This window comes from Diadema antillarum, unplaced genomic scaffold, assembly GCF_040938485.1.
Source record: "Diadema antillarum isolate AM-2024a unplaced genomic scaffold, OU_Dant_1.0 scf00000060, whole genome shotgun sequence".
In the NCBI taxonomy this organism is placed as follows: domain Eukaryota; kingdom Metazoa; phylum Echinodermata; class Echinoidea; order Diadematoida; family Diadematidae; genus Diadema; species Diadema antillarum.
The window spans coordinates 3,548,624-3,620,712 of record NW_027270949.1 but is presented as its reverse complement, the minus strand read 5'-3'; the positions used below and the strand labels follow the sequence as shown (position 1 = coordinate 3,620,712).

The window sequence follows — 72,089 nt, the reverse complement described above, 5'->3', positions numbered from 1 at the left end:
AGCACTAACCAGCTTCCATCTGGTGGAAGTAATACTAGTTGATAGAAACATTGAATCTGTACTCTTGTCTTGACCGGTAGCATAAACTTTGTCATAAATCTTTGTGACAATATTTTGGATTATGTATTGCGCGGGAAGGTTCTTTTCTTTCTGCTTTTAATTCGCCACGGACCATTGTCAAGTTTATAAAGGGACTATAGCACAAAATACTGTCTGGAACTCCCATCTTATTTATAGAAATGGTGACCGTTCCTGTGGCGTGCTTGGGCTACGTTCTGAACAATCTGTCATCGAAGACAATACGTTCTGCACAAAATGATATTGCAATACAGTTTGACCTCGATTATCAGGCCATGTCGGGACCGGCGATCATCCGGATGAGCGAATTGGCCGGATACGGGAGACACAATATTAATGTATATGGCTGCCGTCCAAGTTGCCGTCCCAGTGCGCTGGCAGCTAGGCAGGTAGCGTACCCCGTAACGGTGGTGTAATCTATGCTAGCCTGCGCAAAATTGTAGTCCCTTGTTCACAAAGTATATCTTTATGTGAAAATCATACATATTTTTCCTCATTAGATATTGAGAAACCTATCATGCACATCTCATGAAATTAGTGAAATAGATCCCTGAAAAGATGTTAAAGTCACTGTTTTTTCTCAATTTTTGGATGAAAAAAAGAAGTCCTTCACTGCGTGAACGCGTCCGGATAATAGAGATTTCCGGATAAAAGGAGGTCGGATAATCGAGGTCGAACTGTAGTATAAACTTACATCGAACATTTGTCACAACGGATGATGTGAAGTTTGTGACAGGATAGGCTTGTTCCGCAAGGCATACACAGGTTGATTGAGAGAGCTCGGTCTTTATGGTGGGCAAGATATACGTTTGGTCTCCAATAACGTACACTGGCCTGGTTATTACATCAAGCCATTCTTATCAAGGAGAGGAAGAGGTAAAGAGATAAATAATAAACAACAAACAAACAATGAACATGTATAGAATTATGAAGAGGCACAATCTATTGGCAAATATCCAGAAGTCGAGTGCTTAGATAGCATCAATATCGTGTTGACCAGCGGTGTAGTAGCTGAACGGGCGTGAATACATTTTGCGATCATTTTGCGATCATCTCTCGATCATCTCTACCACCACACATAACAAATCAATGCTGTTCTTCTCTGTTTGATCATTTTCCCGATCATATCAGGGACGACGGAGCGTTTTCAAAAGTGTGTGTGTGGGGGGGGGGGCACTTCCGGGTTTCTTCAGCTGACAAACAAAAGGAAAAAAAATTCAGCTCATCTCTCTCTCTCTTCAGAAAGAACAAAAACGAACAAAAAAGGGGGTCTTCAAGGGCAAAAACATCACCTTCAAGGTCTCTATTTCTTTGTAGTGCCACTTACGCACTTTGGGGGTAAATACATAGGGGAGGGGGGGGGGCAAAGTGGTTACACCTTGTGTATTCCTTTGTATGGTTCCGTCGGCCATTCACATAAAAGGTGCTTTACCCACTGGTTACCCGACCAAACTTGAATCAAATGCAATATAGCTTTTATACCGTCACTAATCATTGCTCATTCAAGCAAAAGCGTGCTTGACAGCTATACCATCACCAAAACCAATTTTTAACAAAAATGGACATTTTCTGGGCTCTTATGAATCCAAACAGTTCACAACTTCACCCTCGTCTCCTCTTTCTAACGACAGTATCAGAAATTTAGTGACCACATGGCCTCAGGGAAGATTGGTCTCTCCGAGTGCTTCTTGTTTTATTCGTTGTTTCTTATAGTTCCGTATGCTTACAGGAGGTGCGTGCTTCACAATATCGAAGGGGTTCATTTGATTTACTTTGACATACAGTTTCTTAACAGAAACTTTTAGAGCAAAACTTTCTTTACTGTTGGTTAGCACTATTGTATACTGATCATGATAATCACATGTATGTGTTGCCAGCGTGAATCACGTGAATGTACAACAGAATTTTGACCCATATCCGCCGATGTACGGGATATCCCGTAGTTTGTGCAAACGCTGCGAACGTCGATCTACGGGATACTAGTAATCCGAAGCAGAAATGGCTTGGACGATGAAGTCATTTACAATAATTTATTATAGCCTGTGAAATCTGACCTCATATATCCCATAGTCCTTTGCATCACTTCCTGTTCGTGAAATTTTCATTTGGATTTGTATTCACCTTGGAGGTTTACAGCAGGTTGATGACAGAATAGGTCTACAATAGAGCTATGTGAGATTGAGATCGAACACTGCTGTACGCGAAAGTATAGGCCTACTTTACTGTAGTCCCATCCATATAGCGTCTATTAGTTTATAGACCACACTATAGTCTGCAGAGCGCCGTTCTTTGAATTATTCTTCGATATTTCTTCATATTTGTAAACATTACACCCTATACTACCGGAAAGCTTACATTATGAAAATTTCGATATTAATAGTTGTTTTTCTGTATGAATGCTATAGACATTCTTCATTAATGGTTTCTTTTTAATAAGTGATGTGATAATTCATAAATATGTCAATCATACGAAAATGCTAAAATCATATGACGTTGCGTAATTCATGATATGACGCTGATTTACATCTTATACGGAAAGTCATTCCTTTCTCTTTCAATTGATATACAGTTTCTACAGTTTCCTCGTCAAAAGTGCCGGTGACTTCACCTTGAATTTGAGACGGCACAGTTTAGCCTCCGGCAAAAGCTATAAAATGCATTTTGCTGGTCAGCTTAAGAAACCCGCAAGTGGAGGGGGAGGGGAAGGTGAGCTGAGGATTTTTTGTCGTTGTTGTTGTTGTTGCTTGTTAGCTCATGAAACTCGGAAGTGCCCCCCCCCCCCTTCCCCCCATTTTTGAAAACGCTCCACCAGCCCTGGACTATATAAAGAGAGATGGTATTTGTTGGTGGTAAGAACATACTGAGGATTAGCTTACAAAAAGGAGAACCGAATTTATGAAGATTATGTTGATAATGGGTAAAGTACTGACGGCGTGGTGTTACTATCTACAGTGAGACTGCACTCTGCTAATATGATTTCCGTGAACTTACCTTCTCTGCTCTTGGATGAAAAAGTCATATTCAACATATTGGGAACTCTGGATGCTGTCGCCCCAACATCTGTGAATGAAGAGAAATAAATCTTAAAATAACTTCAGTCGAGTTATACTTGACAAATATTTTGCACTCATTTACAACAGAACGCGCCAACACAGGGAATACGTTGTTGTTGTTGTTATATTAAAGATCGAAAGAAGAGAAAGAGAGAGAAATGGGGCCCTATACAAATAATTTGCCCCAGACAGCACTTAAACAAACATTATAGATCTTAAAGAGATATAAACAAGAATATTAAATGCATACCAAGTCTCCTCGAGGGAGCTCATATCGTCTCCACGAGGGAGCTCATGTTGTCTCCACAAAGGAGCTCATAAAGTCTCCACGAGGGAGCTCATATTGTCTCCATAAAGGAGCTCATTACGTCTCCACGAGGGAGCTCATATGATATTGATGAATACCTCATATTCTTCAGACAAACTCAAATAACTAAACAATACACGCGCGCGTGTACCGCACACTAACTCATCCACGTGCACACACTCAACCACATACACACACCCATATCATGGTTCAACCCAAAATAATGTAAAGTATTTAAATAGAGCACACACACAATGATATGTTTTTTACGAAATAGATAAAATTACTATAACTGTATCATTGTTTCGAAAGAGAGAAGAAAAAAAAATATATATACAGTGTTTACTATATCAAGGAGCTCTAAGGCGTTGATACAGAAAAATATTTGCATATACAGAAAAATATTTGCAGTGTGTATATCAAGGAGCTCTAAGGCGTTGATACAGAAAAATATTTGCAGCAAACAACGGAGAAATATGATACAGATATAATCCTGGAATCAAAGACGTATGAGTATACCTGCGGGCTTCAAGCCCCAGAAAATAAAAAGTACAATTTAGTGCCAGAAAGTGGGAGTCATAACAATCTTCAAAATAAATTCAAACCACAGATTTAAAGTATTAATTAGGTGCAGGCGACTCATACGAAAGGGGGTTAACAAACATTTTAAGTTGTTCTCACCACAAAAATAATGAAAAATGTATCATTTATAAAATTACACAATAGGTATATGAACGAAAAGATCCCCTGTTCTTGCTAGGGAAACGCCCGCAAGGAACGTAAGACAATATACATGTATATATTTTATATAATAGAGACCCATTGAGGGAGATGCCGGGATCTGCAGCAGCGAGTGACTCCCCAAACCCGCTTGCTGCAGATTCCGGCACCTAGAGGCGAGGTGGACGGATGGAGGCCTCGACGTGACGGCTGACCAAGGTCGGCTTGTTGTCGGAGGGGACCGGAGAGCGATGTCCGCTGCGAATGTCGTGAAGGTCTATTACGCTGAGGATAGGAGAGATTGAAAGTCCTTCCCCTGTGTACTGGGAAGGGGAAAACGAGACTAAATAAAACATAAGTGAGATTTATCACAATCAAGCATGAGAAAAAAAAAACGAAACAAACACAAAAACCCACATATCATTGATAAGCAAATATATGCCAACATGACGTGTGTATAGGCAACTCGCAATTATATATGAAGATGTATGATACATGTACATACATCTTCAAGTGCATTCCACAGCAACGTGGGAGACATTATTAATAAAAAAGTAATTGGTAATAACAATAATGCATAATAACATATGATACGACGACTCACAAAATATCTTGAAATCTACGTTTGCAAAATGATAAAGTACATGTACATTCTGCAAGACTTTGCAAAGTCCATGCTACAGCAAAGTTATGCAATCTTAAATACTGTGATATTTGTTGGTTTCCTTGACATAGGCAATAACTGCGTCCAGAGCTTTGTGATTTGCGAGTAAATCAGAGATGTTTAGTGATTGCTTATGGATAGCACGCATGAGATTTGTACGTTGATTTGTGTGTTGTTTGCAGTGTAATAGATAATGTTCCACGGTTTCCAGTGCATTGCATATTGAGCAAAGACCAGTGGGATGCTTACGGATAATATGATAAAAAGTTGCTAATCTGGCTCTGCCCATGCGGAGTCGGTGAGTTATTATTTCATCACGTCTATTCAGACTTTCAAAGGTGAAGGTGTTTGAGGCACAGGGTTGGATGTTGAAAAGATGGCGTCCTTTCTTGGACGAGCGCCATAACGCGTTCCAAGCGTCAAGACACCTATGTTTAATTACATGTCGTATATCATCAACACTTAGAGGAACACTGATTGTAATGTTCTTACGCAAACTTAGTTTGGCAAGATAATCGGCTTTTTCGTTGCCCGCTAGACCACAGTGAGCTGGTACCCATGCTAAAGTGATGTCACACCCATTCATTACAAGATTTGAGCATTTAAGAAGGACTTCATTGGGAAGGTCAAGGATATTTGAGGTGTGGTTATTCAAAAGTGTCAAGGCACTGAGAGAATCTGAGAAAATAACAGCTCTGAGAGGGGGAGAGGATTCCAGCCATGATAGGGCAAGAAGAATTGCTACCAGTTCTGTACGACAAATTGAGATGGGTGAAACCCTTTCACTTATTTCATGACGATAGTGAGGTACGTAAATTCCAATGCCAGAACAGTTAGTGGAGGGATCATGGGAACCGTCAGTGTAAATTGTCAGGTGGTTTGAATATGTGGTCTTTATGGTTTGAAGAGCAGTTTGATATTGCGCTGAAGGGAGGGCGGTCTTGGGACATGAGCTGTGAAGAGAGAAGTCAATATTGGGATGTTCAATGGACCAAGGGGGACTGGGATGAACATGCGTTGGTTGCAGCTTTAGGAAAGTGTCCGTAAGCGGCTTGACTCGGAGAGCGAAAGGAAGTTTGTTTTGTGGCCATTTATTCGAAGAGTATTGCCAGCAGTTGACAATGGCTTTTCGGACGGGGTGAAGTGGGGACAGTGTGTATATGTAGGCGCAGTAATTGAAGGCGGCCCTTTCACGGCGTATATGGAGTGGTGGTTCGTTACATTCTACTTGAAGTGCATGCAGGGCAGTGGATGGTAGCGCGCCGGTGCATATTCGAAGGGCATGGCCCTGTACTGTATCTAGTTTGCTTGAAAGGAGCGGGGATAAAGAACCATAGATTTCACAGGCGTAGTCGAGATGAGGGCGGACTAGAGACCGGTAGAGTAAGAGAAGGATTTGTGTATCGGCGCCCCAGTTTGAACCGGTTAGCGAACGGAGGAGGTTTAACCGTTTGTTGCATTTCATTAAGATGTCTTGAACATGAGGGGACCATGACAAGGAGTAATCAAGGGTAACCCCTAGGTATTTATGAGAAGGGACGACTTCAAGCGGAGCGTTCTGGAGACGAATGCAGAAACCTGTGGGAGAAACTGGGCGAGAGTGAAATATAACCACTTTAGACTTATTAGTAGACAGAGAGAGTCCATACTGTGTCATCCAATCAGAGATGCTATTCACATCGGACTGGAGTTTTGTATTGATGTGACGAAGACTGGTAGAAGAATGCCATAAAGCGATGTCGTCAGCATACATAGACACGTTTGATGCACAATAATGTATAATTCCATCAATAAACAAATTGAATAATAGAGGACTAATGACGCTACCTTGCGGGAGGCCAGCTTGGCATGTACGAATGTCTGAAAGTGTGGAGTTTATTTGCACCTGAAAAGTTCGTGAGTCCAGAAAACCTTGTACCCAGCTTAGAAATCGGCCTCGAAGTCCCACTGAGTAAAGTCTGGAAAGCAGTGCCTGATGATTAATAGAGTCGAAGGCTTGACAAATGTCAAGAAAGATAGCGACCGTATATCCTTTACTGAATAAGGATTTCCTTACTTCGGATTCTAAGCAAAGGAGATTATTGAGAATTCTACGATGTCGGAGGAAAGCAGACTGATGGGAAGAAATCAAATCATATTTATCAATAATGTACGAGAGTCTACGGACAATCATACGTTCCATGAGTTTACATACAATAGGTGTGAGAGAAATTGGGCGGTAGGAGCTGATGGAGTGTTTGTCCTTGCCAGGCTTTAGTATGGGCTTGATAATGGAGTGTTTCCATTGGGGCGGGATCACAGACATTTCCCAACTCATGTTAATAATCTCTAACAGAGAGCAAAACATATTGTCACTTAAATGGCTTAACAACTGTTTGTTGATTCCATCGCCCCCAGGGGCTGAGTTCTTGGAAGCTTTGATCGCCATTTCGAGCTCTTTGGGAGTGAAAGGAGCGTTGAGAGGAGAATCATTGTCATGTATATAGGATGGGGGTTGGGAAGTAGGGAGAGGGAGAGTGGGAGTTAAAGAAGGCTTTTGAGAGAAAGCAACTGCCATAGCATTGGCGATACAGTGGGCGTCATGAGTATAAGTATTGTTTATAAGTATGGGTGGGAAGGTACTCCTGGTGTTATTGTTAGACAATAGTTTTACTTTGCACCATACATCTGAGAGTGGGGAAAAACGGTTCAAAGAGTTGCAAAAAGTAGTGAAATGAGAACGTTTGGCTGATATAATGGTGCGCCTGGCTGCAGCATTGAATTGTAGATAAGTGATTAAGTCATCGTAAAGATATGACTTATCAAGCTTGCGTTTGGCACGATGACGGTCGCGGACGGCTCTCGAACAGGCCGCCGACCACCAGGGAAGAGGTGGGCGACAGGTCGGGGTCTGGAGGGGAATAGAAGCATTAGCAGCTTGGGTAATACATTGTAGAAAAAGATCATACAAATCGTAAATATTTGCTGGACGGGAGCTGTGTGAATGATGTAACAATTCTAGTTCACGCTGAAATAATTCCCAATTGGCTCTTCGAAAAGCCCAACGGGGCGGAAGATTGTCATGATATTGAGAGGAAGCGCTAGGTATGGAAAGTCGCTTTAATGGCAAAGTAAAATGAACACTGCAATATATAAGGTAATGATCACTCCCGAGGGAAAACGGGGATACCGACCAGTTACAGTGGGGGGCTAATGACGGAGGAACAAGAGTGAGGTCAATTGATGTGGAAGATCCTCTAGCAATGTCAAAGCGTGTTGCTGAGGAATCGTTAAGTATAACAATATCGTGATCATTGCAAAATTCAAATATGACTTTTCCGTTGAGGTCCATAGTGGTTCCTCCCCATGCAGGATGGTGGGCGTTAAAATCTCCTCCAATGACATAGTGTGGCAGGCAGTCGACTGTAAGTGAAAGTAAATCTTGTGTGGACAATCTTTTTATGGGATTGTAAAAATTTATCACAGTGACAGAAACATTTCTATACAGAATATTGACTTTTAAGCCCTCTAGGTGAGGGAAATAATGAACATTGCTGAAATTTACGTCTTGATGAATAAAGATTGCACAGCCACCTCCACGTGATGAGACGCGATTGCGCCACAGAGCAGTATACTTAGGAATTGAGAAATTTGTGTCATCGTGACACCAGGTCTCTTGCACGAGGATAACATGTGGGGGAGAAGGGGAAGAGTAGATGTGTTGAGTCAGCTCCGCGCCATTAGAGGGGAGCCCTCTGGCGTTCCACTGCCAAATAAAGAGGCTCAGATCCATTATTGGATCTGGTGTAGGAGTTCGAATATCTTTTCCTGGGAAACGACCACATCGAAGCAAGTGTTTGCAGATTGAACAACTAACATGATTCTCTTGTGGTCAGAATCAGCCGCATGAAGATTGTTGATAACTGTGCTCACAAAGGAGACTAGTTTTTCTACTAGGAGAATGGATGTTGTAGGAGGGAGTTGCCGTTTGTTAGTTTGAGTGGAGGCCGTATTTGTATCTGTGGGGACTGGGAGGCTTCTGTGAACCTGGGCCCTGTCAGTAGCCTGTTGGGGTTGAGTAAATGCATGGGTCACATTCACAGTGGTAGGATGGGAGCGAGAAGTAGTGGTGGAGGAGGTGGTAGGGTTGGACTTGGAGTTATGAATGGGAGCAGGTATGGTGGATTGAGGAGGAGAATCGGGCACATGAGGACCTGGGAGATGTTGCGGGTCAGATTGATCTGGGTTAGAATTCAAAGCCTGGGTGTTGGATTGGGTAACCTGTAGTTTTTTGGCAGCTTCAGCGTAGGAAACATGATTCAAAGTGGAGTAATTTTGCACTTTACGTGCAAGTTTGAACTTTGGGCAACCTGCATATGCCGCGCTATGGGGGCCCCCGCATCGCAGACATTTTGGATTGGATTTGGACGGGCAAGAAGAGAGATCATGGTTTTCTCCACACCTTACACAACGCTGTTTAGATCTACATGTATCTTTTGTGTGACCAAACCTCTGGCAGTGAAAACAGCGAGAAACAGGGGGAACATATACACTTACTGGGAAAGTTTCGTAGCCAATGCACACTGATTCTGGAAGTGAGGGGCAGTCGAAAGAGAGAACAAGTACATTGGTTGGGGTGGGACCATCGTTTGATCGCTTTGAGATGCGCTTAACTTCGGTCACATCCTGGCCCGCCAGCGCCTCCTTGATGTCTTGTTCCGTTAACTCGGGCGAGACGCGTTTGATGACACCTTTTAGAACAGGAGAGAATGACTTGTCGTTAGTGACACGAATTGGGGTTTTGCAGAATTCATTCAGTTCCATAAGAGTACGAACCTGTTTAGGATTGAAACATTTGATAGTGAAGGATTTTTGTTTGCGTTGGACTTGAGACACTTTTCCTACTAACTTGTTTATTTCACGTGCGATCTGGATGGGGTTGATGAGGGTAATGTTTTTGACTGTGCCAATGATAGTTACATGCGGGTTGAAGGGAGGACGGGTGGGTGTGTGAAACAGATCAGATTCGTCATCGGAGTAGGGTTGGGAATTCGGTCGTTGTCTTTTTCTTGACACTTCAGTAAAGCCAGTGTCGCGGCTAGGAATCGGAGTGGGGTCAGGTTCCATTTCTGAGAGGTTGTTGGGGTTTTCTTCGGAGTCATTAGTGGGAACAGTGAAGGGAGGGACGTCCTGAATTCCAGACATGGCCGCCATTGTGACGGCCATGTAGGGAGAGGATCGAGTGGGGATAAACAATAAAGTGGGGCAGGGAGAGGCGAAATGAATAAAAGGGAAAAGGAGGATTAAAGGCGCACCGGACCGAATACGAAGAAAAGGAAAAAACCAGGCAATAACAAGAGAGACCAAGCGATAAGGAACTCTAAAGAAAGTCTGAGGCCTCTCAGTTATAAAGTAAATAGGTCGGATAGTATAGAACAAAGGGAATTACAAAAGAGAACGCGTGTATAGAGGAGGTGAGAAACAAAATGGCAGCTACATGTAGCTACACACTATAGCTTTGGCAACGTGCAGCGACCGAACACTGCAGTTTACACAAGTATACACAGAATCAGATGTAATTTTGACACCTGGGTGTAAATACACAGTGGATATATAATAACACAGTAACAGACAGATAATACTTTCCTTTCACAAATAAACTACAGGTGAAGTCAATCAAAGATATAGATATATGGATAATACTAATAGTGGATACTATAACTCAAAACACAGGAAAATAGGCCTACACATCTAAGACAAATAGAAAAATGATAATTAGACAATATACTGTTCGCTACAATGAATGATAAATGATCTTACGAAGTATATAACATCAACACAACAAAGTAGTAAAGTAAGTGATAACATGTATAAATCACGGTAACTCAAACTGTATAGGGCGGAAGCTAAAGAGCAGCGGACGTGCACGCACTGCGACAGACTGTGCAAAGCAGTGCTTGACTGCCGTGAGTCGAACAACTTACGATGATATGCGTTGTCCTTTGGGTTCAGATCCGCAGTCAAATTTCAAAACAAGTTCAGCAGAAATGTGTCACTTAAGGATCGAATAAATGAAAAACAGGCTCACTCATATGATCAAGAAGAACAAACAATATTAATCAAAGCTGAAAGGCAGAAAATAGATGCAAAATTCGGTTAATTGTACAAGTAGAACAGCGAGAGCACCACGGCACGTCCGCACCCTTCGACCTGCAAGAATAAAGTTGCAGGGAATACGCAGTGAATACGCAGGGAATACGCAATGATATAGGTGCTTCATAAAATGGTATTGTTTACCTTTGGAAGTAGTAATCTAAGGGGAAAAAATCGAGTTATCACATTTGATGCATGAATAGTGTAGGTAAGTTTTATCACAAAATATCCTACCATATTGAAAAAAATTCATTAATCCTTCAAATAAAATGATATATATTGTAATTTTTTTCATTCAATAAGCCATAACTGTTGAAGGCTTAGTCTAGAAACAATTTTATTACAACTATTGTTCACATTTTGTATACCACGTACTGTATCTAACAATACTTAACATCGATTAAACTGATTAAACGTTTAACAGTGATTGCTTCTATTACCATTTCACATCTTAGATAAAACTTGGAAGTACTAAGGCTGTGTTTTTGTTTAATCTGCAAATGGTAAATAAGGTCTTTAACATGAGTAATGCAAATGAATATCAAAATAATGTGTAGGTATACCAATGTACATACATATTTGTTCACATGGAATCACGTTGGGGATTATATCGTTCGTGTAATATTATTATGGTGATGATATTATGTTCTTCAAGCATATTGAACATTTTATTAGCCAACGAAATGCCATTAAATGTTATTACAAGATTTTTGTGTCAATTCAAGGATACGTTAATTATTACCATATAGTGTAAGTTCTTTTTGGTTGTTGTTTGTCTTTAATATCCTTTCAAGTCGAAACGAAATTATAAATTTTTTGTCAAGATTTGAAATAATAGATAACAAATCACAAACGAGCAAAAAAAAGAGTATCACGTAAAGGTAAAGCTAATTCATAATTTTCATGAAACATGCATGGTTGTAAATAAATCATAAGAAGGCTGTACATTGATTGAACGAAAAAAAAAAACCCAACAGAGCGTCAGCATAAGCATGTTTTGATTGGTCTAGCAGCCTCATATAGTAATCAAGCTTATGTTTGTCCCTCACACACACACACACACACACACACACACACACACACACACAAACACACATATACATATATATACAATTGATTTAGGGAACAATGGGATGTCGGTAGAAATACAACTTTACAAACGTTTGAAGCCAACGAACAATTTCTAATGACAAACGTGTTTATACAAAAGTCACTGCCCCCATCCCGTCTTTAATATCATACCTTTATTCATAATTGCACAGCATAACGCATTCCCATTTGTACCATTCCCATTCATATCATATCATTCTCTACTTTTCGTGTGTTTCTAAAATTGTAAACATGGTCAAGAGGAGAAAGAGAAAGTAGCTAATAGCAACACACCTGTCGTTTGGCACACAAACGAGGAGACGACGTCACAATGGCGTGATTCCCATTTTGACGTGCGGATGTTGAGTGCTATACAGTCCATATCCTCCTCTTATATGCATAGAAGAAATCAACACATTACGTCACTTCAGAAGACGGAAGAGATACTAGTCTTGGGCAGAGAGAATGTAACAAGCCTATGCCAGAAGTCTGTTCGATATATATAATTAGCCTTTTTTTTAAATTTATCACTTGATCAAAATCCATGTGGAATCTCATCTTCAAAGACAATTTTAATAACAAGTTATTTATTAGTGGTAGTTGAAAAAATGTTACTGATTCTATGATAGCTGTTGAGAAATAATGTGTTGGATAAATTACCAATCATAAAAAAGGTTTCATTCAAGAAAATTCCGACCTATGAAAAAAAAAAACATATCTCGAGTAGCTTTAATCGCGATCACAGGGTGTAAGCACTGTAACTTTATGAAGGAGAACCGCAGTAACCCCATGCCAAAATATTTGGAAAATATATCAATCATAATGAAATAAGAGATGACTGGATTGGCAACATATGTTAAAGTTTGCTTGCTCACCGTGGATTGCGTCGTCGAGTAGAGTGAAATTATACAATTCTCCATTGATCCATGTCCAACCAATGGTGGGGTCCCACGACAAACCAATGTATGGGTCTGGAAACTCTTTGAAAGGGCTAAGAGATTCTACATTTGCAAGAAAAGAACATTGACGCATGATAAGCGAACATTTCTCTTTCGCGCAGAATTACAAACAATGATTATACTGTGAATAGCGAAATGAAGCAAAATCGATAAACATGGTGATAGCCTTTTAGAAGAGGTCCGGTGGATATAATTCTACACTCTGCGTCTTATTCGAGACGAACAGTGAGGAAAGGGGTGACAGCGTCGCACGCCCGGGATATTAGGGAGCTTTAGATTTTAGACGCGCGGACTTTCAAAGAGGAAAAAAAAAAACATGGTCTGAGCGTGCGCAGTAGCGCGCGTCAACTTGACGTGCACTTCTGCGCACGCTCAGACATATTAGTGAGGTTCACACCTAGGTCCCTTTACCTTAAGGTTTTCTAAACCTCGAGGTTTTGTAAACTACGAGGCACTAAACTCCAAGTTAGCGTAGATGTAGACGCATGTAGTTTAGAAAACCACGACAAAACCTTAAGGCGAAGACACCACGACAACACCACAAGATTTCTTAGGGTGTTGTCGTGGTTTAAGCGCGTAGTGGCAGCGCGCTTAAACTATGACAGATGTGAACGGAGTTTTGTTAACCACGACGCTCAGTTTTTTCCACAATAGTGCGCAACCCTATGGGCAAACTAGGCGCCCTTTATTTTCTATCGTAGTTATCTTTACCTCGAGGTTTTGCTAACTGCATGTAGGTGTGAACGGCATCGAAGTTTTGTCGTGGTTAGGGGAACGCATTTTTGCGCTCGTAGTTAGTATAACAACAAGTTTTTGGATAGGTGTAGACATGGCTAATGTGTTGTTTTTTTTTCCCCTTTGAACGTCCGCGCGTCTAAAATCTAAAGCTCCCTATATAGCAGCGAGTGGTTGGCGCCACTCGGGCGCGTTCCCCACTGCCTCGCGGCCTATCTCCTCACTTAGAGTATCAAATCAAGTATGTAATATAAACGTACAAAGCTTGCAAAATGCTATCCTGGTGATTACCAGAGTTTATTCCTCTACTCATCATCAAAGCTGCAAAAACTTATAATCCAAATACACAGAAATTAACATTAATACTTCCCAATATTGTAGATCGTTTTTGCTTTAATTTTCACGTTGAAAATGTTCTCATTATTTGAAATCATTCGTGAAATACTTAGCATGTAATTTAGCAGTACACATAATATCTACACATTTTTTTTTCAATTTTGTATTTGGTTTGTAAGTCATGTGTCGTGCTTCTTCTCCTTTTTGACTTTTGTACTTTTGTATTCAACTTTGTATGTACCGTATTTTCTATTGTTTTCATGCAGGGCCCCTTTGTAAATCAGGTTTTTCATCACTGAAAGGGCTACCCTGTGGAAAAAAACCCCGGAATAAATGAATGAATAAAACAAATAGATTAATTGATTAAACCTGCTGACCCTTTTATTTTTCGCACGGCTTCCCTCAAACCAAATGGTCACATAATACAGTTCAAACAGGATCCAGTGGTCTAAATGTCATTTCTAGAAGTAAAGTTTTCGATCTTCCGATCATCCAGATTAAAGTGAGATATGTCACTATCAAGGTTCTCTTCAAAGCCATTTAGCCAAAGTGACCATAATTATGCAAGTGAAGCCGAGGGAAGTGGAGGGGGAGCTACTCATGACGTGATAGTGTAACATGGGCGGATCCAGGAATTCCGTAAAGAGGGGGCGCGTTTACAAAATTAAAGGGGGAGGCGCGCGTACCCCTCCCCCATTTTTTCTTTTGATTTCTTTTGTTTCAACAAAAAATAAAGGGGGGGGGGGCGTGCGCCGGTTGCGGCCCTCCCTGGATCCGCCCCTGTTGTTAAGCCTATATCCACTAAGTTGTTATTAAACTTACCGACGATGGCGTCATTCAGTTCGTTGCTTGTAATGGAGGCTAACGCGCCTTGCAAATTTTGCGTGCAGAATGTATGAGCAGAGCTGAAATTCCTGCCGAGTGAAATGATGGGGACAAAGACATCGGAGTTCTGCTTCTCCAAACTCCAAGGGAAATACATGACTTGACCTTGGGCGGATCTTTCTGTGGGTAAAAATTGTGTTTTTTGATTCAGATTAACTCAAATTGTTATTTTCTTTCTGTTTAGATAATGAGAAACCTCTTTTAAACAAAATATGAAAGAGCTTATTATAAATTCCAGAAGGATTTCAAAGTTTATTTGATTAAGATTGGTTTTGAAATGGATGAGATATCCAGAATAGAGCAATCCTTTTAAGAGGCCGGACCCACCATTTGTTTAACTTTGTGTTTGGATGTCTCAGCCATTCCAAAACCGATTTTCATCAAATAAACTTTGAGTTCCTCTTAGAATGGTATGTTCTGTACTATTCAATAAGGGGTTCTTGGAATCTCTCAAAGAGTTTAAAGCCCAATCCTTGTCTGCACCAATACTGTACCCATCCCTTTAATGAAATAAGTACATAACCTAAACTGAGATACATAAGAAGAAAGAAATTGTCCGACCTAAACATACATGGTGTCTCGTATATAAGGGTATGATTATACGAAAGAAGGTGATCTTACGTGAGACGGACGTTGCTTCTAAATATCTCTTTTTTTTTTCGTGGATATAATTACTTATAAACTAAAGGATACCAAGAGCGAGCATAATTATTTATAATGCATAATATTCTTGTCCGTTTCGACCTCATCATAATGCCGTATACGTTATAAAGCCACATCTCTCATCTTAGAGTAAAAAAAGCACATTATAGTCCGACCATCACGATCATAATTATCACAGATCCTGAATAATCGATTATAATACACAGTCACATAACTCTGAACCGACAGGAATTTTTCATTGGACTAATTATGAATGTCCACCTTACTTGATAGGTCTTTAGCTGTGAGAAGTAGGACGACGGTCAACAGCCAGCCCATGGCGTTCAAATCTTCGATCGACTAAAGACTCTCAAAGAAAGAAGTGTTGGAAGGATCTGTATAAGTTAGTCACGACTCGACAGCTCTACAGCTCGTTAATCACCAAAACGAAGGATTTCAGAGCATGGTTATGAAACAGTCGTACCCTCTCTTCTTCGTGGTATCCTATTTCATAAAGGTATCATTCCGTTGGCTGTAACACTATACCAGCAGGTTTGGATAATATTTCTTTCTAAGCAGGGTCGGGTGAACTGGTGAAGGTGGGTTGGCGGTGAGAAATCCTAAAGCACGGAAAACAGATAGCGAGCAATACCCGGTCCATCATAGGTACGTGTTTACTGCACACATGCACAAGCACTCAGTATTCGTATTAACGAGACATCAAACAGAATCAATTCGGACAGTGCATGCCCACACACAGCAAATTTTGAAATAATAATGATATTAATAATAATAATAACAATAATAATATTAATAATACTGATGATGATGATAATAATAATAATAATAATAATAATAATAATAATAATGATAATGCTGATAATGATGATAATAATTATAGTTTCTTATTTATCCAAGGTAGCCTCTCAGTGTTTCCACTGCTCTACCAGAGGGCCCTGCCATTATTATTACCCGAGAGTTGTCAGGTACCCATTTATACACCTTGGTCTGGAGGGACATGGTGGGTTAAAGCATCTCGCCCAAGGACGTAAACATTGGGCAGGAATCGAACTCGGGTCCTCCGATTGGGAGTCGGGAGTCTTATCCACTATCTCACAGCGTCCAACAATTATTTTCATTGTATTATTATTATTATTATCATCATCATTATCATTATAAATTTGCCGTGTATGATGGTCTTTAAGTGTAGTGATGCTGAGGAAAGCATGTTTCCATTTGCTGTAAGTTTTATACTCAGTGTCAACTCTGTAATTGTACAGTAGGGTCCTACATTAAAATTATTTTGATTTTAATTTGACAAGTGCATAAACTTGGTATTAACGTCATTACCCTTATGACAACACATATTATAAAGCAACACTAGGAGCTGGGGTATTAATCACCTTCAGTGATAATTCTAGTTTGTGTTTGCAACCAAGGAGGTGTTATCATAGTGACTGCAATTGTTCCAATTCTTAATCACTTCCACAATAGTGAAATACCGGTAATTGTAATAAATAGATAATAAGTAATATATAAAATTATGAGTGGGACTTATGTTAAAAGAAATTTGGTGTATGTATTTAAGGCAAAGGTCAAGTTGAATGTTTATGATTTTATTATTTTTCCCATGTCTGTATAATGCCGGAAGTTAATTTTTTTTTTTGGGAGAATATATCGGGCAAGAAGTCAAAGGTCAAAGGTTAAACGTCAAGTATATTTCGAAAATTGTTCAAGGTACATTTATGGAACTTAGTGAATATGTATCTGATTGGCAATGATTGTTTTGGAATTTAAGGGTTAAAGATCAAGGACAAATGTTTAATATTTATTGTTTCTCCCATTTCTTTGTGCAATACTGGTATTTTCAGAAGTTTGGTGGGTATTCGTATTACCTTAGAAAGAGAATATTTCGGGCTATAAAGTTAAAGGTATAAGGTGAAAGTTCAAGTGAAAATGTATTTCTTTATATATTTATGAAATGGTTCAAGGTATATTATGGAACTTAGTGAATATTCATGTACTGATTGGCAGTGATTTGGAAATTTTACGGTCAGAGGTCCACGTCAATTCAAACTTTCATTATTTTTTATGTATGCAGTGCGTGAGGATTTTTGTTGTTGTTGAATTGTTCTTGCTTTGTATGAGCCTGTGTGTTATTTTGATTTTGTAATTTTACATTTGTGTAATTATGTAATTCTGTGTATGTATATTTCTCATTTTTGTAAAATCATTTGTAATTCAGCTTCTGGCTGCGATCAATGATTTGTTGAATAAAGATACCATTAATAAAAAATTATTATTATTTCATTATTGTATATTAGATATATAAATATATATATATATATATATATATACATATATACATATATATATATATATATATATATATATATATATATATATATACATAGGTCTTATTAACCCAGGGTAGCCTCTTCAGTGTTTCCACTGCTCTATCAGAGGGCCCTGCTAGTAGCGTCATTAGGTACCCATTTATACACCTGGGTCGAGCGGGACATAATAATAATAATAATAATAATATGAAATATTTATTTAGCGCTTAATACAACATGTTTCTAAGCGCTTTACAATGCTAAACAACCAAACATACAAATCAGCTTAGAATAACAAATAATTTACTACAAATGCATACAGGGCCTACATAATCATTAATTCTGCTCTAAAAATAAATGAGTCTTAAGTTTCTTTTTGAAGATGTCAATGGAGGTGGAGGTCTGAATGTGAGTAGGGAGAGTGTTCCAAAGAAGGGGGGCACAAACGGAAAAAGCACGGTCACCATAACGATTGTGGGTGCGAGGGCCAAGTTTAAGTTGGGTTGCAGATGATGACATCGTGCATAAAACATCTTGTCCAAGGACGTAAGCACTGGGAGGGATTCGAACTCGGGTCCTCCGATCGAGAGTCTTATCCACTATGCCACAGGTCCCCCACTATATACATTATATATAATATACATATGAAAAGCCTATATTCATGGACTCTAAACACTGCTAAATTTGAGGACAGTGCGCCACATGGAGGATGGGACTCAGCACTTTGTCCAACTACAGCCTCACTTTGGCGTATAATAGTAATGAGTCAGGTGATAGTAACTACGGTTATAATAATAATAATCACTTATACAGTTGTAGCGGAATTGATAAACCCACTCAATATCAAATTCAACGGGAAAATGTACCTTAAGCAAGATGAATTCAGTGAATGAATCGAAATCAGAAGAGCAAGTAAGTCTGTGTATAATACCCATTGTATTACATAACATGGCTCACATGTAGTTATATGTATATATATATATATACATATATATATATACATACATGTGTAAAATGTATGTTGCATGCATATACTGTAGTCATATGCATAATATATTTATATATATATATATATATATATATATATATATATATATAATATATCTATGTATAAGTTAACATTTTAATCATATACATGTATATACAAACTCAAACACTTCAAAAGACAAATAGGACAAACTCATTTCAATAGCATAATAACATATACTTAGAATTTCTTCACATAATCTTGGTGCAATGTTACGTTCAATATTCACTTTTCTGCTCATTCCACGTGCTCCAGGGTTAAAGGTTTTAAGAAACCAGCGTCCTAAAATCGTGAGGTATACTAGTACTACAATTGTGTCATAATCATACAATTGCACAAAGGGGAAAAAGCTTTGCACATGTCAAACGCTTAGTTTCCCCAGATAAAAGTTTGGTAATGCATCTGCAGCAGATTCCTTACCAGTTTAAAGGTAAAACTCTTTCTAGTGCCAGCACTATCAATACAATTCTGTACATGTTACCTTTTTTATGGAAGGGTTCAAGAATGTAGCAAATTAAAAGCACTGAATTTAGTTAAGTGTTTAGCAAACATTAAACAATGTCAATGTTGTCATCCCACGAGACCAAAATTCACGAGTCATACAGCTCACGAGTTCGATATTGAAAAAAAGTCCAGGGCCCTGTTTCAAAAAGCTGTTCGTAAAGTTACGATCAACTAACGAGCGACTGGTGATCAGTTCTTGTGCTGAATTATTGAAATTCTGATAAGTATAGTTCACCAGTGCTGATCACCAGTCGCTCGTAGGCTGTTCGTACAGCTTTGTAAAACAGGGCCCAGGAGTCATAGAGCCCAGGAGTCATACAGCCCATGAGTTCGACACACTCGGCAAATAAGGTCCGCGGGTTTGACATTACGACACGTATTGTGTTGGTCACATGGGCCTTATTAACTCAAACGCATGGGCCGTCTTAACTCGTGGGTCGGTCTCCAGACGTGCACTGTGACCCATTTCGATATACAGTAATTATATCTACCTCTTCACCTAATATGTATAAAACAAGGCAGGATAAAGAAGTTAACTTAGTGGATATACGCGTCTGCTAGTTGAACTAGGTATCACAATACATATTTTGCTCAACAAGTACCTTAATGTAGGGCCTTCAATGTCAATGACCCTCAGGCTTTTATCGTGTTGGAGGACTGTGCTAAAGTATTGGCCCGCACATACAGGACGAAGAATATAAGATGTGATCACCAGATTTCAGAAGTTGTTCGTCTCAGGTGCTCTAGTTTGAACTACTAGACAACCAGTAAAAAAGAATTTTCCAAGCCATTAATCGCATAATATTGATGTGTTAAAGTCAGGTGCATATTTACTCTCATATCATTCAACTTGTATCTATACGTACCTTTATGAGAGCAGTATGGATTTGCCCGTTGTCGTTTCTTAGATTTAACAGTTGTATTGATAACTTTTTCGTCTATATCTTTCAAGTCATTGTTGGTCTTCTCGAAAGCTGCCTGTATTGTTAAACACAAAACTACCACAAAAAAACAACCAAAAAACAAAAACAAAAACAGAACGACATAAAAGCAAACTTCAGCAAAAGTCCGTTTTCATGATATGGGATTCATTGAGTGATTGTTACGTAATACCTCACTTCTCAAATAAAGTCATCAGTGCTCTAGTAAGGGACTAACCGATCTGTCCCTTGGAAAGGGCATGGGGTGGGGGTCACGTGTACTAAAGTTGAGTGACAAATCTTGCCCGTTAAAGTGCACGTGACTCCATGTTTGAATTGCCTTTGTTAAAATAGCTCAGTCAATCAGATAGTGGAAAAGGTTTCATCAATTTCGGACGTAAAGAATACATACATGTTTTATACATTTATATGATCATCACGAAACAGTAACATACAATCACAAACCATTATCGACCACTTAAGCATGATTTGAATTACATTAACTCGGTACAAACTAGTAAGTGTTTTTTTTTTTCAGATGATGACGCCGTCTACTCACTTCAGGCTCACTTTATATGAAGATGTGATTGCGATTAAAACCATCACTATTAGTTGAAAACATGTCAAACTTTATAATGCCTTAGAGCCTTCGGACAACATTGAGCGACACTGTCCCCAAGACAATTTTGATATTAGTTATAACGAGCAAGACATGTACATACATCAAAAGAGGTTATGGGTTATGATCATCTTGAAGTAGACAATTAAAAAGAAAATAGGATAAAATATTAAAGTCCGGTATATCGTGGACATCACGTATCAGCAAAGAAAGAAAATTTCCATGCGATCTACAGTAACATTTATCAGTTGTAGCTAGACAGTGCAAGATAAAGCTACGGTCACAAAGGTTCGTACGAATATCACTGTTCGTACGAATTTTGGAGTCGTATGGCCGCCTTACGAAGAGAGGGTTTCGTACGAAGTTAAAAAAAAAAAAAAATGGACAAGACCATCGACCAGGCTACGAACTTACGAACGGTATACGAATTTAGACACATCTTCAGTTGTACTCCTTAGTTCTCAGGATTCGGGCAAACTTTAAACACACCCAGACTCTCTCATCGTCAAAGATGTCAGACATTCAAACCACAGCGCACCCACCGGCCTCAATGCACTTGCACCTTTACCTGTGGTACTAGTATCCTAAAAGAAAACGTGGATGACAGATTTTTTTTTCTCGCTTTTGTCACGCTTTAAAGATCTACATCTACGCTGGTACTTAGGAAAGTCCAATTCTGGATATGATGCTAAGGATGAAACTTGAGTATGTGATGCCGGTGGACGGTTGTGCAAATATTTACATGGTGCAGTGAGGAGATCGCATGCAGAGATGCGAGTCCTGAAGACGCCCAGCGATATGGCGGTGATGGCGTCTGCAGGGAGTGCATTCCATAGCCTTACTGCTGTTGGCATAAAGATGTATGTTTCAATTGTCACCTCCTGCAACCCCTGGCCATCAAACATTTTTTTTAAAAAATAGAAAATACAATAATTGTGATACTCCTGTGTTACGCATTCCATGATGTCACAATATATCTTCAGTTATATCAAAACGTGAATACGTATTTTCTTGGTACAAAAGTTAGACACACCAATAAACGACATGGAATGTGAAATGAAAACAGTTTCAGTCTTGGGAACATAACGAAACGCTAAACGCATGTTAAGGAATCAGACATACTATCCTAATGATTTACTTAGGTTAACAGTTCGCCACGGGCTACCAAACTTAGGAGAAGAAACGACCACAGCTTTTCGACTTCAGGATATATATGTGACCGTGCACCTCAAAACGAACATAAAGTCGCACGCACTGATTTTGCGTGAGGACTGAAAATAAGTGAAATGGGTCAATTTAGCCGAACTTGACTTTTTCATATTTTCTGAAAGAGCGGGTCTTCTTTTACATTATGTTAAAATTTGGTATCATAAAACAGACAGGAAAGTGTGTTTTTTGGCAGTTTATCTCGAACATTTTAGGTAGAATAGTGAGATGAGGTGTGTCTTTAGAATCCCTTTTTCATTTCTGAAAAACCTTGTCCACACTCTTCACTTTCAACTCTAATAACTTTTCAAAGGATAGGGCTACTGATTTGAAAGTTGGGATTAATTATGGACAGAATGTGTTAATGAGGCATGCTTAATTTCAGTTTAATCTGATAATCCCTTCATTGTTGTTACTCTGGTGGTTTACTTCCTGTTTTTTGTCCCATTCATCGCACAGCCAGCACGGTTTGGTAAAGATTAAGCGCTTGAATAGACACTGTACTTCAGAGCCTCTTTTCTCAGTTGACACTTTTCCTGAGTTTGTGCTTTCTTTCCAATATTTAGATAGGTTAGGAGAGTCCATTTGATTAGAGTTATACATCATTTTAAAGCTTAAAGTCTGCTCTTTCAGAATATGGTCTTAACTAAAAATTCATGTCTGGCGACTTTTTGTTTGTTTTGAGGTGCACTGTCACATATAGAATATAGGCCTTGACACTGTTCCTGATTCGAGAACGACATTCTCCTAAGAGTGGACCAGCGGAATGGTTGTTTTGTTGTTGTTGTTGTTTTGTTGTTGTTGTTTTGTGGGGTTGTTTTGTTTTGTTTTATTTTTACCAGATTTTTGTGGAACCATCTTGATCTTAGAGAAGCATGGCATATACATTCTTAAGCAGCGTAAGTTTTCGAACTAGCAGAATTAGATTGAGTATTGCGCATATTCCCCGTGTTTGGCCGTGTTGATTTCTGTTTACGGGTTACGGTGTCCACAATGGTGTACAGGTACGGATTAATTGATGAGTTAATAGGTAGGACAAAGACCACTAGCCAGGCGTAGACGTCCGCGCTGAGTGTGATTACACTACTCTGGACAAGAATTCCTAGAATGATGATGGGCATCCAGCAAAAGAAGTCCGTACCGACCAAAAGTGACATCTTAGCAGCCATCTTGATTTCAGTTCCTTCACTGTCTTTGCGTCCCGCATTATTCCTGGTCACCCGCACCCAGATAAAGATAATGATGTAGGCGATGAGTACGACGGAGAAACAAAAGAAGTTGACTCCAAGGAACAAGACAATGGAAAACTGCCATGTTGACTCCGATGCTGCTGCAACGGTGGCATACTGTACAATACCAATCTGATTGAATGTGCGTTCGTCAACGACGCTATTGAGGTTAGAATTCTTGCGAATCAATGGCAGGCCCACACAGACGTCACTCAGGCTGTAAGCGTCAGGGTTGAGATAATTTAGTACGACGGCACAGGTACTGAGAAGAAGTGCTAGTCCCCAGGTCACTCCTACTACCACACGAGCCGACTTGACACTAAGACGATGTTCGCTAAACGGAAAGAGAACGGAAATGACTCGATCGAGGCTGATGATGGTAATCAAGAAAACAGACGTCTCGCTGCTGAGTACAGAGATGAAACCCGCCGCCTGGCAAATGCTGCTGGTTCGCCACTCTTCGGCCCGCCCCTCCCAGAAGTAGGAATCCGAAATGACGATGTCCATAATGGCTAGGATCAGGAGGTAGATTCCCATTAGGAAGTCAGAGATGGCAAGATTCAATATTAGGACGGACTGGACTTTGGCCGCGTTATGTGAAAACTTAGTTTGCAATCTCTGAACAATTACGTAGGAGTTTCCGATAAGTGCACTGATCCCAAGAATCCAGATGAAAATCTTGATAGGAAGATTCTGTAGGAAAGTCATTCGACAGGTGAAGAGGGGGTGAGGTGGTTCACCTAACATACACACAGAGTCTCCTGGAGATATGCAACATATGCGTGGGTCGTAGACGTTTCTGAAAAGAAAAATAGAATATGCAATCACTAACGTTATAAAGTATAAAAACTATCATCTCAGCCAATCACACGTTAACAAGGATCAATCTAGATTATGTTGATGATGTATCAATACTATGAAAAAACAAACTATAATCTCATTATTATAGTTAGAAATGTTTTAATCTGCATAGACCCTTTGTGTTTTTATTTTGGTTAGATTTAATTTCTCTATTTCTCTGTTATACGTATGTGCAGGTAGGTGTAAGGGTATATCGTTTAGATGAAGTCAATTCTACAATTCTACTATTGACTATATTGTATGTTCTCGAGGATGACCAATGACATCAATTAGCTCGAGGGTCCGGACGTGGCTGATGAGGCCAATCTGGGCAAGAAAGCCTCTCCCACAGATAAGGCGAAATGGTTAGGGGGTAAACTGTTGGGATTGGCTGCTCTAGCTTTTCGCATCTGGCGTTTGTGCTCTGCCTGCTTGACACGCTGCTCCTCTGCTCTACGAGCCCCTACAGCAATAGCGTGGCGCCAGGAAGGGCGATCTGCGGCAAGTGTCTCCCGGGACTCGGTGTCGATGGAGAAGTCTTTTAGGTAGAGCTTCAGCTTGTCTTTGAAGCGCTTTTTCTCTCCTCCTACCTTGCGCTCTCCATCAGCGAGTTCTCCATAGAAGAAATTTTTCGGGATGCGGTTGTCAGACATGCGGGAGACGTGGCCTGCCCATCTCACCTGGGCCTTGCGGATTTTGGTAATAATGCTAGGGATGCCTGCCCGCTTCAGTACCTCTGTGTCCGGAATTTTGTCTTCCCAGCGGATGCGAAGGAGGTTGCGGAGGCATCGCATATGGAAGTGGTTGATTCGCCTCTCATGTCTCCGGTGCAAAGTCCAAGTTTCGCAGCCATAGAGAAGCGTGGTGAGGACAACTGCGCTGTAGACTTTCAGCTTTGTTGAAAGGCTGCTCCCTCTCCTCTCCCAAACATTTTTTTTTTCTGAGTCTCCCGAAAGCACTGCTGGCTTTAGAGATCCTGTTGTTGAGCTCAGCATCAATTGTGACAAAATTGGAGAGGGTGCTGCCCAGATAGGTGAAGGTCTTTGCTGCCTGGAGAGTCTGTCTATTCACCTGGATTTGTGGTTTGTGGTACTGGTTCCCTAAGGCTGGTTGGAACATCACCTCAGTCTTCTTGGTGCTGATGGTAAGGCCGAAGTTGTCACAGGTAGAGGAAAATATGTCCATACCTCCATCTGCATCTCGTGCTCACCATTGGCATTGAGTGCACAGTCGTCGGCAAACAGGAAGTCTTTGATGACGGTCTCCTTCACCTTCGTGATGGCCTTCAAGCGCCTAAGATTAAAGAGCTTTCCATCCGACTTGTACATAATGTTGACGCCAGGTTCGCAGTCTTTGAAGGCGTCTGAGAGCATTGCCGAGAACGTCATACTGAATAGTGTCGGGGCCAGGACACATCCCTGCTTGACTCTATTTGTCACTGGAAAGACCTTGGAGGGTTCACCATTATTTAGAACTTTGGCAGTCATCCCATCGTGAAACTGGCGGACAATTGTAATGAACTTTTATGGGCAGCCAAACTTTCCCATAATTTTTTCAGAGTCCCTCACGACTAACCGTGTCGAAGGCCTTAGTCAGATCAACAAAGGTTGTGTATAGATCACGATATCATGTCAATGGTCCCTCGACCTGCACGAAAGCCGCATTGACTTTCAGGGAGATGACCCTGCTCCAGATGTTCCAGTAAGCGATTGAGGAGGACACGGGCCAGGATCTTGCCTGCTATAGACAGGAGGTAGATGTCTCGATGGTTGTCACAAACCTGACGATTTCCTTTCCGTTTGTAGATGTGGACAACTGTAGCATCTCTGAACTCTTGTGGTAATTGTTCTTTGCTCCACATGGATTGGTACATCTCGGTGAGCTTAATGACGGCGATTGGGCCACCCTTTTTGTACGCTTCTCCAGGGATGGAATCAGAGCCTGGGGCTTTCTCACTAGACAGCTGTGTGATGGCTATGTCGTTTTCCTTCTCTGAAGGGGGCACATCAAGCTTGTGATATATGGGCACCTGGGAAAGGCGATCGATGGCTTCGTTGTTGATCTGGGCAGGTCGATTTGATACGCTGTTGAAGTGTTCAGCCCATCTTTTTAGGATGAGCTTCTTCTCTGTCAGCAGCGTAGAACCATCAGCACTGAGAAGTGGGGATGATCCGGACGGTTTTGGTCCATAGACTGCTTTCAGGGTATCACAGAAAATCTTCATGTCGTTTCTGTCGGCAAATCTTTGGATATCATCGGCCTTGGCACTAAGCCAGGAGTCTTTCATGTGGCGTAGTTTTACTTGGACCTTGCAGCGGGCGTTGGAGGGATCATTCTGATGTACACGTAGAAGGTTCTGTTTTGCATCTAAGAGCTCCTGAATTTCTGTGTCGTTTTCATCAAACCAGTCTTGATGGTACCTAGTGGCTGGGCCAAGGCATTCAAGGGCGACAGAGTGAGCAGCATCCCTAAAGGTTGCCCACTGATCCTCGATGCTAGATTGGTTTAGCTGAAGGTCTGCTAGGTGGTTATGCATGTGTTCTTGGAAGTCTTGCAGCTTCTTGGGGTCTTTGGGATTGTTGATATTCAGTTTCTTTTTTACTTTCTGGCCCTGTGGCCTTCTCTTGGGCTGGATTAGGAGGTTCATCTTTGAGATGATCAGGCGGTGATCCGTCCAGCAGTCAGCACCACACATAGCCTTAGTCACTCTCACGTCCTGCCTGTCCCTTACCCTGACGATAAATAGTCAATAAGATGCCAATGCTTCGAGCGAGGGTGCATCCATGAAGTCTTGTTCCGAGTCGGTAGTCGAAACATGGTGTTGGTGATTACTAGGTCGTGAGAGGAGCAAAATCTGAGGAGGAGGTGCCCGTTGCTGTTACAATTTCCAATGCCATGTTTTCCTAGTACATTGTGCCAGGCATGATGGTCAGGCCCCTACTCGAGCATTGAAATCACCAAGGATGATGAGCTTCTCAGACTTTGTAGAAGCGATGAGAGAATAAAGATCCTCATAAAATTTGTCCTTGACCTCATCAGGGTTTTTCATGGTCGGAGCGTAGGCACTTATGATGGTTGCACTTGTCTTCTTTTCAAGTAGGAGATGCATTGACATCAAACGGTCATTGAGTCCCGCAGGGATGCTTGCTAGTTTTTGCACGTGGATGGATTTGACAGCAAATCCAACACCAGCCTCTCTTCTCTCTCCACTGCTACGTTCACTCCAGAAGAATGTGTTGCCACCACCAATTTCAGTTAACTGACCTTTTTCTGCTAACCGTGTTTCGCTAAGAGCAGCTATGTCAACATTGTAGCGAGCCAGTTCTCTGGCGACCAGCGCAGTGCGTCTCTCTGGCCTGCTTGCTTTTGTGTCATCAAGTAGAGTTCTCACATTCCATGATGCTTGGGTGAGCGCTTTTGTTTTCTTTTTTTCTTGTGTTTCGACCGCTAAGAGGGATCCCCGCCAGCCGCGGTATGCTGGCCAGGGTAAGGTGAGGCAGGCTATGTTTAGGGCACCTTTTCTAGCCCCGTCCTCTTGCTGAGGAGGCGAGCAGAGCAATCCTCACGAGGGCTGCTCGGTCGCTCAGAAGGTTGCCGAACTCCACTGCTGCCTCGGTCCAGTGAAGAGCGACCACATGTCCTAAGCCGCCTGTGTGTAGGTTTACGACTACAGCTCCCAGTATATCCGCACCTGCTGCTTCACCGCTCCCCTATCGCCACAGGACTTCAATGTTGCCAAGCTGGCGATGTCATGACTTTCGCTGAACTTTGATTAAAGTGAAGGAGACTTGCGCAGGATCAGCCTCACTCTCTCGTCCTGAGACGCCGGGTCCAGTGGCAAGACGAAGTCGAGACGGCTGGAGGCAAGACGAAGTCGAGACGGCTTGAGGCGAGACAGGATGCAGGAGCTGCCGGAAGGTGACAAGTATGCCAGCCAACCACCTAAGGGGCCCCACTCCATTAATTCCCATTTAGCACTAGACAGTCACCAGGAATCAGCCCGCCGTGCCCTTCAGTTGTTGTTCTCCAGCAGTTTGAGGGATCTTCACCCCAACCGGAAACATGATTCACAAGAACTCTAACGTTAGGACAGCCGAACATGACCCAGATGACCCCAGCACTCATTGGAGGGAACAGGTATGGCGCTGGATGCCATCCCAGTATTCAAAAACAAGGTTCTTGCCTGTCGCCTGATATTGCATGTATGCAAGTGTGATATAGCAAGATAGTTTTAATTCAGGATGTGAATATATTTGGTGTAAATTTCTTCCTTGTATGGGTATGACAGTATTATATATTCAAGAAGTTGTCTTTTTTATGAGATATTGAGATATGAGATTTACAATAATGGACATGAATGTTTCAAATTAAATAAAATTTATATTCTTAGGAGTATCTGACCATAACAGTCTAAATTTGTAGCTGAAAACGTAATCTGATATTGGATGGATTATTTCGACAAGAATTGATTATTCAAATGTGCCACAAGAGAAAAAGCGTAAGCTGTTTTACCATTAGTTGACCGGGTAATTTCCTATAATACACTATTTTTAATGATAATCATACATTAGTCCACACTTTTTCAGCTAAATCAAAGTTTGACAGAATTTTTGTTTTTTGAGTTTGATCAGTGTAACGACAAAATATAAGGCATGCAGAATGCTAGGTAAGCCTTGGCGGGAAATGATATCCGCCGAATACAAAAGAAAACAGACCTTTAATAGTTTCAGGTTGATATAATAATGCATTAGTTTAATCAAATATATTTAGCATAATGAAATAACTCCTCTTGAAATCACGGATCAACGAGTCTATAAGTTAACTCATTTTAACGTCAACACGTTAAGGATGCTTGATTATACGTAAACCTTGGAGGGAAATGAAATCACATTTACAACAAAAACGAGAACCGACTTTATGACTTCATAACCTAATCATTGCTAATGAAAACTTTGTGTAAAAAGTCACTGGCCCTGTCAGATCAAAAATGTTTCTTGGCGACTCAGAAAAATGTTCTGAGAGGATCTATGTTTTCTTTTTCTTAATTTGATTGACTAAAACAGTAAAACCAGTAAACATTGTAAAGCTGGTAAACCAATAAAACAGTTGGAATCTTGAGTTAAGATCCTGTTTTGTTGTATAAGCACGATATTTAAGTCGGTTGTTGTCATTCAAAGTAATCTAATACTAGTAGGCCTTAGTCTAGAAATGTGTTGGAGACTGTATTGATGCATGCAGAAAACCATTGTTACTGGCTGTTTTGCTTCTTGCAACATTTCCAATCATAGCTTTACACCACCTGAGTTACCGAAGAGAATGAAAAGGTGCATCAAATTGCATTAAATTAAACACATTTAAATTGAAAATTTAAATTGATTTGGTTTTTCCTGGATAATCACACAAGTTATTTTAGGTAAAAATACTGATGGCAGTGTGAAACAAAGTGAAAATCTTACACGGTGTCCAGGTTGACTAATCCGTCAAATATGTCAGGGTAGAGCAGAAGAGGAGAAGGTGGGCGTGCCAAGATGTATCTTTGTTGAGAGAAAAAGTGAATTAATACCAATAAGGATGGAAAATTCATAATCATCTCCATTTTTTTTTCAAACGAAACATGTGGAATGAGTAATAATACAAACTTTGAAAGAAAAATATCATTCAGAGGGGTGAAGGTTCAGGTGCGAGTTTCTTCACTTTGTCTTCCTCTACAAATTAAATTTGATAAGATTGCAACTGCTGATCTGTAAATTAACAAACATGTCGGGAAAAGGAACCAGTGGGACTCAAGCCTGTCTGTCATCCACTGCTTTCCCGGCAGGGATAGTACCACCAGGCTGTCCCTGGTTGCCGGCAGTGACACGATGAACATGGAACAAATACCCAGGCTCCGAAATTCTGACATTGCTATGTCAAGTAGTCCAAGGCGGACAAGGCATATCAAATAAAAGAGAGATAATTTATTCAGGGATTCAGGGGGGTGAAGGTAATTCAGAGGGTTTTCCGACATGTTTGTTAATCTAAAGATCAGCAATTGCGATCTTAACAAATTTTAATTTGTAGAGGGAGACAAAGTGAAGAAACTTGCACCCAAATACAAACCTCAGTCTCATTCTCACTGTTTGGCAGAAAAGTATTGAACTTTTAGCGAGAATCTACAGTAATGGAGAACATGATTCAACATATAACTTGAATATAATTACACCATACTTGTTCCATGGATTTACAGTTGTCAATAATCCTTACAACATAAGACATGAACAAAAGGAACTTGCACCGCATGGATTCTGTCAGCTGATACAGATGTCATTTAGATGAAATGACGTCTAAATATTTTGAGGATGACGGCTATTGTTGTTGCATAATTGTGACTGTTCCACCATTCTAAAACATGTACAAGGTAGCATTTCACACACATCAGTATAGGCAATATTGACAGACAGACTCCCTACAAGCACAAAATATTACATGCCAGGAGAAAGACTATGATGCTTTTCTTATCCAAAAGCAAACTGGCATTCCAAAATTCGTCTTTACTCGTACCTATGAAAGGTGCTGATTTTTCAAGCTTCGTTTACGTAGACCGCTGTAATTGTAGTATTTTAATGCCGTTAATAGGGCCTCTTTAAAAATCAGGTATAAATGATAATTGATAATATCATAAAAAATCTCTAATCGACAATCATCAAGTACAACCATGAAGCCAATGATGTCACTAACGTATTGATTCAATGAAAAGTACAGGATCGGGAAGGATTAGCATTTGAATGTCAGAGACGGCATTCATTTACCACTTACACGCATACACGACCAAATCTGGCATGCTTACATTATCGTGTACCATGATTGTTTGAAAAAAAAAGAGTAAAACTTTATTAATTACAAACAAAGTGAAACATCACAATTCCGTTGAATACATTGTCATGTTCATTATCAAGGGAAAATAATGCATATTATAATAACTGATAGGGGAATTTGGTATCTGGCTTAAACTGTTTCTAACAAGATGTACTTACAAGTTCTCGAGCGCTGTTAGGTTTTTGAAGGTACCGGTTGCTATGCGCATTAGTGGATTACCCTCAAATGAGCTGAAAAATGGACGAAGAAGAAATATAACGTGATTTATACATGTATGTTTGATCCTACAAACAAGAAAACTGTTCAAAGTATAGATTTGCCTAGAAATTTTACATCGCATTACATATATTACTACGTAAAACAACCTTTCTTGATTTTTTCTGTACTAATTTTTTGAAGGAATGAACACTTGTGTTGTTTTTGTTGTATAATGACAAAAGAATGAATAAATGGGGCCTTATTTGAAAATGAACACTCTGTTATTGAAAAATAAGCCCTCTGTATTATATCAAAAAAATGCAATGCCCAATATTTCCTTGTTTCTGTATGCTACTTGAACCAATTGGACAGATGCGATGATAATAAACAAATGAATAAATGAATGAATGAATGAATAAATAAATATATAAACATGACGTTCAAAATGATAATCGGGATAATGACATAATATCACATGATACACTTATTCATAGACAAAATGTGATAGAAATCTCGGTTAAAGACCAGGGCCTTGTTTTATGAAGAGTTAAAATTCATTATAAAGCTGATTTCATCTGTGAGTCTATGGTAGCCTTTGTGTTAACGAAATTTAAAATCGATTTCATCTTTTGTTAAAACGGCCCAAGAAGGTAATCCACTTACAGAATGTACAACTGGTCCTCTATACCAGTGAATAACGTCGCATTCACCTCCGTGATAAAGTTGTTGGTTATAACTCTGAAAAATAAAGATTGAAGCGTCGTTTAACTGGCTGTATTATTCTCTACTTTTTTCGAATGTATTTAACAAGAGTGGAAATCGAATCTTCGCTATACATAACAACGGCATAATTTCATGTCTCTCCCTCTTTCCAAAGTAAAATAGTAAATTGTAAGAACAAGGAAGAAAATAATGTCACATCATCTTTATTTCCATATCATCTACATTGCCGTTTACATAGATATAATCGTAGAGAGAATCATGCTTTCACATTTTCGTATAAAAAATCGATATTATAGTTACAAAGTTTACATAACAATGTCTAATGGGTAGTTTATTATTGATCTCATTAATAGAGCAGCAATCATTGGTTATCCTTAGTTATATTTTGTATAATACTACTTTATAATAAAATACAAGAACGATAATATTTACGAAATATGTTTTCCAAGCTTTTCATAACAGATGGGTAAATCTTCGTGTAAGTATAATACGATGAATTGTTACTTTATGTTACTGCACATCGGGTAGTTATAATAAGTCACTAGTTCGACATTCGCGAATCATACGTACAGCTTACGAGTCCTACAGCCCATGAGTTCGACATTCATTTAGCAACAAGGCCCAGGAGAACAACACATTCAATCCTTTGATGTAATGTCGAACACGTGGGCCGTTTCTACCCAGTGTCTGGCCCCTGGCATTTAAGTGCAGAACCCATGGGCCTTGTTTGCCTACTGTTGAACCCATGGGCTGTATGGATCATGGACCTTTTTTTCGAATGTCGAACTCGTGGGCAGTATGACTCGTGTGTGTTGGTCTCGTGGGATGACACATGGTAATGACAGTGCCCTCTGGGAAAGGGTTGCCAATAGTGTGAAGACTTAACTTGGGTTTATTAATTCATAATGATCATTTTTTCCTATACAGGTATTAGTATATGTGACTCCTCTGCTGTAGAGTGCGTAATTATGTCATTGATTTATGTCTCTCCCGTATGCTCTTTTTTTCACCACGATTTATACCTACAGTCGTTCTAGAGCTCGGCCTAAATCCTTGAAGACACCCGGTCTGAGGTTTGTCAGCTGATTCTTATCAAAGTCGCTGTTGTGAGAAATGAAGGTATGTTAGAAAACATGGCATTTATTTCTAATAGATGTAAAACATGTAATGGGAGAAAATGTATCAACTTTCAGAAACGTTAACTTTCCTTCCTTTGCTTATGAATGCATCGATAAACTGGGAAAAAAAAGTCTAAGAAATACTTATCAACAATGATATCGAGAAGTAAATCAGAAATCAAAACCACACACTCACCACTGCAGAAAGCCATTGAATCTTTCAAAGCATGTCTTTCATTGATCTAATTTCCATTATGATAAAATATCAGCGAGTATCAATATCGTCCTAGAGCAATCATATTACTGAGGAGTTACATAATAAGAACAAACACTCGTATCAGTACCTTACAATCAGACATCGAACATCCTACTTGGTGAAAATCTATTATGTTTATCCACTAGGCAAATAAACGCAATAGTCTACATTAATTGGCAGTTGATAGTGATGTACTCACATGAAGAACAAGTTGTGAAGGTCCAGAAAACAGCCATCATGCAGCCTCCAAATATCATTTTGTTCCAGATACCTTGGTAAAGATTGAAAAAGAGTTCTTAAGAAATAGTTTACAATAAGACACAAACAAGTCTAACAACCAAATATTGATTAGTCATCACATCAAAATTCTTAACTTTCTCTGATGAATTGATCAGTTATTTGTCTTTGTCTAAGAATTACATCTTTTTCAAGGTTTTGGGTATGCTTACCAGACTTTGGTAAAAATATCCTATCGAATAGGAGTCTGCCAGATTAAGGTACAAAAGTAGGAATGGTCCAATAAGATTAGCCGATGTTCAATATCTATACTTTTAAAGGGTATGTAAGACTGCAGTGCCCCCTCTTTGAGGGTTATACTACCATAAATTCTTAATAAAGCATCTTGCAATTGATGCTATCTTGAAGTAAGATGAGTAGGTGGATGAGATTCATTCTCATCTTGACTAATTCTTCCTTCTATTTGTAAGGTTTACATAGTCCATTAACCATTAATCCACAACATTTAACGACTGCAAACAAAAACTTTTCTAGCTACCTTTGTCCTAACACCACTTGCACAATCTGACATTTCACATTTAGCTTGCCGTTTGTTATTGTTATTGATGTTAATATCTTTGTCGATTTTGGTTGTTTGTGGTGCAGATTAGTATGAGGGTTAGTCCAAGCTCTTCTATAAATGAAATTGTGTACAATATGTCCGTAAACTATACTTACAAGAGGCGCAGGTTATATAATCCTCTGAATGTTTCTCTTTTTAAATGTGACACACTGTTGTTATTGAGGATTCTGTATGGTACAAAATATTGAAGATAAAATCATAAAAAAGAGTGATCGGAAAGCGCAGAAGGTTCTCAAAATGTTCTGAAGATCTTACACAATTCATACGATTTGAAATAAAATTTGTACAAAATCATTTTCATGTATACTGAAGCTGCAGTGTATCAAGCTGCTTTCAACATCATGCAAGCCTTTGCTAACTTAATATGCAACAAGTCGTTGCGGTGATATATCAATGTCAATGGAATATAAGGCATACTGCGTCTTGAATCTAATATGAAATACATGTAATTACATGTATATTCTGTGGAATCCATTCTACGTTTCGCTCTGCATCAACCATTTTGCATACAGATCTTATCCTATCCTCGTAACAAAACAAAACAAAATCACAAAAATGTTCTTTACACATCATTTCCTGTTCAAGAGCATAAAATAAAGACAATTTTCACACGTATGCATACTTAGTCCCTCAAAGTGAAGTAGGGAAAGAGGTGACAGAAAAGAGAATTGTCGACTCTCAGTTTTTGAAAATATTGATGGTAAAAATCATAGCCATTAAAGGGAATGGCTAGTAACTGATCAGTGGGAAACAGTGGGAATGCTGGAGGATGATTGTTCCAATCCTTGTGGGATTCATTTAAGAGTACATTATATATTTATTGTTGTGTGAAAATTATTTGCTTCAGAATGGTCTCATATTCAAGTAATGTGCATTTTAATGTTTCCAGGTTAGCGTGCTAGGTCAGTGACGGGGCATTAACCTGCACATTACTTGAATATGAGACCGTTCTGAAGCAAATAATTTTCACACAATAGTAGGTATATAATGTACTCTTAAATGAATCCCACAAGGATTGGAACAATCATCCCTCAGCATTCCCACTGATTCCCACTGATCGGTTACTAGCCATTCCCTTTAACGTTCAAACAGATCTTTAAACACCAGCAGGTGTCTTCAAAGCCTTTGTTATAGGGACATACCGCTATAATGACTGTGAAGATATCTGTAATTGGAGCTTTTGATCACAGAGTTTCTTATTACTTTGAGATGTTCGATATTTGATAGTAAAGATGCTGAAAAAAAGACAGATGATGAAATAATATGGCATCATTTTCATCATAGTATTAAGAATGCGATTCCTTGTAATTTCATAATTGAGGTATCATTTTAAAGGTTTTATTTTGGTCTATCTAATGATGGAATTTATCAAAATGTTCATAAATGGGTCTTAAGCTGCGATCAAACATTTCGATTATTACTGTTGGAAAATACTGCAGAGACAGGAACTGAGACAAAGTAATCGTCGTTGTGAATAAAGTACTTACAGTTTCCACAAGCGATGGAGTCCATCAAAAATACCAGGCGGTAGGCGGGTTAGCTGATTTGAAGATAAATCCCTACAGGAATAGAAACGAATAGGCCTACTTATGAAATAATGAAATCGTGAAAATAAGAGAGAATATAATCTAACGCAATCTAATAACAATACTTATATTCCTAATCCATAAACAAATGTTTACTGCATTTTAATCAGGGGCATAAAAGAGAATATTTATAGTAGGAAAAATACGCAGAAGTTTAATATCATTAATTTAGAGTAATCTCATTCTATTTTAGTAAGGATTTCTAAACATTCTCAGTTCTTGTTTAATTAGCATATATACATCAGGTGATTCAGTAATTGAGTTCAACTCATCACTTAATTTGATGACAGGAGAGACACTATTGATTTGCCATGATATAATACTCAGAATTGTCTTCTTGTTTCAATGTCGCCATGATATTATTTCTAATACTTGCAAACGCATATTATGCTACTTTACAGGTCTTTTACGACTATCGAACTCACAGCGTGTGCACGTTTTCCAGTCCTTCAAATGACCCAGCTCCTAAATCTCCAGTATTTGCACCAATAAGATTTCTGGATTAAAAAGAGAGAAATAACACTTGCTACACTTTCTGCTTAACTCTGGTTTTAAGGAATTCTGACAATAGGGACTCCAGCATCTTGTAGAACGTTTTTTTGCCAACCAGTGTGGTTTGTTTCACCTGACTTCAGGATATCAAAATTTTATACATGGAGTCCTTGACGGATCTTCAGATGCCCTCATATTCCGGAGTTATTCACAGAATCTACGCTTCTATTGTGAATTCCTCTTTGCCATAAAGACTTGAAAAATAGAATTGTCTTTTCTTACTTGTTTACTTATCTGAAAACAATATGTTGATATTATTATAATTGCATCCATGTTATGTTGATGTGATTCAAAGTTCCTTAAAATATTATGTACTCCTGTAAGCGTTATGTATGATTATTGCCTTGTATTACTTTATATGGAAATAAAAGCATTTGAATTTGAATTTATCTATCCTTGCATACCTGAAATGCCCATACAAGTATTACCTATGAACGATACATAATAAATTTCAAACAAGGTAACCATGTTATAATAGGATCAGGTCATTTGTAGTCCCGAGAGCCACACTCGGTGCCATTGGATCCCTCAAATTCAATACCTATTCCATTTCAATTCAACTTATTTCACATTGGAAATTCCACATACTGAGCTTCGGTCTTTGCAATGTCACATCAGACCGAAGAAAAAAAACCCAAACAGAAATACAGACGATATATACCTAGCCAAACAGAACAGAACAAAACAAAACAATTAAGAATACATAAACATGTTTACGATTCATAGTACATATCTAGTGGTATTACGTAACAGAATCTTTATGGGCACATGTATGTCTCTGTTATGGCATACAAACGGGTAATTAAATTTAATAAGCATCTTGGCGAAAGACCCTGTATGAACAACGTTCATATCATTTCCAATTGATAGCAATAGCTTCACGTGCACAGACATTCGGACTTAAAGGGACCGTATAATGCAAATTTACGATGACATGTATACTGATTCAGAGTTTCCTTATCACTATTATGTGGCCGAACACATCTGATTATGTACCATACAATATTTTATATTGATTTTTCTGCTATTTTCTTCAAATTACTTCGACAAGTTTCTCTGCTATTAATAGTAACACGAAAACATGCAAGTTATGCTCAGTGTAAGGGAAGGTGAGTTCCGAGTCTCTACCATACACAACACTGCATCATACATTTTGTTTTAGCACATAGGCCTTTTATGTAGGTATATCACAATGTGGAGAAAAAGATGGTTCACACCTATATCACTTATCTTCATCTCAATTGAAGAACAAATACAAAATAACAGGAAACATGCTGCTACGCGAGAAATTAATTTTCGAACGGAACATCATTTGTGGCAGCGAAGCTTACAACAGAATTGCCTTCTTCGTAGTGTTCCTCGCGTATTCTTCGTTCCAGCCGTTGGTGCAGTTTATCCACATTGGCTGCCAGTCTGGTTGACCACAGGCTGGTTGAAGGGGACCGTGTCGGTCATTGTAAGGCGACTCACCACAGGAACAACCACGTGGACACCGGAGAGTTTCTGCAGATTTGTACCATTAAATTCTTTTTTTTTTAATGCTTCCTATCATTTACTGACATGATCATAGTATTGTCTACTACACCCACAAAGGCATATTTCTACCAATAAGGCAGGTTGTTGCTCCCATAAATGCTAATGATTTATAGCTGAGATGTCAAAAAGTTATTGTAACTGTAATAGCTTTAGACACATTTGATTTGAGAAAAACAAAAACGTCAGAATATATTAAAAATGTATAAATATTTTAATGCTGGTCAGTGTATTTAAGGGTATTCTGAAAAGAGGTCGTTATGATTCAGCTGTCGTACGGTGTTTCTTTACTTTCCCTTCAGTATTGCTTTGATTGTGGTGGAATTCCACTTGTTTCAGAATACTTCAAGGTTGAACTTGTACTTGCTTTTACATTGTTGAAACTTTATATAAAAACATATTGGATGTTGAAGACAAACAGATTCCAGGAGATATCTAATTTTTTACTCACAAGTGGTGTTCACTGAAAAAAAAAATGTCTTTTTGTGTTCATGGTCGAATAAGATCTGAAAGGGTTTCAAGGGGTGGTACAGTATTGGTGGAGATGAGAATTGGGTTTTTAACTTTTTGCGAGATACCAAGAAAACACTTATGATATAGTACAGAGGATACCATTTTAAGAGGAATTCAAAGTTTATTAGATGAAAATCGCGTTTGGAATGACTGAAACACCCCAAAACAAAGTAGAACAAAGCCATCGTAATAAAGTATGGGTCCCACACTCTATTAGAATCACTCATTTTTTGGATATCTCGGCCATTTCGAAACCAATTTTCATCAAACAAACGTTGAATTCCTCATAGAGTAACATATTCAATTCAATTCAAAGTTTATTTCATTTTTCGACAAAACATATAAGTTACACTTCTTTTGACAACAGAAAATAAGGTAAACAGAACATTATGTATCGAAAAGAATGTAAGGCAATTGAGGAGGACCTTATGGTAATTATACATTGTAGTAAAAAAAAAACCCAGAAGTGATCGAAATAAAGTACATGTATAACTTTGCTTAAAGTGCGAAAAATGGAGAGACCCACTAAAAAGACAGAGCTTGCAGAATGTGGTCCCCTCTTCAATAATAACATCGATGGAAAGATTAATTCTCTTTCCAATTTCATAAGAGTTAAGAGGTTTCTCATTATCTCACCAAAAAATGTTAGAAACTTGAAATTAGGTCTCAACCAAAACAATACGATCCCTTAAAAGAAGACCTCCGGATGATAATAAGATTTTTACATTAGCATTAGTTATACTGAGAACAAAGTTTCAGAATTTACGATAATTGGGATGAAGAATGAGAATATTTTCGAAATTTACGACAAATGACGATGAAGAAGGATGATGACATGGCATGGTCACCATAAGAATGCATGAGTTGGAGCTGAAGGAAGCAGAACAAAAGAAGAAGGCATGCATAGATTATACACATGTGAACTCTGTAGCAAGCGGTATTGCAATGGAATTACACTGCTACATGTCTGAAATGTGTGAGCCTCATCCTATATGTCATCATCCTTGTTCGCTGTAATTTGTTTAAGGTTTTTCAAAGTCTTGTTTCTCTGCTCAAGAACCACAACAGATTCCACAAATCTATACATGGAGCTGTTGATTTATGTACCACATGATATGACATTATGAAAATCGTCTGGAGTGCCCCTATAATCATCTCTTAATCTAATCTTTTTAAAAACTTTTTTCCTTTTATTGATCCCGTATTGTCTAAATGCGCATTTTAGAAGTAATATAAGAATGAATAAAGAATATTTGTCTTCTTTTAAAAGTTCTGGTAAAACTCACCACAGTTTTCTTCATCGTCCGATAGAGGGCAGTCGTTGACACCGTCACATTGGTAATCCGCTGCCAAGCAGATATCGCTTCCTCGACACGCGAAGAAGTCAGCACTGCAGTCTGGAAAACGTTGCGAATCGATGTTAGCGCCAAAAAAGGTGTTCACTCGATTTTTTTTAAATCCACATTGCATCCTACCTCGACATGTTTAAAGAGTGTAATGTTGTTATTATTGTTGTCGTTGTTAATTTTTTTTTGTTGTGCTATGATTGTTATGGAATAACTCCAAGTCAGGTTATGACCACACAAAATTGGAAGGAGTTTCATTGAAAGAATAATACCGAACACAACGGTTACCAAACAAGTCAATATCTGACATTATCTCTTGTCAAGGACAACATTTGGAGCTAATGTTACAGTAAAGAACAACCTTCTAATTATCTACTTAAGCATTAAATGACCTACAAATGTACACACAATTGTAAGTAATTCGCTCATGCATACATACTTATAATCATCATTATACAGCGAGAGAAAACAAAAAAAAAATCTCAAAAAGAGAAAAATGTCTTTAAAAATTATTAAGTGTAACTGTGTGCGTAAAGGACCATTGTGTCTTAATATTGTGATTTTCATCCACTGGATAAGTGTAGGCGGATACTCACTGCCGCAGCCAACCTCGTCGGAAAAGTCATGGCAGTCTACCACGTGATCACACCTGGCTACAGTCCTGATCGTCTGCAGTCCCGACGAACACACGAAGCCGTGGAGATTATCGCTTCCACACGTGGCTGGTGGCATAAATAACATAGTACAGATAGTCTGTTAAAAGTATCTATTTGCCGTTAATAATACTTCAACATAATATAGACGAATTTCTCTTTTACTCAGCGGGAATTCCCGAAAAGTTAAAACTTAACTTGATAAGTAAGAGCAAAATAATTCAATTAGCGCAGCAAGGAAATTTCGTAAAACAGTATCATGTGAACTCGACATGACTGAGCTGATGATGTTATCACCTAACAATTTCTACTGATCGTGTGCAAAAAGCTAGGGACTGGGTGGCTATGACATGGTCAGAGAAAGTTTCTCGTTGTATCGATGTTAAGATTAGCGTCTAATTGCAGATTGTGACGGGTATAGTAGACCTGTTGAATCTATATACAAAAGACACATAACTTCATATTTGTTTATTTTAAGAAAAACAACAGAAACGAAATGTTTACCTGGCGTTGGGGCGTTTGCGTTTTACGTAATAATACAATGTCCCCTTTTTTCAGGAAGGATAAACACACCCTGCGTGTAGCCTGACTGAGCAGTTGAAATTCATTGAAACAGTGTCTAAATCATCTTTCTCAAACGGGGATTAAAGAATATTGCTAAATGTATTAAACTAAAAACTATATTTGATTAAAGAGGACATGTTATATCAAAAGGATCGCCAGGAATGGAAACTTTAAAAATCTTACCATTAATGAGAGACGAGTACACATCCAAGTCAAAACCATCAAACTCCCTCATGACGTCACTGCAAAACTCGATTGTTGTGTGACCGCCATTCGGTAGAAACAGTGACGTCACATTGCCGCTTGACAGCTTGAAAGTTTCGTTGCTGTTATTGTGGGTGAACCAGTGACTTACTGTGAGTGTGTCCCAAGGTCGCTCGATCTCCAGAACGTTAACTTGTATCGTAACCTTAAGAAACAGTTTAACAAAGTGTCAAGAAAACATATAGAAACTCAGAAAATCCCTCAAAAACTCATTATTACAGACACATAGTGGTATATACCTCGCTGAAAAGGGGACTTGTACTATAAAAAGTTCTCCTTGCCACAAAATTTTATTTTTATCCATTCTCTAGGGAATGTCTTAGAGATCATAGGATAAAGAGTACTCAAGATAGCATGACCTTATAATGTTCATCCTCAGTTGTGTTACGCCTTGTCGCCGTCCTCACATTATTGCACCCCTGTTCGTTTAAAAACAGTTCCTTTATTATTAAAGGGGAAGTCCAGACTATTTTTCATAATTGCACATCATATAGTTCACACACCACAGCTCCTTGTATAGATTTGTGGAATTTATTGTGGTTCTTGAACAGAAAAATCAATACCCTGAAAAATGACCAAAACAAATTTCATTGAACAAGGATGATGACATAGGAGATGCACATGTTTCAGAAAATGTAGCAGTGTAATTTCATGAACAATGCTGCTTGCTTGACAAGTCTACCAACGTAGAAATAATGCATTTTTGTTCTTTTGATCTGCTTCCTTGAGCCCCAACTCATGCATTCGTATATGGTGAAGCTGCCATGTCATTCTTGTTCATTGTGATTCGTTATCAATTTTGAAAACATTCTTATTCCTCCTCCCAATCACTATAAATTCTGAAACTCTGTTCCCAGTATATCTAATTTATATTGTTGAAATGTAAACGTCTGAAAATAATCCTGAGGTCTCCTTTAAAGAAATGTCGACTGGAGTACAGCGGAAATAGAAAGGATAGAAGTGGCAAGCTTATCAAATGGAGCACTATCAATGTCATTAACCTTTTGCATTTTCATCTCAAATCATATTATGTGGTATCGTTAATGCTGCTTTAGGAAATATTTTCAAAGTTTCATAAACTAAAGATAACCTCGATCATTACAAAAGTAAGATAATTCAATAACTTTGAGTGACCAACATTCTTTAAGGGGCGTCTCTTATAAGAAAGATTGTTGTGGGGGATATTTCAGCTTAGAATAAGATTCTAATGACGTGTTCTATTTTGATTCCATGCTCTGATGAGAGTTATTCTCTACCTATAAGACACGTAAGATGCCCTCAATTAAAGCGTCTTAGGAGAGTACACGTAACTTTCTTCCGGTGGTGAATAATCTCTTTGTAGATGTCATTGACTGTCACGTGACTGTGACTGCCTTTAGATCACCCTTTCAATGTAAATTCACATGCTGGTACAAAGTAGACAGGTCAGGGTTACCATTCTGGAGACTGATCACTGCCAAACCTATGATCAAACTTGCAATTCAAAACCTAGACATAATCATACACACTATATTCATGCCCTTCTTCCAGATCCTCATACAGTTGTGCATGATACGCTCTACCAATCCAAGTTCGAATTGTAAACAACCTTGTACCTTCAAATCTGAACTTAAGAACGGGTTACGTATTTCGGGAGCTGGGAGCCTTTGAACGTTCTACAAATAAATGGCACTATATAAATGTTGTTTATCATCATCATTATCATCATCACCATCATCATCATCATTGTCATCATAATCATGATATTTTTAGAACCGATACTGTATGACATTGCTTTCCCTTTGAACCACGATTACAGACGAACACAGGTAACGAAGTTCTTGATTTGAAAAGTGAATCACACGCGATGCTAATGAGCCATTTTCTTCCGTTGATCGCGACTATAATTGTTTCCCTGGCTTATTGTGCCTTGACCAATCATGCAAGTTTTAATCTACAGCTTTAATGACGTTGAAACACGATACTAAAGCATGATACATTACGTGACCTGACTTTGCGGATGGTGTTTCCTTCCAAACCATGCCCTCAAGTTTACTGTCTTCACTGTTGGAACCTGATTGGTATACTTCAATTATGTATTTATCCATCCTAGATCGTACAGGACTGGGTACTATAGTGTGTGACTATACAAACGTTAAGGTTAGGCTGCGCAAGCCTGCGTTAAAACTGCTACTCAGCCCTTACGACATCTCTTTGTCACAATATCACTGAACTTTTGTGGGAAACATAAAGAATCTATAATAGTACACTTAGTACCACGCTGTCCTGATAAATTTGCTGATTTCAAGACAGATAGAATTACAAAATTACTTGATTCGGCTGAAAAAAAAACCAACAACAACAAACTCCAATATGAAAAAAAAAACCAATATAATTCTTTGGATATTTCACCTATCTCTTATCCTACCTCAAATCCAAGCTCATTTTAGGGAGAAAGCTCTCACGTTTATTTGAATTAATTCAATCAATGTCACGCTACTTGACAAGCTGACCTTACACAAATCTTCAGTGCCAAAAAAGAAAAAGAAAAACGACGACACATTGCTATCTAATGGCCGAGTTTTCTGAAAATTTATAGCAAGGGTTAGTTGTTGGAAAAGTTGAATTGAATGCAATGTTGGGCTGCATTATGAATATGTTTTCTTATTTGACCAGTCACACATACGCACAGACGCTCGTGTACGCATACAAATATTGACAGTTAAAAAACACACACACATGTAAACTACACATTTTACACAGCAATGAAGATAGCTAGATGTGCTCAGTGTAACGGTTGTAATGTCGGTCTCGTGAGCTTTTTACCCATTGTCGAACCAGTGGGCCTTTTTTTTTTTGCCTGGTATCAGACTCGTGGGCCTTGTTTGCGTACTGTCGCACTCATGGTCCTTATGTGCCTAGTCTCGAGCTCATGAGCTGTATGACTCACTCATGGACCTTTTTTTTTTTTCAATGTTGATCTCGTGGGCCCTGCGACTCGTGGGTGTCGGTCTCGTAGGATGACCACTGGGCTACTGCTTATACACAATGATATCGTCTTTCATGATAATGGTTACGTCGTTGTAATCTGATGACCATACCCCAATCCCAACATTTCGATTATGCACGTTGCCGTGTATAATTGGAAACAATTTATATTATTGGGTGCCGTCTTGCTATGTTTCCTCGAATATTCGGTTAATGAAACTTTGTCTCACGAAAACGCAAAATGTGTCTCAAATAGCTTAATTTTCTAGCGTTGTCAAGACAATGGACAACTTTTCTCTTTCATTGAACCTGATGTCAATATCGCATTTATTTATTTCGTTGATGCATAACAAACTAGTAAAATGGTATACAGGAATACTAGTGATCTTATAATAGTAGTACGTTTATTATTTTGTTTGCATATGTGTGACAAAGGGTTTGTGTTTTGGTTTGGGTTTTTTTTCAGTAAGTGCAGCTTGTACAGTGAGTATAATAATATCAAGATTATTGTTGAGTGATTACCTGTTCATCTTCTGTTGTTTCAACTGACCACTCTCGCCGGAAGTCCGGCGGGTACCGCTCTGGTAGGTTCGGGGAAGAGATGCTCTGAACATGCCGAAAGCTTTCACAGTGAGTGCTGCCTCCTACAGGATACAAACAAGGCAGGGAATTATTAAACCTTCATATCAGAGTTCAAATCTTCTGACAAATTCACTTGTTGGAGTGGTGTCTGTTCATCATGTTATCGTTGGACTACAGGAAGCCGACCGCTCGACATTGTTAAATTGTGTGTGAGTGATCATTGGTTGCATAGATTAGAAAAAAAAAAAACACAATAAAATCAAACCAGCCCAAACATAAACATGAACTTCACACACACATACACAAACACACACACACAGATATCATACAACATATATTATGATTATAACCATAAGAACGTATTCTGTTTCTATTTCCTCACTTTGCTATTCTTATCCATTACATTATTATGATTAAATTCGCACTTAAAGTCAACTTAAGCTTTAATAGTAGATATAAAAGAATCCTTTCCAGCGAGTAAAACAAGACTGCCCTTTGAAATGGCACTCAATACTCAAGGATTATCAAGGACTGCTTTATCAAAGTGACAATAAAGGGAATGCCCTGATATCTGCAACAAGGCCGACCCCTTCAGCTGTGGCATCGCAGTATCAAAGTGAAGAAAACGGAGCGTATACTATGATGATACTCAGGCTTGATTTATATGTTATCTGTAATAGATATCTCGTTTGGTCTAATTTCTTTTGATTTACACTCGAGAGCAGTCTTGGATGCACGTGAATTTACTGTAAATATAATTAAGACGTCTGTGGGATAAAATCTACAGAGGACGAATACCAAAGGATCACGACGTCACCTTTAATAGTAAACAGCAGGCGTGTGCCAATTTTCACTTTTGGACCCATTAATGCCACACATGAAATAAGACTCGTGTTATAAAATGGACTGAGAAATGTTACTAAATATCGTTTTCCTGTCGATGTTCTTTGCTCTGTCTATGACATTGATTACAAGCATTCCGCTCTATTTAATGTCTTATAGATAAGATCCTAAAGGCCGATGTATTCTATAGTCTCTTGCTCTCGCTAAAAAGCCTGTAATTATACATATCATTATCTGTCCATGCGATTACTCATGATATTAACTAACTTCGTTCTAAAAAATTAATGATAAGTATGATGGGTTGGACAGTAAACACTAACGAGCTTTGATGATTATTGTAATGGAATACGTATAGTGACCCAATTTTATTGAAATGATATCTATCGCTTGTAAACAATCCATCATCACCGACTCAATTTCATTCCCTTTCAGTTACACTCGACCACGCACTCACACAAATCTACAATCTGCCTAATTCTTTGGAACAATTATATCCGTGTCGTGTCTCGCTGCCCCTTTTAATCACTCCCCTCCTTCTCTCGTTGTTTTAAGTCAGTGTCTCAGTCTCAATCTAATCGAGATAATGGCAAGGTCCACGGATGATTGTCCACACTGTAACCTCGGCGACCAACAGACCTTAAAGTTCTCTTTCAGACACAAATTACAATCGAGCTGATGAGTAATTGCAGAATGAATTTCCTGTCTGATGATTATTCAGTTGAAATGTAATAATTGTTTGTAGGGGATCGTTTCCAACAAGCCTCGTGTGTGCTTCCTAGTATGATCCTTCCATTCAAAATGTACAAATGTACCAATGCAATTGTGTTTCGATTTTTGTAAATGTTATGTTTTTATATGGAAACAAAATAATGCAACCCTGTTCTATTGGTATTTATTATCAATTAGATAGTGGTTTCGCAGAGGCTATGATAACTATTGCTCTTATATCACCAATAAATCATAGTTGTAGTATAATCATAACTGTGCTTCCTGGGACATCTTCTCAGTCACTACCCTTGTTATCGTTAATTTTGGTGTCATCCTCAGCACGTACTATTTTTAGGACAGAAATAATGAATTTGCGCTAGCAACACAAACATATTCAGTCCCATACAGGACATCCCAGGGAGTGGCTATACAGGTCTAGAATTTGGATCGAAACATCTGATCTCTCTCTCTCTCTCTCTCTCTCTCTCTCTCTCTCTCTCCCTCTCCCTCTCTCTCTCTCTCTCTCTCCCTCTCCCTCGCTCTCTTTCACTTTATGAATATACATAGCTTATGTGACATGTATACTAGTATGTAAGTGTGTGTTTGTGTATTTACGGCTTATAAAGACGTTACATCGGACATACGTTGGGGACACGCGCCGATGCTATTATTCGTCGAATATCCTCATCTTTTTTTCCATAATAAACCTTTCCCATGATTTTCAAAAACAACAACAACAAACAAACAAACAAACAAACAAAAACTTGCAACTGATTTTCAAAAAAGATTTCATATTGACCTTACTTTGAATTGTGGTGCCAACCTGTTCGTCCTGGCACTCATAATCATGAGTTGTATAGGTCCATTACACTTTTGCACGTCATTCATGGCGATATGTGAAGCATTTTTTCGTGTCTAATTACCTGTAAGCATTACGTAATCGTTTCCGTTCTCATGCGCAGAGGGAACCAATTATTGTTCATCGATCATTCATAGCTCTCATCTGCTTTAATTTTACCTCTTACCTAAGAAACCTTTACAATAGACCGCTTATGTAATGCATTAAAGTTCATGGATGTTTCTCTTCCTATACAGTCTGGAAGAGAACGCTTGTATTCACCTGCCATTTTTTTTTTTCTAATTAGGTAGGGCAAGCCTATCTGGCAAGCTTTGTGGCTGTTAAGGCCTTCTATTGTAAACAAAGCACGACAAGAATTTGAGTGAATTTGAGTGCGGTCTATTGGGTAATTAGAATTATGATCTGAATTGGCATGAAGAAAAGGTTATCAAACGCAGTCTATATTCTGCTTGCTCCTTCCATTATTCACAATTCGCTATCATGAAGGTTATTTCGAAACACGCCAACAAAATGAAAATCAGTGTCACTTAATCATTATTCGCCTTCTCTCTACTCTACATAGCAGTGAAAAGATAATATGCAAATTACTCTAATTTAGTTTTCTCCAAATTAAAAAGAGAGAAGAAAGGGTGATAAAGCGCATTTACTGGCTTTTATAGCCTTGACACTGTGCAGCACGACGTAATCAATAGCTCCTGTATGATGATACAAGATTCCTTGTGTTATACCTGAATACTGCTTGATATTTGGAGAGCTGAGAGAGATTGATTGAACCAAAACAGCAACACCAATCAACAGAAAGGTTATGACTAGAAAGTATTACTTTTCATTACGTTAACCGGATAAAGGTGCATTCTTCCGCTCCTAACAAGCCCTTACTATAGTATTTAAACAAACTGAACCCAATATAATCCACACATATTGTCGTAGTTACACTATGTAGAGGACAAATATTGTTTCGTTCACCATCATTGGGCACTGTCAACCCTGTCTCCTCACAGAATATTTTGTTTATTCACCCCCTCATCAATTTTCTATCGTCCATACAGATAGTTCCATTCTCAGTTTGACATCAATGACTTAATTACTACTGATTTTAGAGGCTGATACACTTGTTTCTGTGAAAGTACATTACAAAATTCACATTAACGTAAGATGATATTTCTCTTCAGTATGGGTCAAATTCTGAGAGAGGAGATTCTCATTTGAAAGTTGTACGCATCTCATCAAGATTATACATTCCTAATCCATCAAATAGATGATGGCAAAGAAACATGCAGGAATGCAGCTTTTAAGAAAATTTCTCTTTGAAGGTAAAGGTCAATTCACAAAGTTGCTCTTAGTCAAACGTAATTGTGCATAGAACAAAAAGGGGTTTTAAAAACCCATGGCAACCATTGTAACGGGATTATCGGATTAAACTAACACTGGATACACTCCTCATCCTACTAAGGTCTGCAGAATTAATTTTCTGCAGTATTTATCATCTAGACGTCATATATGGCAACTTCGAATTTCACTAAAATTAAAATGTCAAAGAATGTTTAGAACTAAAGAAATTCATAAAGTCTGCCTAAATCCGGAGAAAATGTTACAAAATACTGCCAATTCGAAAAAAGTAACGGAATCTGAGGATAGAAACTTGTTTGCATGCTGATACTTTTTCTTCATTCTTTTCAACTAAATATCAACAAGAGTAGTCATATGGTAGAAAGGACTAAATGGTCGGACGACAAGCAGACACAACGTTTGATACAACACTTTGTTTGATGAGATAACGACAAGGTTAGTTAAAGGGATCGTATAGTTTTGGTTGAGACCTAATTTCAGGTTTCTAACTCTTTTTTTTTTGGGGAGGGAAATCATGAAAAAACTTTTATGACATATGAAAGAGCATGTAATTCTATGAGGAATTCAACGTTTATTTGATGAAAATTGGTTTTGAAATGGCTGAGATATCAAAAAAAAGCGATTCTAATGAAGTGTGGGACCCACACTTTATTACGATCGCTTTGTTTTACTTTGTTTTTGGATGTTTCAGTAATTCCAAACCCGATTTTCATCAAAAAATAAACTTTGGATTCCTCTTAAAATGGTATGCTCTGTCCTATATTATAAGTGTTTTCTTGGTATCTCACAAAAAGGTAAAAGCCCAATTCTCATCTCCACCAATACTGTACCAAAGGGCGATACTATCATTCATATTATTATGAATGAATGAACATGAATGAATGAATGGGCAAATGATCGAAGTGATAGCAACGCCCGAAAAAAAAACAACAACAAACAAACAGACAAACAAACATGGATGTGGAAGATTGAATGAAATGAATGTCAGGCTGTTTACAATAATTTGCCGTTTTGCTGCATACGTTTGTGCTGTGCCTGCAAAGTTTTATTGTGTAGTGTGCATAATAAATCCACGACACCGTGGCATAGTGGATAATACTTCTGACGTTCAATCGGAGGACCCGAAGTTCGAATCCCATCCAGTTACGTCCTTCGGCTTGGACAAGATTTTATTATTATCAGTGTTATTGTTGTTATTATTATCATTATTATTATTATCATTATTATTAACTCATTTATTTTTTTTTTTCAACCAAAACCATCCTCTCGACTCAGGTGTATGAATGGGTACCTCGCAACCCTTGGGTAATAATAATGTTAGGGCCCTCTGATAGAACAGTGTTAACTGAAGGGGCTACCCTGGATAACGAGGACTGTCATGACTGTTATAATATCATTATTGCCGGGAATTTGACCACGACTTTGACGGCGCGGTAATATCGCCATTTTTTTCAGAGGGGGTTTTTGTTTGGTTTAAGAAAGAGAGAGAGAGAGAGAAAGAGCATAATTAGGCCTGATGCAAATCTATCATTCATGGTTGTGTTTAATTCAGCTGTAAGTAATTGTGTATTGATAGTTTCAGGGAGCTCATCTAGATCACTATGGGAACAAAATGCATAAGCATTTATTAGTGTCATCTACAAATGATGTATGATGATAATGGCGCAAATACATTAATGTCCATCAAGAAGAGAAGCTGACCCAAGATTGATCCTTGAAGAACCCCACATTTTGTGATGGCTGGCTGGGAACTATAACTGCCTCTATCATATCTATGCTAGTATTGAACAAACTAGGATCTATTAACTAGATATAAGTGTACCCCCCCCCCCCCCTTTATCGATATTTTTGCGTGGGTTGTAAGAGAGGTTTATAAAAACTCCTATGGTATGATGATTACGTTCTTTTTTTAAAAGTGATTCGGTAATTTTGTCAATTATTTCAATGATTACAAAGTCTGTGTTTTCCAAAGCAGTATTGTTCGGGAATTAGCACATCATGCGTTACCGTAGATAACTATTTTCACATAACCAATTTTCAAGTATTTAAGATAATACAGTCTATATGAAACTTAGGAAAAGGAGAGATAGTTTCTTATTGAAGACTGATTTTTACTTTTTGTGAATAGAGTATATATATTTCAATACGTCATTTGTTAAGATAATCAATATACCAGTGTATTGATAGACAATTCAAGAAGTTTCGTCTATTTTCATTTTCCATCTGACGAGATGTCTGGGCAACCTATATTCAGCTGCATTAGGACTACCTGGTCTCCCATGGGGTCCAGTTGTCAGTACTTGAGAATTACGGACCCCACGGGGTTATTCACCCTGCTCTTTGCGATAGATGAACTAAGGCTACGGTCACAACCCCCAAAATCAGCCTGCTCGGCGACCAGTCGGCGAGTTTTTAGCCAATTTCGGTCGGACGCCGACCGGTGACCGACCAGGCACCACTCATTTTTAGGGCATTGGTCGGTCGCCACTGAAATTTTAACACGGAGTTAAAATTGCAGCGGCGACCGACCAGTTTTCACTCGCTGCCCAAAATACGCTCGGTGTCCGAGCGGCAAACGCTTAGACACTGACCTAATCGAGCGGTCGCCGCCGAGCGATATAGGGAACAAAAATAACAGAGACAAAAATGACAAAAGCACAGAAGAAAACCAAGGGAATAGATCGAGCGGTCGCCGTCGAGCAATTTAGGAAATAAAAATAATAGAGACAAAAATGACAAAAGCACAAAAGAAAACCAATGGAATATATCGGGCGGTCGTCGTCGAGCGATTTAGGGACTAAAAACAGAAAAGATAAAATGACAGAAACACTGAAAGAAACCAGGGAATAGAAGAGAATCGAGGACAATATGTGGAAGAAGCAGGGGGAGGAATAGAGGCAAGAAAACCCCACCAACATCTCAGCATCTCAACATCTCGGCAACCAACATGAGGAACATGGAAGACAGGAACAACCACTTTTGGGAAAACGAGATGATTTTTTAGTGTCGATATGTAGACTTAGTAATGATTTGGTTATCTTTATCGAAGGCCTATTGAATGAAGAAGTAATGAATGTCAAGAGATGGGAAAAGGAAAATATGAAATTAGGTAGGAATAGCTAAATATAATGTAAAATATAGAAGCAAACAAAGATATTTTGGAAAATTCTAATCTATTCTAATTTTTGTTCCATCTTAGGTTTTCCTCCCTTTGTTTGAATACATAATTTCTAATTTTCTGTGGTTTCACATAGCTGAGGTTTGGTAGTTGATAAATTAACTCTTAAATCTTTTGTTTCATTAATTAATTATTATTACATCAAAAATCACATAGGTAAATGAATAAACCTAGGTAGCTCGTGAGAAATATCTGGCAGAGACCGGCGGGCGTCCGCCGGTTCGCCTACGGTACACTGGTAGATGACATATCGATCACCCGTCGGTCGCTGAGCGATTTCGTAAAAATCGGCCGGTGGCCGGTGGAAGATCGTCCAGTTGCCAATGGGGCATCGCTCGGTGACTGGTCAGTCTCTGCGCGGAGAAGATCCCCATGTTTCGTAAATTTTTAACCTAAAATCGACCGGTGACCGACGGGAAATCGACAGGGCATCACTCGGGCATCGCTTGAGTTTCATAGCCTGCTCGACATCTCAAAAACTGTTGGGCGGTTTCAAAATTTCAGCGGCGACCGAGCAGGCTACAAATCGGTCGGTCGCCGCTCTGAGTTATGACAGTAGCCTAAGCGGGTTTTTTTTTTCGTCTTGTTTGTTTGTTTTTTCCTTGCGTGGATTCCAACTCTTTCGCACTGCAAGGAACCTTCATGTAATACCTTATCCGAGAGGCAGAGTATTTTGCCTTTTACACCAGGGGAATTAGCCAGCATGATATAATACACAATGTCACTTGGATTCGAACTCGAACCCAAACTCACATCCCAGCCATCTCACTGCCCTTAAGAACCAAGCGTTTGTTGAGTATTCCATAACACATAATTAGGTCCAATACCTACCCTGCACGTTACGATCGTATTCATAAGAATAAAGGCACTGAAGACAGAAACCAAGTGAACCCTGTAACAAAGCTATTGATATTCTAATTTCCCGGAGACACAGGCTTAACGCACATTTTACAATGGCTTGGTAGTGCTTATTTTGTTTCCATTGGCTGCCTTGACACCCTTTAGTAACGATTTGCGAAGGAAGGTTTTTTTTTCCCCTAGAATTTCTGTTCTCGTATTCATCTTGTATTGTGCATTGTGTACGATGAGCAACAGTTGGAAGAATGCCTCATTCAAACCAAGGCATTACATAAGAGTACTTGTTTGTTGGCCACCCGGCTTTTTAGGTCAAACGGCCAATTTAATATCATTATACCGCCGCGTGTGCAGCGTTTCGAAATGAAAATTTCCGAAGACTATATAGTGGTACTCTGTACCAACGGAATAGGGGGCGTGATAATACGGCCAGTAAACAGTGGTAAACGATTGCAAAACGGCTGCGTCCCTCTAAATGCCATAGCCCAGTAGTGGGCAAATGTAAAACTAGAAATATTCACAGGATGAGACTTTCGAGATTTGTCAGTGGCGTTCAACATAGTGAGCGGAAGAAAATTTTCGTGTGCAACTCTCTTGAACAATATTAATGGCTCCTTGTATAATTCGCGAAAGTGTCACGCACTCGAAAATTTCTGGTTCTGCGGTATTCCTCAGGATCGAGCAAGACTATCCACACGCTGTTCTTGATTCTTCTTAATACTTCTGAAAGTTTAGCCTACTCCAGAAATTATATCTTCCCTTTTTTGTTTATTTATCATATGAAAGAGGAGATTTTGTTAATCATGGGTCCCAATTGTGTATCCACGCAGGAATGATAACGTTGCAATAAAAGACTTTAATACCGCTGTGATAAACAGGCACAAATCAGGATCGGAACATTGTCAAGAGGACTTATCTTAAAGGACGTTGGTCTTGCTTTAATTTATATCTGAGCTCAACCTGCTGGCGGGCCAGTTCCGGTCGACCAGACCCAAAGGCTGTATCACTATCTCATTTCCGGAATTAATGTAACCTTTAATCAACTGGATTCGACGTTCTACTGACACGAGAATCCTTAATAACAGTACTATTCAAGAGTCATGGTATTTTTCATTAGCCTGAGTGAAATCTCCATCGCGTTGACACAGATTCAACGCAATGTTACAGAATAATCTTATATACCCACTCACATGATTGTGAAAGGGTCGGACACACGTCGGTACTAGCAGGACCTGAGCAGAGAAGCCAGCTGTACACTATACATACAGTTCAATCCCGTTATAACGAATGCGGTTATAACGACATTCTCGTTGCAACGACGTAAAAATTCAAGTCCCAAAGTAATTACCCATATAACTTTATAATATACATTACTGTTCGACTATAACGATACTTCTATATAAAAGGAAAAAAAAAGTTACTGTCCCGAGGACTTTGTTATAACGAGAGTCGCATCAATCTCATTAGTAGTTTGACCACACTTAATTCATATAAAACCTTTCTCACGTGTGGTGATGTGAAAATGTTCATTCGGAGGAGCTTACAGCAAGATTACCATCGAATGCATTTAGAACAATGCGAAACTTGCTTGACATTTGAAACCGAATATACAGCGAGAAAATACGGTTTTAGCGCATGTCAATATTTGCAAGTTTCTTTAAGCACGTATAGGACACTGCAGACTACAGTACTTGTTGTTAGTATTGTTGTATTTTCATGGTGAATCGTTGCCTTTGTGTGTCATCAGTTTTCCTGTGATGCCGGGACCACATACACAGACATACATGAACAGGTAGGCATTTGACGCAATGTTTAATAGTTGCAACAAATAATATCCTACGCTATTACACTCAAGGTTATGCTGCACTTTACACAAAGTATAAACAATTTTTTTTTCAATATAATTGTGAATAAAAACGCGGAAATTGAATGGCAAGGTTCTTGGCTATTATGTGATGAATGTGAGAGAAAAAAAGTCGATGTCCTGTAAAGTAATAAATAAACATAATACATAGACATATAGCTATAACCGTGCGCCGTGCATGCACAGTTCTGTGATTGGGCCCGAAACAAGAACATAGTTATAGCAACAATAGCAACGATAATTACCAAACAATGATGATGAAATATCATTCAAAACCATCGATAATTGTAACTGCATCTTGATAAAATGATTTAAAATGTTGAAAAATCATGCAAAACCTAATTTGTTTTCATTTCACGTCTATCAAGGTATTAAAGTAGAATTCACATATTAATCATACCACGAAAGTGACTCCCGATGAATAGGCAGACAAATGTCACCCGGCAGACCAGGGGAGTTCTTCCCATCGTACTGGCGTGACAGGATGGTTAAAGAGTACCAGCAACAGTCTTCCCAATCTTGAATCTACTCTAAAAAAACCGATTGTCCGCTTTTATTCAGCAGTCTTGCAGCACTGAAAGATTAGTTTACACCAAGCTCTACTTATCGGGTGGGGAAAAAAAAAACTTTCCAGTTGCCTCTGGGCTGAGCACTTCTTCAATATCTGCCCGCATTCACAGCCCGACAGGTTGCTGTTGTTGGTATGACGTGAAACGCCTTCCCTATTGTGGACGTCGCGATATTTCTCAGCCTTCCTTTAATAGCGGATATTTACATAACAACAGTAGACACACTACCTTCATTTCTAATTACACTCATGCAGTCCCGTGCGCAGGTATTTCCATAAAATGGGAATAGACACTAGTTTGCTCACGTCGGTCTTGAATTATTAGTACAGGAGCCGGTATAGGAGTGTCGGCTGGAGTCAGACAAGAAGCCAACTTAAAAGCTGCACGTCATACGAGCTCGTGAACCTTTACGAAAAAAAAAAAACCCTCCAGCGCAAAGCGAGCGCGGGTTAATGTAATTGGAATATTGAGCGGCGGAACGCGAGACTGAACAAAATTGATGCGTCGAAACACGGTAACCAGTAATGATGAACACATACATGCATGACATCAAATTCTGTCTATGAAACTGGAAATTATGTGGCCAGTGCACTGTAACCATTAAATCTAGTCTAATTCGAAAAAAAAAAAAACTCGTAACATGTATGCTTCGCTCATATAGTAGGGGGCAGAACTCTTCATCTGAACAATTCTATCAAAATTGTAAGTTTTAATCAATTTAGCTTAGCTTGAGTAGTGATGTTTTTTCATTGTCGTAATTACAATGATTGTAAGACCTTTGCATTGAGAAAGACGTACAAAATGAAGGCTGTTAACTGAAGCTTTGTTCACACCTTCCCATCGAACCAGACACAAGGTGGTGGGAAGGTTGCCACCACACACATCCGTTGATACCTTCTACAAATTACAAAGTGCTGCCAGAAGCAACTTTACAACTTAAGAACAGATTTGTTCTCTCTTTTTTTCCTCTGGTCAGTTTTCCTCTGTTTACGTTTATAAAATTCCTATAAAGCGCATTTCAGGCACGTGGTTATAGGGTTAGCAATGGTTAGGTGCTAGCAATATAATATGAATGTATAAGGTAGTAAATGAAGACATTAGTGCAGACCTCTTCGACAAGCAGACTACAGACACATAAAACACCATCTAGAGGTAACAAACGCTACAGGACTGTCGTACTTGACAAATAACTTTTGTATTGACTTTATTGTCACAAGGAAATGAACTCGTCGTTTTCTTTTACCTATGCCAGTAAAAATCAATGACCCGCGCAATATGAATAGGAACATTGTACAACAAGGAACCCGCATATTACAAGCCTTGCTTGTAGTGGGTCCCTCCATTTTTCGTTGAACTTAATTGTTTTAAACTTGCACATACGTTTTATTGCATTAGCGAGCATTATTCAAAAGAATATTAGCAAACTTATGTCACTGCACTGCCTCTTATTTGCATGCTTTGTTAATTTTTATTCTATTGAAATTGAAATAAATTTTGAACTGAATTGAATTCAACATTGACAATTATTAAAACTATTTCATATCAACTCATAAAGCGCAAAACACATCCTGTTAAATGATGACCGTGCATCACAAAACCAACACAAAGTTGTACGAAATTATTTTCCATGAGGACTTAAAACAAGTGAAAAGGGAAAAACTAGTCAATTTTTTTTGTATCTATTCATGTATTTTCTAAAAGAGCAGTTCTTTTTTTGAACACATTTCCAAAGTTTGTGATCATGAAAAGAATGGATTTTTTTTTTTCTAGAGGACTTTGTTTCAGTCTCATGTAGACTTTCTCAGATTTAAATATCCACCAGAAACACATGAAACGCTATTCACTTTGAACTAATACCTTTTGAAAGAATGATGCTCTTGCCTTGGGTGGTACTATCGGTCATTGATAGAATGTACCTAATGGTGTGCAAATCTTCACTTCAGCTTAACAATTCCTTCATAGTGGTCGCCATGGAGATTTATATCCCAATCTTTCTTCCTTTCACTACAGAGATTACATCTGGGTGAAATTACGCACTTGAGTAGACCTATACTTCAAAGCATCTTTTCTCAGTATACACACTTTTCCAGAGTGTGTACTTTCTTGCCATTATGGGTTTGGAAAGTCCATTTACATTGAATGAAATGTCATTTTAAAACATAGAGTCTGCTCTTTCAGGATCCCCCCTGAATAGAATCCATTTCCTCGCGACTTTTCGATGGCTTTGTGATGCAGTGTCTCATATAATGACATTTTATGCGCTGCAAAAGCTTCTGATATTCTTAACAATAATGCACAGTACCTTAAAAGTGTCTTGAGTCTTGAATTAAAGACTTGCTACAATGTTTCATTTCTCGATTTCCAAGGGTAAATCAATCCACGGTTTAGAAGCTGCAGAGGCACTTGTTATGTTTGTTCTAAAAGATGTTGGGATTCGAAAAAGGAAAAAATATGTTTCTTGAAACAGTAGGTGTGTGTTTGTGAGATTTAAGTAAGAATAATCCAGTAATAAACTATATTTGTACCTTTTGTACATTGAAGAGTTTGTTTGCAAAAAACGATAAGTCCATTTTTGAAGATTTTGAAGTACGGGCTCTGTCATAAAGTACAAAATAATACCTTTTTAATGATATATTGGTCACTACATATAAAGGTATATTTTTGACGTTATGGACAAAAGAAGCAAACATTTTCTTATTATTCTCTTTATTTTTCTTCACCTTTAATCGCAAATATCTCCATTTGACAAATATGTACTTATCGGTTTTTGCAAACAAACTCTTCATTTGTAGAAACATAATTGTAATTAAGAGTAAAAATAAACCTCACAAGAAACTTTTCAAATTTATTATAATGATAGTCAGCATAGCTTGACCAATTGTTACGTCATACTAAAGATATAGCCTGAGGAATGTTGATGAGCGATTCGGTGTTCAGTGATATCATGATGTTGCGGTTATCAAAAGAGTTCACAGTGAATAGAAACCGGTTTATGAGATGCCGTTGAAAGGATACTGCCTGCTGGTTATTATCACGGTGTCAGAAGTAATGTGATTGAATTCTTAAGTGAGGAATCTATATTATACTATAGGTTTTCCCGGCCAATTTCGCACTTTTGTCAGTCCATTTGATAAAAGGTTCATTCAACAGATGTTCAATTTAGCGAAAATCCTCGTCACTGCACATTCTGTCATTCAAAATTGCAACTTGTTCGTTCAATTTAGCATTTCGATCAATAAAATTCACACACGTGCCTTTCGAATTCGTAAAACGGGCATTCGAATTGGCAAGTGCTCTTCAGTCATTAAAATTCGCCAGCACTGGCGGAAAGTGGTATTTCAGTCATGCAATTTCGCGTATGGGCAGTCAAATTCCAAACATGTTCATTCAAATTGGCGTAATGTTATTTCTATTTTGAAAAGGTGAGAACCGTGATTTATACGTATTTAAATGTAAGTTTTTGTTTCATCCACACAGTGTTGAGTATACAGTAAAGGTGTCTTTGACTCTAAATAACTCAAGTTTGTTGTAACGCCCATCTTCCGTCATAAACTAAACATGCACCAGTACCATAGGTTCACTTCACTTTCTTATGTCCAGTAATGGCAGCACAACTTAGATACAGGCGTATCTCTCAAGAAGACAGAGAAAGAATCGTAGAAGAATTTGAGGGTAATAACCTTGACAAATTGATGGCTAGAGCTGATTCAAGAACTTTATTACTAATGGTGATTAACGCAATGTAGCACCCACCAAATGAAAATAATTTGATTTGATTTAATTTGATTTATTTCTGTTTAATTCCGTTACATCAGATATGGTTTTATACACGTCATTTATGACAAACAGCATATCGACACATGATTCTTAGTACAATTATACAAGACAAATACAAACAGCTTACAGCTTAGGGAACTTAAACAGAAGGGTCTCCAATATAAGCCGAGGCTTGACGGTATGGAGACTAATGAAACATGCAGATGAAAGAAATAATCACGATGTAAATTGAAACCTCCTTCTCCCAATTAATGTCAAAACATACTTAAAGATCAATGTATCTGTGATTGAAATAATACTATCGAACATTATAAACACATACACATATTTTCAAAGTACTGTTGCAAAGACGATATCAGAATAAAGAATGAATACGAACATATGAAATGTTATGACGCTTGCAAACAATACCTACTGATGAATGAAAATGGAAAATAAAAGCATAAACGTGTCTGCTATAATTGACTGCAGTAAATGCGAAATTGGATGCCCAAGAATGAATTCGAAAGAACGAGAGCAGCGTATACGTGATCACATGACTACATCATGCTAGATTCATTCAGTCATTCATTCATTCATTTTATTTCCACAAGGTCACTTCTTCAACAAGTCCGTGCATCTTGATAGAAAACAGTTACATCACGTAATACAAAAACATCATAATACACAAAATCATACTGAAGAAGAGGAAGAAGAAGAAGAAGAAAAACCACACTTAAGCTTACAGGCTACATAATTACATTATATATTCCCAACTCCCCCCCCCTCCCCCCCCCCCCCCCGCTGACACAAAATCTATACATCTTTGGACTTTCACATAAGAATAAACAAACAAATATACACTAAACACATAACTCCATCACTGAAAGAGTCTCGTTAATCAAAAACTATATATTCAATTTAAATCTAGTGAAGGACATTTCTTTCAGATTCCTAGGCAATCGATTCCATTGAATGAACGATTTACGAAATGGTGCTTGTCTTATGAATATGAATGAAAAGATTATACAATTGAAATACCGAACATGCCATCTAGGCTAAATTGTGTTAAATTGAATGCAGTAATTAGGAATTGGACTGAAAAAAGTGCGAAATTTGCCGGGAAAACCTATAGATTAGCCAACTTAGCCTATGCAATTAGGACAAACACACAGTTATTCACAATCTTTGAAAAAAAGAAGACAACAACAACACACAAACAGACTCATACTCTAGTAGAATGGTAATCGTGTTTTTCTTTCATAATGTTAACGTCTATTATCATATTAATCATATCGATGATATATCAACATGATAAAAAACATACACATTATTTTGTTTTGACACAAGTCAAATTATTGTGTATTTTCTGTACATGCTTTTGATATTCAAGTTATTGAAAACGAAATGAATTTCCTTAGATACCGGTACTTAGAGAATTGATAGAATTAAATTGACATCTTTTCCATAATCTTATTTCGATGATAAAAGTCATGAATATGTTTTTTTTTTTTTTTTGGTATCTAGCGGTGTTAATTATTTTTGAACTATTCTGTATGAATCCCTTCCTGCAAGCCATTATTGCTTTATGTTTTTGAAAGAAATTGGGCCAACACAAATTACTCGTACAAGGACCCCCTACACTTCATTTGACATAATCATTGTGTTTTGTTGATCTGTTGTCATCCTATTAAAGACAAGGGCCCGTATTCTACTGTAGACCAAGGTTTAAACACATTTTAGACTCACCTATGGCTTAGCTAGACCCGAGGTTTAATTTTGTATTCTGCTAGCTAGGTTTAGTTAAAGCCAAGTCTATTTCGGGTTTAAATTAAACCCGAAATAGTCTTGGGTCAAGCCACCATGGTGCCCTCTATGGAAGAAGTAATTCTCCCTCTCTGAGTACTTTTCTCTCCACAAATCCACTTCAATTTATTATTGGCAGTGTATCAGCCACATGAGCGTGACTTTCTTGGATTTGGAATAGTTTTTACGGGTATTTATGTCGAATAAGGGCATGCTGTACTTTTGCTTGCGACGACTCGTGAAGCACTGTACATTACTGTACAGTTTGTGTACGTGTGCGACGCACATCACAGGATACATGGTAAGCGTCCTATAGCATAGCGCTATATTCCTACCTGGCTAGCTAGCTTTGAATGCTCAGTTACCAGCAGTCATCGCGCCGCGCCGGCCGGCGGCACGGATGCTGTGTGCGCTGGATGGGACATGGCTTTTTAGGTCGATTGAATCGTGAATAATTCGGAATGGATTGGCGATTGATCAAACCAGGACTTTGAGGTAGGAAATTGAATAAAAGCTTTACTCTTCAGATTGTCAGTTAATAAAAATGGAAACCATTCTAAAATTTAGAAATGGATCTAGGCCTATATCAACCCTGTCTCGATATCATAATTAGACTAGAAGTAGATTTTACCTACCGACGGGACCGTACCACACTAACATAACTTTTGATAGATCTAACGTTAGTCCTAACGTTACAATAATGTACTCTAGCTATTCGAATAGGTTCTACTAACGTTAGTAGGACCCTACTCCTAACGCCGTTAGTAGTAACGTTTAATAGTCCTACGATCTAGGTTCTCGATCTAACAATGTTAGTCTATCTATGCCAAATCGACCTCATCTGCAGGCTCTACCCTCTAGTCCGTACATTGAGTTCTTGGTCTAGTCTTCAGGTTATTTTCATCGTAAAGTCTAGACTAACGTATTAGTACATGTAATACTAGGTAGTAGTAGTAGTATTTCTAACATTTAGATCTCGAGTCTCTTCTAACTTGTTAAGTGTACAAGTACCGTGGATCTGGTACGTAGTAGGCGTATCTTGTGTGTACACGCGTGTGGCCGGCAAGCTAGCTGCAGTGTATCCAGCCAGCCACTCGTTTTGTGCCATTTAGGCCATTGATCTGTGTGCTGGTACCCTGTCCCTGGCCTTACCAGTCATCGTTTAGACTCGATTTAAACTCGAAATAAACCTCCTCCTGGGTAGGTTTAATTTAAACCCAATTTAGACCACAGCTGGACTTAGTAGGTAATAAGAATACAAATTAAACCTGGGCTCTGTTTCATAAAGCTGTTCGTAAAGTTACGAACAACTTACGAGCGACTGGTGATCAGTTCTGATGTGCTATACTTATCAGAATTTCCATAATTCAGCAAAGAACTGATCACCAGTCACTCGTAAGTTGTTCGTAACTCTACGAGCAGCTTTATGAAACACCCCCCTGGGTTTAAACCTGGGTCTAAACTGGTGGTTTAAACCCAGGTTTAAACCCCCAAAACCCACTTTAGACCCAAGCGTGGATTTAAACTCTGGTCTAAGTTTTTAGCAGAATACGGACCAAGATGTCTACCCACCTATTGACCGATTCTGTGACGCGCTATGTGTATTTTTGGCACTGGGCGCAGCCATAGTGGGTGTCTCAGCCGACCCCCCCCCCCCCTTCCCACTCCCCAACCCTCTCCCTACATTAGCACGCGCGCAGAATGAAAAACTGCTTTAGCCAATGGGCGTCTCGTACTGAGTGCGCGAATGCTTGCTTAGTGCGCGAACCTTTGTTACAAGTGCGCGATAAACATGTTGCCCGGGGTGGGGGAGAGCAGGGGGGGTCGGCTGAGACACCCACTATGGCTGCGCCCAGTGCCATGAAATGTCTGCTGCCCTCAACGTACCCGAATCGGTCAATAAGGGCCTCTTGGCCAAGGGAAATTAACGACTGGCTTAAAATGTTCGATTGTAATTAGGGAATGGCCTCCAATGAAAGCAGGGCCAGCGATAAAGACGCTACACACTGGATAACTACAGTGTATAAAGGAACTCCTATTACCCCTGTCTGGGATGCCATAAGTCTTCACTAAGTACGTTTTGGAATTTACCAGAAGAGGAAGTAATCTTCAATCTCAGATATTTCTTACACTTCCGTTCAGCCTACAGGGCTTCCCTTCCCTCTTGCATGTCTTGATTGCCATGTTTTACTTCACTTTGTTACAGTGATATGCATTATTAAGACTATTCATATGACCTAAACCCCTGAAATATTTTACTAACTGTACGGCAAAGGAAGTATGAAGCGTTGTAGCCTTTTAAAGTGTGTCTTATGTTCACATTTTGTCTATTCATATTCACCGCACGCTTATGGAAGGCATAGTGATCATCAAGATAACGGATTAGAGAACATTCAAAATCGACACCGTTGAAATTCACCCTCTGTACCGAATGGTATGATTTTCTGTTTTCTTGATGATTTGCTGGAGACAATCAGATCGTATTATTCTTCAATGCTGACGTCCAGTGACGCAAAATTTACATTTAGGGTTCTTCCATACCGTTCAACACCTTGGCCGAAAAGGGTGTTTAAATTTAGTCGATCGAATATTATGTAAATCTTAAATACGAGAGTGCTTGTGTATACAGACATCGACAATGTTATGCAGGGTGGACCAGTTCGCGGTTGTTTTATCATTTAGTTTGAATGAAAAAATAGATTCGAATATTGGATGGAATTGGAATTAAAGTTAACTTCGTTTTGTTTTGCAGAAAACTAAAAGAGACAGGAAAAATATGATGAGGAGGAGAAGGAAGAGAAGGAAAATAAGAAGAAGAGGAGGAAGAAGAAGAAGAAGAAGAGAGGAAAAGAAGAGAGAGACACAAGAGATAGAAAAGCACCTCCCGCTGCCAACTGTGGTAGAACATGACTATTAAAAGAGTCAATACAACATGTACAATAATGTTCACGTCTGAGTGTGTCTTGAAAAAGCTGTGGACTTTTTCATTCCACGAGGAGCAGCAGAGCAGATTTTGACTTCTTTACCATAGTGACCGCAAGTACACCATTTCTGCGACACACGAATAAATATGTGCATCATCTAGAATGGTGCATTACCGACACATGGTAAATTTACTGAATGCATGGCTACACTTGATAATAGCAATGATGACAGTTGTAAATGTATGTACGAATATAATCCCATTGTATGTAAGTGTATATTTTTGTTGTTTAAATGTCACCAGTGAAAATCAAATTTCTGTCTCAATGAATGAGCAGAAAATAAATAGTCAAATCATATCACATCGTATCATACCATGTTATAATCATAAAAGATATCTTGCAAAATATTGCTACAATAGGGAGATTGGCATGGTTACAGTTGCCATCGTCAGCTATTTCATTTCATTTCATTTCATTTCATTTATTTCCACAACTTGCACAGCTATCATGGTCGTTATCAGTATCTGAAGAGAAAACATAAATCAGAGCAAGGCTCTAGACCAATTAATGAGATTATTTCATAGTCCTATCATAGGACACACCTCATCTCCTGAACACCGTTTTTTCTGTCAGTTCATTACTAGAGCTAAATAATTTATTATTTCCATGGCCATTATGTTGGATAATTGGGGCTACCATCAGGGAACGGTAGCTTGAATTATTATGCATAAATATTTATGATCTAATCAAGACATATAGAAATCTGTCCTCAGAAAATGTCAAACCCTGAATATTCTATACAGTCGCTCGACATAACAGCGTAACAGCCATTTCACAATGTGGATCTTCCTCAAAACAAGAAAAAAAAAACAATGATAATAACAATAATTCACATTTATAAAGCACTTACTAATTATCAGTAATTCTCATTGCGCTTGACATACAATCAATCATGTCACAATTTAATATTATGTCAATCATTAATACTTGAACAGGTAAGTTTTCAGTGCACAAAAAAAAAAAACAAAAAACCCCCTTAAAATCCACTTTCTGAATGGATACAGTGAGTGAAGGAGAAAGAAAGTGGTGCATCGTAATATATTTGGTTTCAGTTTTGTTTTTGATGATATCATCACACCAGCACGACGTGGACAACTTACTGATATATATATGTGTGTGTGTGTGTGTGTGTGTGTATGTGGGTGTGTATGTGGGTGTGTGTGTATGTATATGCAAAATTTGATAAGGTGGTAGAGTGAACCCCTGGTTCATACAATTACTAACATGTTTATCAGTAAATATTTCTATCTATTATGGAACGCATACTATTTCTAGCTGTTATACAATACTTATATAGATTCTTCCAAGTGCCACTGCTCGTCCGATGGAAATCACTGAAAAGTATCATTGCACGCTTTTGCAGCTGAGTTATTCCTCACGTGATTTTTTTCTAACAGAGTTTTAAAATAACGCAATTTCACGTCATCCAAACATATTGAATTAAATGGTGCCATGAAAGGCTTCCTAGCTCATGGTGTTATGACACCACTATTATAATATTATGTGGTGGGAATGTGTATAATTATACATTGCACCTTCGAAGCGCGTATTTATTACTCCAAGTAGGATTGACTTCAATATATCGCTTCCTTGTATAACATTTGCCTTTCTTGAGAAATAGTTGTCATTCTTTTTTTTTCTTTCTTTCTTTTTTTACTGAGTGTAAGCCTTGGCTTGGACCACACTTGTTACTGTTCGGGGTACGTGCTGCGTGATTATTTAATGGAACAAAATTGTGCATTCGGTGAAAGATAAGACGCATCAAATCACTATGGGACCATGAGAACATCACTATCTCATTCACGCCTAGCATAATAAAAGTCAAACTCGACAAACATAATGGACATACTTTAAAGTGTTGAACAGTTTGCGAAGAGATTTCTCTTATCCTGGACGGGAGGAAACGGGGAGGGGGCACTTTTTTTGCACAAGATACTGTATAGGAATACATAGGGTATGGCCACTCCCCCCCCCCCCCCCCCCCCTCATTATCATCATTTTTCTTTTTTACTCCGGAAGTGGCACCAGTAAGTTGCGCTGAAGACCTTTTTTGTGTGTTTTGTATGTGTGTATGTGTGTTTGTTGGTTTTGTTGTTGTTGTTGTTGTTGCTTTTTTTTTTTTTTTTTGCTTGATGAAACCCAGAAGTGGCCGCCAAAAAAATGGCACCGGCGATGTTATCATGTTGCAAGTACTGTTTAGTGATAATTGGTAGGTCAGTTAACCGTACAAATTGAATAAACGTACAAGTGCAGAAGAATTCGTTGACAGTATGTTTACCACAGTCTTTTTTAGAAATTCAAAAAGAAAATCAGTCTTCAACCATCGACCATCTACTACGACTTTTCGCTCACGATAAAACCCTAGTCCTAGACGACAATGGAAGACGCCATCTGGTGTCAGAATTCGCGACAATGTCATGACACCATTATGAAGAGGGTGGACTGTTAACGAATCAGATCCATTGTATTCCTTACATTGTGGGGGTATTTGGTATCCCAGACCACGAACAAGAACGCGGTCTCCTTTGGTTTGTAATGCAATCCGCTTACTTAAGATAATTGTCCTTAGTGTGCTAAAGCTGTAGTTGGAATTCGTTGTCTCTGCGTGTTTATAAAGGCAGCTGGCAAGGATAAGATTACTTTAATGCTCCAGGACCATTCATACAAAATCAGTGGCGTCTTAAGGTTAAAATTCCAATGGGGCTAATAGTTTATGGTGCCACTACATTGCATTTGCGGGCATTCACTTATATCGTAGATTAAATCACAGTCAAGAGCTTAGCCTCCACTTACCAGTTGTTTTTCAAGATTATCGTATAATAAGCAAATGCTGTCTCCTTCAATCGTCTCTTGTTTTCACACTAACGGCTGGCAAGAAGAGACTACCACTTCTGGTCAGTCATGCAGAACGTTCAGAAGTCAATAAAAGAGATGCAACCCCCGGATGGTCGGGCGGAATTCTCCCTGGTGGTCGCCATGAGTGGACGTGTATCACAAACGCTCTCCAAAAACCATGATCATTGACCATCACGATGACCCACACCAATACACACAACACCCAACATCTTATCTCAAACACACACCACCCAACGCTATTATCAAGTATTATAAGACCTTGCCCCCGTTATTAACGCAACACACCACCATAACGCAAACTTACATACACAGACACCCACAGCAACCACAACCCAGCATTGCACTTCATTTATCTCAAACACACGCTGCAACCTCCTATCCTGAATCCAAGCAACGGCCCCCGTTTGTTTGTTTTATTCTGAGGGCATAGAAGGACATCATTCGAGCCTAATGGACTCCAGCTTGCATGCATTCAATTTTTTGTTTTTGTGCTATGTCGGACAAGCCTGGAAAAGCCTCTCTCTGCAAAGGGACCACCTTTGTATAATGAGAATTAAGCAATAGAATACGATTCATTATTCATTACCTTAATTTTCAACAATCTTGACTGACATCTTAACGAACATTTTCATCGAAGGGACCACCTTTGTATAATGAGAATAAGCCATGAAATACGATTCCATTATGTCAGCGGTTAGAACATTATCTTAACTTTCAATCTTAATCATTCATTATCTTAAATTTCAACAATCTTAACTGACATCTTAACGAACATTTTCATCTGGACAGTATTTAAAGATTTAAAGATTTAAGATTTAAAGATTTAATCTTAATTATTCATTATCTTAATTTTCAACAATCTTAACTGACATCTTAACGAACATTTTCATCTGGACAGTATTTAAAGACAATAATATGATTACAAGCAATTGTGATAGTAGTAATTGCATGTATTTACGTGTGTATGCATATGTGCATTAAACTGTACAAATAGATTATTATATAAGTGGTCAACGATTGTATTTGACTAAATATTTGTCGTTGTCACAGTGTCATAACTATGTTCTCAGTGAAAAAGAAACCACATTTCTGTCTTCATAAATATAAAGACAATAAATACTCATAGTATCATCTTTATTATACGATAGTACAAGTCTTCGTGATCATGACAATACAACTTCGTTTTACACACACACACACACACACACATACACACACACACACGCACACAAGTTGATTTATTCACATGTGCACATTTATGGTGCACATTTATCTAAGCAGTCGAAAAGAAGAAATTCTGTTACATAATATCCAATACAGCTTCGTTTCAAACAACACAAAAATAATTATTTATCCAGGCAGAAAGTGCTTTGCAAATTGAACAAAGCACTGGAAAATATAAATTCTGTCACATAATTGTAAGGAATGCTTGAGTTGATCCAATTAATGTCAATTCACATTGCCGATTTACTCAAAATCTTAAGTTATACCCACAAATTAGAAATCAAAGTACAATATCACAGTACGGCAATAGACTTTTCCATAATATCAAGAAGAACATGCATGTAATTGAAACGACCGACTCATCTTTTTGATGATTAGTTATTAAACATTACTTTCAATGTAATTGCCGACAAAATCAGCATTAAAGTGTAAAGAAGTAGTATTGAAGAAAATTGAAGAAAATGCACACCTCAACCTTCACCCCTCTGATTATTTTCTTGCTTAGATGAGCATTGTAAATTTAGTTGACATGTTCCACTAAATGACATATTATTATCTTTTTTCATCTTATAGTGCAACGACTTACAGTCAAATCCATGACCACACACAATACACAGTTATCAAGCTATTGTTGTTTTTTTTCACTTGTGACGTACCACTGACATTTCACATCTACGACCAAAAAATCACGAGAAATTGCTCGTGTAAACACGCAGCTGCTATACAACTCCATGATGTAATGCACTTTAAACATCTCTTGCGCATTTTGAGAGAAATGACCTTGCTGTACAATTCAAAGCTTGAACATCAAAACACATCAAAATGCGTATGCTTTTCACTCTGTACTGCCAAATAACTGTGACAGCGTAAAGATATACCTGTAGTATGCATTGTGCAACAATTTTTACAGATCTTCTAGGAATGTGCTAAAAAGCAAATTTTTTAACCTTTATGCCTATGTTTCTAGCAACTTAGATCATAATTGGTACGCTACTGCTTTTGGAAAGATGATGTGTGGATAAGAGGATAATTCTACCTGGCGTGTATATCACAATTTGACAAAATCAAGAGAAAAACAAATCGCAACTTCGTTCTCCTTCCAACTCTCGTCACCTTACATGCAGAGCGGTGCTTGATACCATCCAAATAACACTGCATGTTTTGATGCTCCTATAAAGTTTACAAACTATAACATAGCTAGATTTTTCTTTCAAGTGTACATAATCAACAGTTAGCATCATACATACATATTAGATACTAATTTTAATATCTTGATTTCTCATTTGTGATTGTTTTACGTAGTCCTATTCATCTGTTTCATATTCATCTTATTTGCTCTTTTTTCACTTTTTTTTATTTTAGTTATTCTTTAACGGAACTTTCACTCCACGTAAGACGTTAGTTGGGACTGACTGAAAACCAGTTCCCACCAAGAAGTCATAAATTTTCTCCACTTTCTCCATTCGTAAAAGACATGACAGAAATAGAAGTAGAATGCGGTAAATTATTTTTTACAGCCTGGTTTTTCCTTTCAATTTCTGTTTACGGGTCGTGGCGTCCACGATTGTGTACAGGTAAGGGTTAATTGATGAGTTAATAGGTAGGACAAAGACCACTAGCCAGGCGTAGACGTCCGAGCTGAGTGTGACGATGTTACTCTGGACTAGTATTCCTAGAATGATGATGGGCATCCAGCAAAAGAAGTCCGTACCGACCAAGAGTGACATTTTAGCAGCCATCTTGATTTCAGCTCCTTCACTGTCTTTGCGTCCCGCCTTGTTCCTGGTAACCCGCACCCAGATAAAGATGATGATGTAGGCGATGAGTACGACGGAGAAACAAAAGAAGTTGACTCCAAGGAACAGGACGATGGAAAACAGCCAAGTTGACTCCGATGCCGCCGCAACAGTCTTATGGAGCACAAAACCAATCTCTGTGAGTGTGTTTTCATCAACCACAGATATGAGTCCAGAATTCTTGCGAATCAATGGCAGGCCTACACACACGTCGCTCAGTCCATAAGCGTCGGGGTTGAGATAATTCAGTACAGCAGCAAAGATGCTAAGGAGGAGGGCTAATCCCCAGGTCGCTCCTACTACCACGTGAGCTGATTTGACACTAAGGCGACGTTCACTGAATGGAAAGAGAACGGCAATTACTCGATCGAGGCTGATGATGGTAATCAAGAAAACCGACGTCTCGCTGCTGAGTACAGAGATGAAGCCCGCCGCCTGACAAATGCTGCTGGTTCGCCACTCTTCGGCCCTCCCCTCCCAGAAGTAGGAATCCGAAATGACGATGTCCATAATTGCTAGGATCAGGAGATAGATTCCCATCAGGAAGTCAGAGATGGCAAGATTCAAAATTAGAATAGACTGGACTTTAGCCGTATCTCTTGAAACCTTGGCCAACAGTCGCTGGATTATTACGTAGGAGTTTCCGATAAGTGCGCTGATTCCAAGAATCCAGATGAAGATTTTAGTGGGAAGATCCTGCAGAAAAGTCAGTCTGCAGGTGAAGAGCGGGTGGGCTGGTAGACGGAGAGTGCACACAGCTTTCTCTGGAGCTACGCAACATATGCGTGGGTCGAAGGCGTAACTGAAAATAAATCGTAATGTAATGTCAAGCACAAATCATTAATATCTCGACAGCCATGTATGAACATTAAAAAACCCAACTGAGGCTGCAGGTAACAGGAACATCCGACCAAGTCATGTGTCTGACGTGTAACCAAATATTGCTGTAAGCATAAGTTAAAACTATCATATAGCCAGAAGAACAATTGAAACCATAAATGTACACAGGATACTTTGCTGAGTGAAGGGGGCAAGAATACGTTCGATATTCAGATATTCGGGATGAACACGCCAACAATAGTTATGGGAGTGCAGCGACCGAGCGGGTGAGGGTGTGGTACCGGGTATATCCCCCCCCCCCCCGTCACACCCAAGGGAACTTTCGCATTTTTAGAATTGAAATTCAACAATATTTTGAAAGTTGTTAATCCCCCAAATCAGATGAATTAGTATATGGCGGGGGGGGGGGGGTACTAAATCATGGTATCCTTTACCTCTTGTTTTACGTGTGCGTCTTACAGTTTGTACTTGTGTACTAATATGGCACTATGGAAGTGGACCGAACTTTGGGAGGGTGTCGACGGGGTATAGATCCTCCCATAATAGGGAGCATTTGCATTCTTGCAAATATCGGGTGCTAAATGTTGGAAACCTTTTCGTGATATTAGAGCTACGAAAATAAAGATGACGGAGAGAAAATGCGTATGGCTAAATCCCGGTTTATGTTATCTCTTGTGTAGTGAGTGCCTCACTGTATCACTATTAGTCTCCGAAAGTCGACCGAAATGGGGAGCGGGTGAGAGGGGAATATCCTCTTCCCACTTGGCTGAATGCATCATGTATGTCTTAATAGTAGGATCCGTTATCTCTTTACCTCTTTTCCATCTTCCTCCAGCTCCTGCCTCCCTCCCCCTTCCCCCTGGCCACCCCCACCCCCTGCCAGTGCCTGCGTATGACCATGATGAGAACTTATAGCGCTAACTAATCAATGGTGACAAAATGTGCTGTCTCTAATCAAAGCAGAACCGATAACAAACAAAACGGAATCTAGATGAAATCAATTAAAGGTTTATTATACAACACTGTGATCATTCAAACTCGCTGAAACCGACTGCTGGAAAGAATACGGGTGACTCACAATGTGCTCAAAATATGTTCACATATTGGCTATGTGAAAACGCTCGATTTTAACGGTGTAAAGATGATTTTACACCCTTATTTTGTGTTTTTTTTTAAACAAAGTGTTTACATGACAATGTGCTGCTTCACATTGAAATGTGATGTTTCACAATGTGATCACATTGTTAAAACACTCAAATTTAACAGCGTGAAGAGATTTCACACTGTGTTCACAATGTGTTTATTTAACATTGCGTTTCACACTTTGGGACACTATGTTCTTCCAAGCAAGGAAATGCAAAGTTGTATAAAAAAAGAGAGAAAAATCTTACATCGCGTTCAAGTTGTCCAAACCGTCAAATATATCAGGATAGATTGAGAGTGGCGAAGGTGGTCGTATCATGAAGTAACTATGTGAGAAAAAAAAATACAACACGATAGGAAATGCTGTTTTATCCGTTATTCAAATGGTATTGTGTGTTTGTGTCGATAAAATGTGGTGGAATGGAGGGCTGTTCAAGATAAACCAGCATAAAAGCTTTCTTATCATTAATGTTCTGTGATCGCTGTGAATTTTTATCACTCAATATTATACTAACGGTATACAAGTGTAAATATATGTAAAGTTCGTTTGTTTCATTTCCATCTGAGAAGAGAACTGGATATAGTCTACACATTCAGCGGCTACACTA

At 38.7% G+C, this 72,089-nt stretch overlaps 2 protein-coding genes across 2 annotated transcripts; both read right to left on the bottom strand.

Annotated features, from left to right (window-relative positions):
• Positions 1–23,102: 23,102 nt before the first annotated feature.
• Positions 23,103–61,797, bottom strand: LOC139716045 (uncharacterized). Its single transcript, XM_071627599.1, has 15 exons — positions 61,791–61,797; positions 44,791–44,912; positions 41,221–41,446; positions 40,417–40,542; positions 39,761–39,871; positions 37,760–37,931; positions 36,302–36,373; positions 35,778–35,849; positions 34,386–34,457; positions 33,631–33,702; positions 33,084–33,158; positions 31,998–32,072; positions 31,295–31,366; positions 29,738–29,815; positions 23,103–24,240 (listed from the first exon to the last, which is right to left on the bottom strand). Exons 1-15 carry the CDS (start codon positions 61,795–61,797, stop codon positions 23,103–23,105), a joined length of 2,490 nt encoding a protein of 829 aa, XP_071483700.1.
• Positions 61,798–69,213: 7,416 nt separating this feature from the next.
• LOC139716044 (G-protein coupled receptor GRL101-like) lies at positions 69,214–71,800 on the bottom strand. Its single transcript, XM_071627598.1, has 2 exons — positions 71,730–71,800; positions 69,214–70,300 (listed from the first exon to the last, which is right to left on the bottom strand). The coding sequence occupies exons 1-2, from the start codon at positions 71,798–71,800 to the stop codon at positions 69,214–69,216; spliced, it is 1,158 nt and encodes a 385-aa protein (XP_071483699.1).
• Positions 71,801–72,089: the final 289 nt, after the last annotated feature.

Bases quoted from the DNA above. Each gene is read 5' to 3' on its own strand.
- LOC139716045 (XM_071627599.1), bottom strand. The intron at 41,447-44,790 runs GTAATCACTCAA...CTGTTTCTTAAG, and splicing joins AAACAACAGAAGATGAACAG to GTTACGATACAAGTTAACGT. The intron at 32,073-33,083 runs GTAGGTATAAAT...TTTATTTTTCAG, and splicing joins GGCCGAGCTCTAGAACGACT to AGTTATAACCAACAACTTTA.
- LOC139716044 (XM_071627598.1), bottom strand. From the start codon at position 71,800: ATGATACGACCACCTTCGCCACTCTCAATCTATCCTGATATATTTGAC. The intron at 70,301-71,729 runs GTAAGATTTTTC...ATTTATTTTCAG, and splicing joins TTGGACAACTTGAACGCGAT to TTACGCCTTCGACCCACGCA.